General features: G+C 41.0%; 1 protein-coding gene across 2 annotated transcripts; it reads right to left on the bottom strand.

Moving 5' to 3' along the window:
• Positions 1-6,962: 6,962 nt before the first annotated feature.
• On the bottom strand, positions 6,963-56,991 carry LOC124122856 (ribosomal protein S6 kinase alpha-5-like). 2 transcript variants are annotated; one of them, XM_046486041.2, is made up of 16 exons: positions 56,837-56,991; positions 23,497-23,571; positions 22,604-22,822; positions 21,876-21,991; positions 21,004-21,114; positions 20,601-20,681; positions 17,363-17,466; positions 16,346-16,490; positions 15,611-15,772; positions 15,080-15,202; positions 13,295-13,371; positions 12,380-12,524; positions 11,300-11,470; positions 10,352-10,555; positions 9,627-9,777; positions 6,963-8,999 (listed from the first exon to the last, which is right to left on the bottom strand). In XM_046486041.2, exons 1-16 carry the CDS (start codon positions 56,904-56,906, stop codon positions 8,290-8,292), a joined length of 2,664 nt encoding a protein of 887 aa, XP_046341997.1. In that variant the 5' UTR covers positions 56,907-56,991; the 3' UTR covers positions 6,963-8,289. The 2 variants fall into 2 exon arrangements, with proteins under 2 accessions (XP_046341997.1, XP_046341988.1); XM_046486032.2 differs by lacking the exon at positions 56,837-56,991 and adding an exon at positions 29,906-30,030.
• Between the last annotated feature and the right edge of the window lie 737 nt (positions 56,992-57,728).

The following is a 57,728-nucleotide window of genomic DNA, read 5'->3' as shown; positions in this document are numbered from 1 at the left end:
TATGAATATCGGAGGTCAGTGTAAATATGATCTATTGGAAGATCAGGTGTATTATGTAAAGATGAACTCGATGGATATTGGCAGTACATGTAAATGTATGATTATCGGAGGTCAGTGTAAATATGATCTATAGGAAGATCAGGTGTATTATGTAAAGATGAACTAGATGGATATTGGCAGTACATGTAAAGATGAACTATAAGAATATCAGGTATAATGTGTGAAGATGAACTATCAATATATCAGCGGCCAATGGAAAAATGAACTATAGGATTATCAGGTTTATACGTAAAGCTGAATTATAAGAATATCAGCTGTAATGTGTGAAGATGAACTATCAATACATCAGTGGCCAATGCAGCCAGTCTGTCTCTTCAAAGTGCTGCAGAACAACCATGTCATGCCACTCCTTTGACCGGGGTTTTCTTCTTATTTGTCTAACATTTGAACAACTCAGAGCTAGAGCTACACTCAGGAAATAGGGAAATTTTCTGCGCTTGCGGAAACTTTCCAGTCTGATCTTTTCCATGGCTATGACAGAAATGGATGGTTTTGACAATTTACTCCAAATTTACTTATGGGATTTATACTTCATATGAAATAAACAGCAAATATACTTTTGCTCACGTGTGTAAATTTGCATATGTGTGCAAATTTGCAAATATGCAATTTTTTTGCCGTATAAACAGAGTTTATATATAGTTTTATCCTTGACATCATTCAGTGATGCTGAAGTAAATTTCACTTTGTGTCATCATGTCATAGCTAATGTCTGCATCTATAGAAATAATAAATGAAGCATATCATAAAATGTTTCGGCAAGACTTCATAGCAATCTATCCATGTGTCAGGCTGCATACATGGAAACCCACAGCAACATGTGTTCACCAACACCCTAAGGACACACTTGAAGAGAGGGAATATGAACACAACATAAACAAGGGGTGTCCATGTTAAACTGCATCATGTCATCTCAGTGGGCTAGCACTAAAAAACTGGCTAGCACTAAAAAACTGGCTAGCACTAAAAAACTGGCATAACTCTGGAATAGTACAATATCTTTGCACGGACAGTCATAATACTTCGGTTCAACTTTTTCAGGACAAGTCTTCAACATGTATTCACCGACACCCCAAGGACCAACTTGGAGCCAGGGACTATGAACACAACACAAACAAAACATCATGAACATTCTTAGATCCAGTTTATTTACATCTCTTTAAGCTGTACACATGGCTCTGACTTCCCGCAAGTGTAGAAAAAGTGTATCAAATATAGGGAACAAGTACTAAAATACCAGATCAAGTGCTCAGCCTGGAGGATATACACAATAAATATTATAAACATCCATTTACTTAGTATAATCCTATTTACAATCCATATATTAATGTAACAAATTGTCATAAAAATGTAATTACAATTGTGTGCACATAGACATAAGTTATTGTATAGTCATACAACACTTGCTGTTACTGGCATTGTGTTACGCCTATGCCAGTAACAGCAAGTATTATATGACTATATAATAACTTATATGGTGCACATAGACATAGGTTATTATATAGTCATACAACACTTGCTGTTACTGGCATAGGCATAACACAAGGCCAGTAACATCAAGTATTATATGACTATATAATAACTTATATGGTGCACATAGACATAAGTTATTGTATAGTCATACAACACTTGCTGTTACTGGCATAGGCATAACACAAGGCCAGTAACATCAAGTATTATATGACTTTATAATAACTTATATGGTGCACATAGACATAAGTTATTGTATAGTCATACAACACTTGCTGTTACTGGCATAGGCGTAACACAATGCCAGTAACAGCAAGTATTATATGACTATATAATAACTTATATGGTGCACTTAGACATAAGTTATTGTATAGTCATACAACACTTGCTGTTACTGGCATAGGCATAACACAATGCCAGGTTAAACAGTCAAAACTTGTAAAAACATATAAAAGATCGCTAAAACTTTAACCTGTAAAACTGAAAGTGGCATTTAAGAGTGTTCTGCTCATAGGGCCTTTATGCTGAAAATATGGTAAATATGGTAAAACTGATGACTTGACGTATTTGACGGCATCCACACTAGGGCCTTTATGCTGAAGATATGGTAAAACTGACGACTTGACGTATTTGACAGCATCCACACATATGCAAACCTCAGAGGTCATGCGTTATTCAATGTTGTCATGGTAACATGTAGACATTGGCTGAATGCACATGTTGGCACATTATGCGAAAGTAATACAAAATGTCCTCTAAAATCCTAAAGTTAATTCACAGGCAATGAGATAAACTTTCAGGGAAACCATGCAGAACCATGGTTATTCTGACTGGGAATTGTTGTTGCAACTGTAACCATAACATATCAAGTACATTTACCAACATAGAGCATCCTATATGCATCACAGCACAGCCTCATCCGGTCCTTCACAGCCACATTCTGTCTCTCACAGCCACATCCCATACCCCACAGGTACTCCATACACCACAGCCACATCCTGACAGCCAAATCCTGTCCCTAACATCCCAAATCCTGTCCCTCCCATTCCATCCGTACCCTACAGCCACATCCCATACGCGGGAGCTGTCCCTCACAGCCATGGCCCCCAACACACACATCCTCCCTCCATGTACCACACATTTAACTAATTCACTCACTTAGATCTGCACCAAGCCATGCACACACTAACACAAAGACTAGGAACTGTATGGTCACCCAGGACCAACACAATCATAGACTAAAAACACTTACAATAATAATAGCAAATAATTCGCCTTGTGCAAGTGAGCCTGACAATATAAGCATCTTCCCAAAGCAAGAGTGTCCACTAGCCTATATATCAAAGTCTAGTTTCTAAAAAGTAGTCTTTGATATAGGCTAGTGAACACTCTTGCCTCGGGAAGATGGACAATTGGTTGATGGAAAATATTGTTAGTTATCTCTGCCGGACACACAACCTGCTGTTGAAACACCCTCAATGCAGGTTTCAGTACTGACCTTTTTCCTTCTACCATTATGTACATTTGCATATTCATATCAGAGATCATCATAAAAGTGTTGCAGTCCAGAAAAGCCCTAAGAAATCATACTGAAATTATTACAGATTGACCAGCACATTACTTAATCCAGGGTCAGTCTCTAATAACTTCCTATCTTGCAGGTCACTTCAGATACATATCACATTTCACTCCACTGTCTATAAGAACATAAATATCCTGTTGTGGTACTTGTTGTGGAAAGTATAACAAATGTCACAGGTGTTACACAATATTGGAATACTGTTAACAAATGTGGAAAATGTTACACAATATTTGAATATTGTTAACAAATGTCACAGGTGTTACACAATATTTGAATATTGTTAACAAATGTCACAGGTGTTACAAAATATTTGAATACTGTTAACAAATGTGGAAAATGTTACACAATATATGAATATTGTTAACAAATGTCACAGGTGTAACACAATATTTGAATACTGTTAACAAATGTTATTTGAATATATTGTACTGGAGAACCTGCTGAAATGTCAACAAAGTAGACACAAGGCCAGCTGAGACAAGGCAGCAGCCATCGTGTGTGGTAATGTCAAACTGTATGTCATCAATCTTCCACATATCTTGTTCCATACTTCTAATGCTGGAGTGGGAGAGCAGCCAATTCTTCCCAAATCAAATACCAATCATCTTAACAATTCCTAATTTCTTTCACATCTTCCAGTCATTGAAAAAAGACCCATACATATGCATTCATGATGTATGTACACAATGCACGCTGGTTACACTCGAGACCTAGGTAAGAGAGAGCAAGTAGAGCTGCATGGAACAGTATGTCATAACGTATTGTGCAGGATATAGATGTTTACCACTATTGTAAAACCAGCATGGTTCTAACATGCCATGGGCCATAACTCTGCCAGGCACTTTTGGGATTCAAACCCTTACCAGAGCCAGCAGATTCTTACAGGAAACATGAAATTGACTTTAAATAACACCATGATCACTCTTAGGAAGACCTGCCTCCAAGGCTTGTAGACGTATGTACTATCATCGTCAAACAGACCACCTGCTTCCATGGTTCGATATCAGGCCAGACGTTTTTCTTTCTTTTTGGCTTACAATTTTTTTGCCTAAAGTTTCAGGTCAGCAGTCAAATATTATAAAAAAAAATAACAATCCAATTTCAAATATCTTTTTTGATTTCCGCAAAATTTTAAGTAGGTAGGTCATGATTGTGTGTGGATGTGGTGAGGTGAGGTGAGTTTAGAGTTACCTCCCTTCTGTAATAGACATGAATCTGTCACTTCTCGTCATGTGTTTTAAGATAAATTTCCAACAGGTTTCAATTGTATTTTAATGATTTATTCATATTGATAGTGACAGTAAATGAGTTCGATTTTTTAACCTTTAACTTATTCATAAAAAGCCAACTGCCTTACACTGTTTCACATACTGTTTTCAATATCTTGGAGTTGCTGGATTTGTAAACCAAGCTAAAAAGAGAGAGTCTGGCCTTATCTCCTAGATGAAAAACAACATAAACACATGTTGAATCTTACTAAATAGAACCAACTGTTTACACAATAAGCAATGTGGTCCTTGACATGACCACCTTATGTGGTATGCTTGAAATGACAAACTTGCTGTGCACATGACAATATTGCACTACCAGTGATACGCTGGTCTAAGAGTGTCACTCTCTCAACATGGGCCACTCTTGCCTTTCAAAAGACTAATGTAACATACCTCAAAAGTGACCAGTAACACTACTTCAAGTAAAAATCTTACTTTGTGATCATGTACAAGAACTTACCTGAAAATATGTCAAAATTAATTCTTTACAACTCATATCAAAAATAGTAATTTCATCTTTTGTACAATTGCAAAAAGAGGTATTCCATTCCAGGGGCTTAAGAACCCTCTTATGGCGCTAGTGTGAGAATCAATCATCATGCAGGGTCACACAAAACAGTGACTGCTAGTATCGAATGTGTCAGCCTACCGTTGTATAAGTATACTACTCAAAAGAAGTTAAGGATCACCAAATTCTTTCATTTTACTATAGATAACCTGTCTGATCTGACAAGAACTGCAGTGATATGAAAGATTAGGGACTGAGATAGCCATTTCACTTTTATATTACTGTGGTTAATTTGTCATAGTATGACAGATTATCTATAGTAAAATAAAAGAACTGCATGGCCCTTTTGTCTTGGTATGACAGATTAACTATAGAAATATGGGAGAATCGGTTAATCCTTAACTTCTCTTGAGTAGTGTCTGTGCATCTGGTAACATGAGAGCTGGTACCAAGGCACAGAGAGCATTTGACAAATTGTGCTCTGTTCACTACGGTGCGAATAGATTTGCAGAATCTGAGTGCTCTATCGACACACTTGTATATCAACTCTTTGATAATCAGTTGACATCCACAAGAACATCTTCTGATGTTTTATAATGAAATATATTCAGGAGAATGTTACTCCTATTGAAGGAAAAGCACATAACGACCAAATCATCTACATAGAAAGCTTCTGTAACCAACATGTACTTCCACTTCATGAATTAAAAGTTCCAGAAAGGCATTACGATATATAACAAGTCTGAACTTCAAAAAGATAAATAGTAACAATATCACATCAATTTATTTTGAAAATGATGTAAAAGTCAATAAATAGTTGTATCATATGCACAATTCATTAACAATTTTTAAAAATAAATTTATGTTCTAAAAGACAAATCAGGGTCCTAACGATAAAGGATTCATGTTACAAAGGTAATACCTCACAACAGTCTAAACACAAAGTTGTCAACAAGAAGATTGTATGCCAAGCTGCTGCAGAACTTTGATCAGGGGGGTCAGATCATTTAACGACACACACAGATCCCATCTACTCCCCATTTTATGAAGTCAGCAAATCCCCCTCCTCCCCATCCCCCAGAGGTCTTATGTTTCTGGTTTCTGCATTCTTCATTCTCAAACCCCTGAATCTGGCCTTTCCTTTCCAGATTTTAAACAAAGGGCAGGTAACTCTAATTTGCCAACCTAAAAGCAAAAACAGTAACAAGCTTTTAAGCCATTCAAACCACAATTGATGCTGGGCCAAAGACAGATTTTAAAAATACCAAAATAACTCTCACACCTTCAACCAAACCAAAAACCAGAAACATAAGACTTGTTTCTCCTAATTTTAAAGTATCTTAGAGATGTAAGATCAGATTTTACATATTTCTTTGTTTGATTTTCGTTTGATTTAGGAACATGAACTTCAAATAATGACATTTACTTCCTCTGCTGTGATAAAATATTCATATTCAATCCAGATGTCTTCAGCCACAAATGGATTCATCAGAATATATTGCAGTTATCAATCTCTCTACACATTATAAACAAGATTAATCTGAAACAACCCAAAGCTAATCTAACAAGACAGGTTTCAGTGTAGCACACAGTCATTAATTCTTTTCTTTTAAGGTATTGCACAAAGCTGTTTGAGGTCTGTAGACACACAAAACCATTAAGTGTCACATTCAGTGATACTTTGTCTATGAATGACAACAGGTGCCTTTACCTTTAAATCAATCATCTAAATAATTTTGGTTAGGGGCTGACCATTTGATATGGGAGGGGGGGGGGATTTTTTTTTTATAGAATTTGTGTGCAAAAAAAATCCCATTGTTGCAAGGTGTTTTTTAGAAGAAAAGGAAATATTTAGACTTAGTTACAAGTAACAAAATATGTGGTTTTGTAGCTGTGGCTGAAGTGAGTGAGTTAGTTGGGTTTAACGCCGCTTTTAACAGTATTCCAGTTATATCACAGCGTGTCAGCTTAATGTGGGAGGAAAGCCCGAAGTGATGCAGGTCTCAGACGTTTACCACTTCGGTGAAACCCACAAGCACAGGTATGGTGCTGACAAACCTAGAAACATAATCAGGGCGAACCGGGATTCGAACCCACAATTATAGGTTTCTGGCATGCCCAAGGGATGCAACTCTGCACAGCGAATCGCGGCGCCTTAGACGACTGGGCCACCCGTGCCCCCTGCTGTTGCTGAAGAAATATCTAGTGTCCAAACAAAATCCCAAGCCCCACCCCACCATGAACATCAAATGGTCGGTCTGTATTTCTTCATTACAATATGCAAAATCAATCCAAAGAGTACCCATTTTAAATCTGATCTTGTTGGGTCAATTAGGCGCAATAAGCAATATCAATGTAGAAGTGAGAAATCTTTGCCTTTGTAATATCTTCCCTGATTCTCAGCACATCCGTGATACTCTATAAGGGATTTGCCAACAAGCACAGTTAAGGCACTATACACAGTCAATGTTCAAACAAAGGGTGGGTGTGGCAAGGTATAACATAGATATTTACAAGACTTATCTCCCTTGTCTAGTCAGACTCCAACACCCACTAGGGGCAGTGTTATGAGAGAAGTATGGCCTTAAGCAGTGTGCGAAATAGCCGCTCATGGCTAGCAAAATTTGGATTGTACTAAAAATAGCCCTAACCTGACGGGCTACTGAAATTTTAACTGTGATTTTTGTATGCTCTTTTTTTATCTAAATAAAAAAAAGTTCTCTCATTTACATCAATACGACCTTAAAAATCAAATTAATATCCGTAACGAACTGAGGTTGCAGTGTCATCACCTTTCATAATATCTGACTCACAATTAGCAATACAGGTTTAAAATAAACTCGCATATTTAAGCAAGTAAAATTTGAAACTGACCAGTAAGTTTTATAGCTAGGCTAGCCAAGCAGGCGAGCAATACTTTGAAATTATTTCACACACTTGCCTTCAGTAGCTTCATGTTGCCTTCCTGAAGATCTCATTATGATCATTGTATAAATACATGTAGAAAGAGTTGAAAGCACTAGATGAAAACTGTTAATTTAACAGATGAGGTCATAGACGGGGTATATATTATGCAGCATTATTGAAAATTCCCTGCAGATTTTTAACCAAATGACGGATATATTGTAAGTAAACACAGGAAGTGTTGAACTGTTTAGAATTGATAAGAATGTCCTGACCAAGTTTTAATTTGTGAACCAGTTACTGTAGCTTCAATTGTGAGAAATGAAGTCAAGGGGAGACAACTCATGTAAACACTTCAGAGGGCACCAGCTCCCACCAAATCCAGATATGTGTTCTAGGAGTAAGACACTAATAATACATCAAAATGGAATAGATTCTGAAAAAAGCAACATATCTTTTATAAACCATGACCACTGGTCAATATCACAGATCACCTAATCATCAATAACAATTGTATCAGTCCGTATTCGTTTGGTGGAACCATTTTTCGATTTGTCATCAGCATTCGTTCTGGAAGAGGGGAATGTGTTAGCAATGATTATACAGTCATCATCTTCATCCTCTTCTGCTAGGCGTTGTTGTTCAATGTCCAACTTGCGTTTGATACCGCGAGTCATGTGCACCTCAACCTCTGGTGTGTCAGTGGAGTTTATATGAATCACTCTCTCCTTGGAGGTGGAGGACAAGGGGCTGTCCACTCGGGGCGTGGCACCCTTCTGGGGGACAAAGCCCATACTGGACATGGAACCCTGAGAGGTACTGGAGGTGTTCGAGGTGTTGGAGTGAGTCCTCACTGGCGACTGCCGCACTGGAGACTGTGTCAGCCCAGACGAAACAGTCGAACTAGAATTATTACTGTCTGTAGAACTACTACGATTGTCTGTTGAGCTTTTCTTAGCTCGACGTCGTTTGGCTAATGGGGCAGTGGCTACGTCTTGAAGCCGGAAGCCCTCTTTCGTAGCCATGTGGAAAGCATCCATTGTTACGGACAACTGCACATTGACAGAGCTGTTGGTGGTGGAGAGAACGCCGGGAGTTTTGAGCGGTGTGTGAGAGAAGAGCTGTAAGTTGCTGCCGTTGACCCACTCGTTCTTCTGCAGATCTGACATCGTCAACCTTTTCCTTGGTTCTACGCGCAACAAACCTGCCAAAAAAGAAAGTGGTGTTAACTTCTTACAAACAGACATCAAAGACTTCTTTACTATGAAAGTCAGGGAGTTGTTTAATGCAATATTCCAGCTGTATCATGGCAGCTTGTAAATAAATTGAGTCTGGACAACGCAAACCAGTGACTGAAGGCATGAGCAACAAGCCATCTTGGCATAATGAAAGTTACAGTTCTGACCTGCACTCCAGATGGGTATGTACTGTGAAAGTTTTAGTGAGAATTGTTCAATACCACAATTGATTTCCAACATCATGACCAAGTTACTTGTTTTGTTACACTTTTAATACCCATGCTTTGATGCATATCTTGTGTTGCCAATATGGAAACAGCAAAGAACAGTGCTAAATCCTCCTACACAGCCCCAACACAACTTAGGACAAGAGCGAAAAAGCGACAGATGACAAAATAACACTAAACCTTGGACGGACGGACTACAGAGAAATAGTGACAGAAATAGCATTAAATCAAGGACTGACTACAGTCCATATAACACTGAAATGTGAAAAAAATGATTCTAAGAATCAAGTTCGGGCTAGTGGAATCAAACGTTTTTGGCCCAGACAGGATATATGAGAAGACAGAGTCCTTGTTTTCAATGCCTACCCTTTATAAGTCTTTTCGCTGGTTCTGACACAGACTTCCATTCAGGCAAGGACATGTCAAACTCTCCTCCCTTGATTCTCGACATGATCGCCTCAGCAGTGTCTTCATGACTCTTTGCCTGGAAGGGGGCCTTCCCAGACAGCATTGTGTACTGAAACATAAACCAACATTGTGAGGTGAGGTGTTGTGAAATGGGAACATCAGATTATTGCACCCATATTGGCGTGTGTGCGTGCATGTTTGAACTAGTCCGGAGTGTGTGCGTGCTTGCGTGTGTCCGGACCAGTCCTTGTTTTAGCCCCATAATGCCGAGCGCCAGGCCGGGTAACAACAAGTACCAACTTTTAACATCTTTTGGTATGACAAGGCAGACACTCTACCACTAGATCACTGAGGCAGTCTTGTGAGTCCGTGAATGCTGTTTACCTAAATATGACGTAGAATGGCACAACATCAGCCATGTCACAGTGTGTGCGTGCGTGCGTGCACATGTGGGAGTGAGTGAGCGAGAGTTGGTTTAACATGGCTTTGAACATATTTTAGTTATATCCCTGTGTTGTCATTTTGAGGAAAGTTTGAAATAATACAGGTCTTAGATTTTTTCACTTTAGTGAAGCTGACGAGGACGGGTCCTTGTACCGATAACTGACTTCACCCTTGAAGTTGCTACCCGTGGTAACAGTGAACCGTATCTCTATGGAAACATATCCATGATGTTTACTCACCAGGATAACACCGAGACTCCACAGGTCACATGACTCGTCGTACCCTGTTTCCCGACTCGTTGTCTGTCGGAGAACTTCGGGGGCGGCATAGGGAAGAGAAAAACAAGGAGTTTTCAGGGGTTGGTTCTCGGGGTTGAGTCTGGCAAACCCAAAATCAACAATCTTGATTTCAGCATCATCAGTATTATCCTCAAATATCAGGTTCTGAAACAAAAGACATTTATTGCCTGTTAGTATCCTGACTAATCAGGTTTGTTTGTTTGTAGTTGAACTGGGCATTATTCCAGCTGCATGACAGTGGCCTGTATACATCAAGTGACTGATATGATGAACCAAGTCACTGGCACTGACCATGCAATGAACCAGCAAAGATTGCTGGGAACAATCCGGAATCACCACGGGGGTCAACAGCAAGCACAACAAAACAAAACTTCACCATATCTAACTAAAACTGTGCTACTCCTTAACCCTATTAAAGACACAGTAGACACAATTTATGGATTACAACTTCTTTATTTTACTGTAATAACGACGTTTCAGTATAGATCCTTATACTGTTGTCAAGCAGGGCTGAATAATGAAAATGGTACAGAATATATATAGTAGGTGGAGGATTAGCAATAACATCAATTGCATACATGAGAGAGATTAACATGAGTAGGTGAAATAATGACAACAGAAGATAATACTGCAACAACATAATAGAGAACACATGATGAGGAAGCCAATTAAACAGGATTAACTATACATAGGTGGGTGACTATTGCTTAATGAGTCCTTTTTAAGACTGTGCTACACCTTAAACATATCAAACTGCCCTACTCCTCAACCATATCTAAGACTACTGAAGCTTGATAAGACTGCAATACTACAGCTTGGTCAGTGACCATGGGCCTTGAGATGGCCAAGCTGACACAATGGAAAGGAAGCTGTCCCTGCTATGCCTACCTCTGGTTTCAGATCGCGGTGCACAACTCCCTTGGCATGCATGAAGTCTACAGCTCTCACTAACTTCTGCATTATCTCACTGGCTTCTGTCTCAGTGAAGCTTTTCTTTTTCCGAATTCGATCCAATAGTTCCCCTCCTCTGAGTACCTCCATCACAATGTAGGTGTGGAACTGTGCCGAAGAAGACAACTCATCAACACAGTGCTTAAAGAAACCATGAAATCCACCACTAGTGGAACTTTATATTCTATTCAAGATTCAAGTCTGTCAGAACCAAATCACTGAATAAGTGAGATTTGTTTGTTAGTTGTTTAACAAAGCACTCAGCAATATTACAACTATATGATGGATGTCTGTAAATAATCGAGTCAATCCAGTGATTGATATCATGAGCATCGATCTATGCCATTGGTATACAATGACATGCATTAACCAAGTCAGTGAGCCTGACCAGCCGATCCCTTTAGTCGCCTCTTACGACAAGCATAGTCACCTCTTAGGGCAAGCATGGGTTGCTGAAGACCTATTCTCACCCGGATCTTCATGGGTCAGATAGGTGCAAGATGACATTCTGACACTACACATGAAAATCATAGTCTGCTTGAGGCCTAGGAACTCATTCGGGTGAGGTGAGGTGAGGTGAGGTGAGGTGAGGTGAGGTGAGGTGAGGTGAGGTAAGGTGAAATGGAGTTTAAAGTCGCGTCCAAGATTAATGCACTTATATAGCGACATGCATGCACGTTTGTTTGTGTGTGTGGCTGCTTGTACGAGTCCGGACTGATGCCGATTTATAGTGCTAGCACACTGAGATACCATGCCGCAGTTTAACATGAATACCCCACTCAGACACAGTATACTGACTCCGAGCCGACCAGTCCTTGTTTTAGCCCCTTAATGACGAGCATCAGACAGGGTAACAAGTACCATCTTTTAATGTCTTTTGGTATGACACGGCCGGGGATCGAACCCCGGACCTTCCGCTCTCCGGGCGGACGCTCTACCACTAGAGGCGGTCTGGAACTCATGTGGACTCAGCATCCTCACTTGACATAAGTAACACCAACAGCTTTCTGCACAAACCTCGTCATGATACACATCCTGCAGCTGTACGATATTTGGGTGACCTTGACACATCCTAAGTAACTGTATCTCCCGGTGACATTCCACTCGCCGACTGATTATCTTCACCGCGTATTGTATGTTGGTCTGTTTGTGACGACACTTTCTGTAAACATACATACATTTGAGAACCATGTTAGCAAAGGTTTACACCCATTCTTTAACATGAGGTCATAGTAAATGATAGATTTCCATCCACATGTAATGGGTGATCATGATAATGAATATTAGACAAAGGTAAGCACTGAAAGATGGCCATGGTTATTAACAAAACAAAATTAGAACAATGTTCCAGTTGATTCATAAACTCTTTCCAAAATTTGACAAGGGAAAGAAATGTACTCGAATACTTGCTTGTCATGATTGCTTAATGTTGCCTATCATAATGAAAGGAGGTGGGCCAAATTGTAAGAGGTGCAGCAAATGTTGCTTGCATATCAAGGTATTTCAGAAACACAAACTGTAGAGTGAGTGAGTTGGGTTCAACGCCGCTTTTAACAGTATTCCAGTTATATAACGGTGTGTCAGCTTAATGTGGGAGGAAAGACCGAAGTGATGCAGGCCTAAGACGTTTACCACTTCGGTGAAACCCACAAGCACGGATATGGTGCTGACAAACCTAGAAACATAATTGGGGCGAACCGGGATTCGAACCCACAATCACAGGTTTCTGGCATGCTCAAGGGACACAACTCTAGTGAATCGCAGCGCCTTAGACAACTGGGCCACCTATGCCCCCCAGAAACTGTAGACATCAGTAGCCAGAAATGAAGAGAGCGAAACCAAGAGATGGGGTTGAATTGCATCTACTGTAGTATTTATTCAAATAACTGTATCACATGCATCTCAAATCTGAGGGTGCATTTTTCAACTGACCTGCATATAGAGAAGCTCCCATCTCCTAATGGAGGATCTTTCAAGTCAAGGTCATAGTGCTGGAAGAATGGGGAGTTCTGAAACATTAGACAGAATCTATTCTCAAACACATTATCAGGATTATGGAACAGGATTGTAATACATGCTGTGTGAAAAGTTGTTGAGATGTGATAACATAGAGGTCATCTATAATATCACTACCTGTAACAGTACACTAAACCTTTGTGCACTGTACCAGACTACAAGACGCTTGTCCAGCACTTACTTTGAGATGACTAGTACACTCATGGTTGTCAAGCACTTACTTTGAGATGACTAGTACACTCATGGCTGTCAAGCACTTACTTTGAGATGACTAGTACACTCATGGCTGTCAAGCACTTACTTTGAGATGACTAGTACACTCATGGTTGTCAAGCACTTACTTTGGGATGACTAGTACACTCATGGTTGTCAAGCACTTACTTTGAGATAACCAGTACACTCATGGTTGTCAAGCACTTACTTTGAGATGACTAGTACACTTATGGCAGTCAATCACTTACTTTGAGATGACTAGTACACTCATGGCTGTCAAGCACTTACTTTGAGACAACTAGTACACTCATGGTTGTCAAGCACTTACTTCGAGATGACTAGTACACTCATGGCTGTCAAGCACTTACTTTGAGACAACAAGTACACTCATGGTTGTCAAGCACTTACTTTGAGACAACAAGTACATTCATGGTTGTCAAGCACTTACTTTGAGATGACTAGTACACTCATGGCTGTCAAGCACTTACTTTGAGACAACTAGTACACTCATGGCTGTCAAGCACTCACTTTGAGATGACTAATACATTCATGGCTGTCAAGCACTTACTTTGAGATGACTAGTACACTCCTGGTTGTCAAGCACTTACTTTGAAATGACTAGTACATTCATGGCTGTCAAGCACTTACTTTGAGATGACTAGTACATTCATGGCTGTCAAGCACTTACTTTGAGACAACTAGTACACTCATGGTTGTCAAACACTTACTTTGTGATGACTAGTACATGCATGGCTGTCAAGCACTTACTTTGAGATGACTAGTACATTCATGGCAGTCAAGCACTTACTTTGAGATGATTAGTACACTCATGGTTGTCAAGCACTTACTTCGAGATGGCTAGTACACACATGGCTGTCAAGCACTTACTTTGAGACAACTAGTACACTCATGGCTGTCAAGCACTTACTTTGAGATGAGTAGTACACTCATGGTTTTCAAGCACTTACTTTGAGATGACTAGTACACTCATGGCTGTCAAGCACTTACTTTGAGATGAGTAGTACATTCATGGCTGTCAAGCACTTACTTTGAGATGACTAGTACACTCATGGTTGTCAAGCACTTACTTTGAGATGACTAGTACACTCATGGTTGTCAAGCACTTACTTTGAGATGACTAGTACACTCATGGCTGTCAAGCACTTACTTTAAGACAACTAGTACACTCATGGCAGTCAAGCACTTACTTTGAGATGACTAGTACACTCATGGCAGTCAAGCACTTATTTTGAGCTGACTAGTACATTCATGGCTGTCAAGCACTTACTTTGAGATGACTAGTACACTCATGGTTGTCAAGCACTTACTTTGAGATGACTAGTACACACATGGCAGTCAAGCACTTACTTTGAGATGACTAGTACACTCATGGCACTCAAGCACTTACTTTGAGATGACTAGTACATTCATGGCTGTCAAGCACTTACTTTGAGATGACTAGTACACTCATGGTTTTCAAGCACTTACTTTGAGATGACTAGTACAGAGCAGGTTTGACTCATCGGGCTGATGTTCTCGGGTGGGGTGGAGTAGACTACTGCTGATCGTGTTCTCAGTGAAGATGATGGACGGAGCCACATATGAATAGCCCTGGCAATAACAAACACACTTCTTTGTAAACCACACAAGATATGAGGTAATTTTAAAATCAGAATAAAGATTGGATAACAGAAAACTATGGTGATTTTGATGACAATCTTGAGAAGGGTTCAGTCCCTGCACAATGGTGGCATGGGTGGCCCAATTGTCCAAGGCACTGGAATTCATAGTACAGAGTTATGTCCCTTAGGTGTGTCAGGATCCTATGATTTGCTTTGATTATGATTCCTGATTTGTCAGCACCTTTGCATGTTGAGGGTTTTACCAAACTAGTAACCATCCAAGACCTGCATCCTCCAACATTTGCTTAAGTCATAAACTCAAACATTGTTAAGCATGCTGAAAGCTCACTCACTCTCACTCACTCACTCACTCACTCACTCATGTGTATGATCTCACCTTGAACAGTTTCTCCCCGTTCATGGGAACAATGGCAGGAGAGTCTGCAGCCTGCATCGCTGTGAACTCTTCCGAGAAGTTGCTCACATCTAGCTCATGTCGGATTTTGGGCACAAATGGTGCTGGAACTTTCTTCCGTGACAGATCTTGCCAATTCAGACCCTGAAAAAGACCACAAACAAAAACTGTTTACATCAAAGAACCAAAGCACTCCTTCTACAGGACCTGGGGTAGAAGAGATCCTCAACAACTACAGCTCGCTGAATGAGCTGAGTAAAATGAGGCTCAGTTGGTCACAATGCGTCACATGGCTGATTGTATGATCTCATTCTCTGCTCATCTCTGCCATCAGCCATCTGGCCCACACTTGATCATTTTCAGGCCGCCATGCTACAGTTGTAATATTGCAGTAGCATAAATTGTTTTCAATTCTCAGATCATCTATGCCCTGTAATGCTGTCATAAATAAACTGACTTCTCATCGTCTTAAAATAATTTAGTGTCCAAGCAAATGATTCCTCTACCCTTTAGGAAATTGGAAGGATCCTGTGTCAAACAAAGATTGTATAAATATTTCAGACAAGAATTTTTTATGTCCATATTGCTTAAATATTGCTGGTTTACTTTAATAGCACACATATTTCTTTAGTATCTCCTTCAAAATATTCCTCCATAACTGAGTTGAAGATAAATCCTTGATTGTGGACCTGGGAGACAAGGCAAGTCTGTTCTCACCTTGAAGAACGGATGTTTCTTGATACCCTCAGCCCCTTGAGAGCCAAGCCGCTTCAAAGGATCTTTTGTTAACAATCGCAGTATGAAGTCTTTGGCGTCCCCTGAGAAATCACTTGGAATTGGAGGGTTGCACTTCAATATTCTCCTGGCAAATACAGTAGGCAAATGTACAACTTCAAAAACAAAAATTTCTATGTTCAGAAAATGTGTCAAAATGCAAAATACATATTCATCACAACACTAATATGAATCTTGAGACAGTCAAGACTAAATGTGGCAACTCGTGAAATACATGTTGATCACAACATGAACACTGAAACTCAGGCTGGAACAAGTCCAAATTTACTACCCATGTACCCGACCCCCTCTTACCCGATCCTACTCATGTGCCTGCTGTAGCTCTCAAAAGTTGGGTACAAAATGTCCGATTGGGAATTGTTTTACCTGATCCTTGCAAAAACTATTTAGATCCTAGGTTTTCGGACATCATATGTTTTCGGACGGCCATGTTTATGGCGATTACTCACGCTATAATGGGGTGTGTAGCATCACACAGACATCGTAAATAGCCAGATGATGTTTCTAAGTGAAATTTGTCTTTCATGAGAGAATGAGATGTTTTAAAGTTCCTCATGTGATTAGAGAGAAAACAACGAATGTTTCTTAAGCGTTCTAAAACCAAAAACATTGGCATATACACTTATTAAACGATCTGGTCATACATAAACTGAAGTTGACTGAAGCTTTATCTTTAATAAAACATATGAAAGTCAGAAGGAATGTGTGCATAGTCAGTAAGAAATGTGAACATCAGTGACTTGTAGTGTTACCATGGAGTTAAAGTGAATTTTTGTCATTAAACAATATATCACATGACTAACCACAGGTCTCGGTAGTCCTGTGGGTACACAGGTCCTACTCAGTACCCACCCGACCCGAGTCCCCGAGTTACTGCCCCAGCCCTAACTGAGACAGATGACATACTGTTGTGATGATATTTGTGTATAGTTCACGTACTTGGATATTTCTGACTGTGAGTTCTTCTCTCCATCCACAGTGAAGGGGGATGCCCCTGTGAGCAGCTCGTATGTCAGGACCCCTAGGGACCACCAGTCTACAGCCTGGGAACAGAGGACAGTGAACACACTTACAGACAACGTAAACACATGTACAGAGAAGTAAACACAGACAGACTGACAGACAGTGATTTATCTGGGATTCTAAACAAAGTGCCCCTTGGCAAGAAAATTGGGAACAAATCACGTTATTGGTCAAAATTTGATTTTCTTTTTAATGTTTTTATTTTTGTAAATTTGGAAAGAATTAGGAAATTCTAAATTCAAACTGGGAATTTTTACTTTTGCTGCACACTTGAGGCTGAATATCGCCCTCTTGGCATTTCTTGATAAATCCCTGACATCAGGCATCGCAGGCTATACAGTATCCTGCAGTCATGGGTGAGACTCTCCCTTATGTTATCAATAGCTTTCCAAAAGTAAAACGTTTGACAAGTGTGTCAGCAGCCCAGTCAAAATCTTCACTAAATGCCCCAAACTTATCACAAGACATATTAACTTCAAGCACAATCACACAAAAACACAGGAACTAGTGTTATATACATGTAGTATAACAATCAGCAGACAGTGTTCCACAGTATAACAACCAGAAAACAGTGTTACTCAGTATAACAACCAGGAGACAGTTTTACACACTATAACAACCAGGACCTAGTGTTACACAGTATAACAACCAGGAGACAGTGTTAAACAGTATAACAACCAGGAGACAGTGTTACACAGTATATGAACCAGGAGACAGTGTTACACAGTATAACAACCAGGAGACAGTTTTACACACTATAACAACCAGGAGCTAGTGTTACACAGTATAACAACCAGGAGACAGTGTTACACAGTATAACAACCAGGAGACAGTGTTACACAGTATTACAACCAGGAGCTAGTGTTACACACTATAACAACCAGGAGACAGTGTTACACAGTATAACAACCAGGAGCTAGTGTTACACAGTATCACAACCAGGAGACAGTGTTACACAGTATAACAACCAGGAGCTAGTGTTACACAGTATAACAACCAGGAGACAGTGTTACACAGTATAACAACCAGGAGACAGTGTTACACACTATAACAACCAGGAGACAGTGTTACACAGTATAACAACCAGGAGACAGTGTTACACAGTATAACAACCAGGAGACAGTGTTACACAGTATAACAACCAGGAGACAGTGTTACACGGTATAACAACCAGGAGACAGTGTTACACACTATAACAACCAGGAGCTAGTGTTACACAGTATAACAACCAGGAGACAGTGTTACACAGTATAACAAGTATTTGTCACAGAGTGACGAAATATCCCCCGCCTGTACACCATAGTACCAAATATGAAGACAATCCAGCGATTAGTTCTTGAGATATTGTGGCAACACCGTTTTCCAACTCCAAAAACAGATTTGCCTGCTGTGACCTTGAAAATGGGGTCAAGGTCACCAAATCTGACAGGTGTATGCGGTGTCTGTATATACACTATAGTTCCAAATATGAAGACAATCCAGCGATTAGTTCTTGAGATATCGCGGCAACACCGTTTTCTAACTCCAAAAGCAGATTTGCCTGCTGTGACCTTGACAATGGGGTCAAGGTCACCAAAACCGACTGGTGTCTGCGGTGTCTGTATATACACCATAGTTCCAAATATGAAGACAATCCAGTGTTTAGTTCTTGAGATATCGCGGCAACACCGTTTTCTAACTCCAAAAGCAGATTTGCCTGCTGTGACCTTGACAATGGGGTCAAGGTCACCAAAACCGACTGGTGTCTGCGGTGTCTGTATATACACCATAGTTCCAAATATGAAGACAATCCAGTGTTTAGTTCTTGAGATATCGCGGCAACACCGTTTTCCAACTCCAAAAGCAGATTTGCCTGCTGTGACCTTTAAAATGGGATCAAGGTCACCAAAACCGACTGGTGTCTGCGGAGTCTGTATATACACCATAGTTCCAAATATGAAGACAATCCAGTGTTTAGTTCTTGAGATATCGCGGCAACACCGTTTTCCAACTCTAAAAGCAGATTTGTCTGCTGTGACCTTGAAAATGGGATCAAGGTCACCAAAACCGACTGGTGTCTGCGGAGTCTGTATATACACCATAGTTCCAAATATGAAGACAATCCAGTGTTTAGTTCTTGAGATATCGCGGCAACAACGTTTTCCAACTCTAAAAGCAGATTTGTCTGCTGTGACCTTGAAAATGGGATCAAGGTCACCAAAACCGACTGGTGTCTGCGGAGTCTGTATATACACCATAGTTCCAAATATGAAGACAATCCAGTGTTTAGTTCTTGAGATATCGCGGCAACAAACAGGTGGGACGTACGGACGGACGTACGGACGTACGGACGGTCGTGAATACTATATCCCCCGCTTCGCGCTTTCGCGCGGCGGGGGATAACAACCAGGAGACAGTGTTAAACAGTATAACAACCAGGAGACAGTGTTACACAGTATATGAACTAGGAGACAGTGTTACACAGTATTACAACCAGGAGACAGTTTTACACACTATAACAACCAGGAGCTAGTGTTACACAGTATAACAACCAGGAGACAGTGTTACACAGTATAACAACCAGGAGACAGTGTTACACAGTATTACAACCAGGAGCTAGTGTTACACACTATAACAACCAGGAGACAGTGTTACACAGTATAACAACCAGGAGACAGTGTTACACAGTATCACAACCAGGAGACAGTGTTACACAGTATAACAACCAGGAGCTAGTGTTACACAGTATAACAACCAGGAGACAGTGTTACACAGTATAACAACCAGGAGACAGTGTTACACAGTATCACAACCAGGGGACAGTGTTAAACAGTATTACAACCAGCAGCTAGTGTTCCACAGTATAACAACCAGTAGCTAGTGTTCCACAGTATATGAACCAGGAGACGGTGTTACACAGTATAACGACCAGGAGACAGTGTTACACAGTATAACAACCAGGAGCTAGTGTTACACAGTGTTTCACAAATCAACTATCTACCTGTGTACAGTATATTAATCAGGAGCCAGTGTTACACAGTATAACAACCAGGAGACAGTGTTACACAGTGTTTCACAAATCAACTATCTACCTGTGTACAGTATATTAATCAGGAGCCAGTGTTACACAGTGTAACAACCAGGAGCCAATGTTCAAAACAGTACATAAACTCACAAAATCATGGCCAGATCTTCCTTGAACAACCTCAGGTGCCATGTATTCGATTGTCCCACAGAATGAGTATGCTCGATGTGTCTGTGAGTGGAGAAATCAGCATTTTATACATAATAGTTTTGTTAACAAGAATATAAAATACACCATACACAGCACATCAACAAAAAATGTTAATTGACAGATGACACATCTTGTACACAAACAACATAATTACACCATTTAACACAAAAATATAGCTAGCTGAACTTCAGAGGAATTAACACACGACTGTCAGAAAGAGAGTGAGTATTCATTTAAGCTGCAATATTCTAGCCATGTCAGGGGTCGGGGCCACAAGAATGGACTTCACATATTGTACTAATGCAGGGAATTGAAAACCCACTACACTACAAGGGCAACTCACAGCATCGCTGGCCAGGAACTCCTTGCTGAGGCCAAAGTCAGTCAGTATGATATGTCCATGGGAGTCCAGCAGGATGTTCTCCAGCTTGATGTCCCGGTAGATGATGCCCAGCTGGAACACAAGCCCCACATTGTACACACATAACACTCCACGGAATACTCAGATGTTGAAACAAAGGGAATCCATGAAGTTTCCCTCCGTTCAAGCCAAAACACACGTCCCCATCATGTTAATACACTCTATACAAATCCTAAATATACTACTCAACATGTTCTCAGGACTAAAATAGTTATCTTTGGTCCATCCCATCCACATAACAGTTTGTTACTGATTCAAATCTTGTGTAACATCCTGATTCTATAGACAACAAGTGTATTTTTTCTTTGTTGTTTAACGCCACAATCAGCAAATTCCAGCTATACGGCGGCGGTCTGTAAATAACCGAGTCTGAACCAGATAATCAAGTGATTGACATCAAGAGCATCAATCCACAAAATTGGGATATATGCATCAACCAAGTCATCGAGCCTAACCACCTGATCCCATTAGTCGCCTCTTACGACAAGCATAGTCGCCTTTTACGTCAAGCATGGGTTGCTGAAGACCACTTCTAACCCGGATCTTCACGGGTCAGACAACAAACGAGGTGTGTGTTCCACTAGTTAAGTGCCACACATCACACCAAAATAGTAACTCAAACAGCCGGGGCTCAATTATCCAAAGCAACCTCAGTGCTGTGACTATTGTAAATCAATTCAATGATGAGGTACAGGAGTTACCATGGTTACCATAGTCCTAGCATGAGGGTCTCCATCTAATACAGGTCCCTCGTGTTACTAGTGAAAGTTCAACCAACCCACACCCTCAATCACCTTATGAAGGGTCTCCAGGGCTAAGACGATCTCTCCAATGTAAATTCTAACTTCGGCCTCTCTGAAATGTTCTTTCTGGTAGAGGTGTGTGAACATCTCACCCCCGCCAACGTAGTCTGTTAGGAAACAAGAAGAGGACATATTATCTCTAATCACATTAAGTACATCTTATCATGTGTGGCTTAACACTTCACTCACTAATATTCCAGCTACATGACATTGGCCTGAACATAATCGAGTACAGACCAGATAACCAGTGATCAATATGGTGAGCAACGATCCACGCCATTGTGATGCAATGACATGCAAGTCAAGCAAGTCACTAAGTCGGACCACCCAATCCATTTGATGCACAAACTAGCCAGTTAATGTGATCAGTAGAACCAACAAGGGCCTTGATTCACACTGTAATGACTGAATGAGTCCTTATGTTGTGTATTGGAAGTGTGAAGGCTTAGCTATATGATCACTTTATAGAAGGGGATCTTGATCAATATGCGCAATCTTCCTTGATAGGACCTTGACAATGACAAGACTATCTGTCACACCTGTGAGAGACATTGATCATTATGGCGACAGAGAATTATGCTTTCAGTTCAGGTGTGAACAGGAGGTGAAACCTGGAGCCAATTAATCTTTTTGTGGTTTCTCAGAGCAGGGCACAAAAGGGTCAGTGACAATGTGACTTTTTTCCTGAAACTAAATAACAATTGAAGAAGTGAGTTTACCCAGAATGAGATGGAGCTTGGCGTCAGTCTGGAAGGCATAGTGGAGTGTGACCAGGAAGGGAGACTGCCGGATAGCTTCGAGAACTTGTCTCTCTGTCTTTGTGTGTTCTGTTGTCTTTGTCTTCTGGACTATGCTGGCCTTCTTCAAAACCTTCATGGCGTACAGTTTCTTGTCATCTGAACCGCCAACTTTACGCACCAGGAACACTTTCCCGTAAGCTGCAGAAACAACACAACAAAACTCCTATTGCTATATCACAAACTCCTGTAAACTAACAAGTCTGGCCACACAAAACTACTGACAGCGATTGATGGTATGAGCAAAGTCTGGCCACATAAAACTACTGGTAGTGAGTGAGTGAGTTTGGTTTAACGCCGCTTTTAACAGTATTCCAGTTATATCACGGCGTGTCAGCTTAATGTGGGAGGAAAGCCCGAAGTGATGCAGGTCTCAGACGTTTACCACTTCAGTGAAACCCACGAGCACGGTTATGGTGCTGACAAACCTAGAAACATAATTGGGGCGAACCGGGATTCGAACCCACAATCATAGGTTTCTGGCGTGCCCAAGGGACGCAATTCTGCACAGCGAATCGCGGCGCCTTAGACGACTGGGCCACCCATACCCCCCCTACTGGTAGTGATTGATGGTATGAGCAAAGTCTGGCCACATAAAACTATTGGTAGCGATTGGTGTCATGACCATTTTCCGATGTTGGGGTACAATGGCAGCAATCACTGAGCCAAAAAAAACCAATAGAGTGAGAAAAGTGAGTGATTGGGATTACGTTATTTCAACCCTGGTCCCTGCTAGATTTAGAACATTTACATCATTGACAGTATTGTCAAAACAGAAATCACGAAAGACTGTAAAAAACCCAGTGGCCTCTCACCTCCTGTTCCTAAAACTTTCAGCAACTCGAAGTCCTCCATGCCAACCCTCTCCTTCCCACTGCCAGTCATGTTCACTGAAATGGGGAAAAATAACATTCAATTATTAAATTACCATTACAACATTACTCAACAAAATAATTCCTAGGGGTATAACATCATGCAAATTCACAACAGAAACTACCATGACGACCATCAGAGCTGTTTTCAGCTGAAAAATATATCTTAATTTGGACAGAACAAAATACGAAAACGTGTATTGAAAATTAACACCAGAATCTAAACTAATTCTTTTGTACTTTTAACATAAGCTACATATCATTCATTTGTCACTGTTGAGAGAAAGATCTATCGAAAATGACCCAAAGGACACATTTGGCCAGCTTGCCATATTAAGTTAAAGGCTTTGGCACCTCTCTTCAATATGTGGCATGTTATTACATCAGTTCATAAAGCCTTGTATGGCACCATGCCTCACACTTTTATCCAAGTATCGTCAGCACCAGTTGTTACCACGACTTTCTTTACACAGAAAAGTATTGGGGCATGTCATGCTTCATGACTGGTCTTGGATGATTGATTGCTAACTGAAGAGAGTCTGTTATGTTCATAAAACATTAATATAACATACTTCTGTCTGTCTCTAATTAATACTGGTCAGTAAAGGTCAGTGTAAATAGACCCTTCAAGGCTAAGATTTCTTTGAACTGGGCATCTTGATCTTTGGGATGGACATTGAGTGAAAGCCTGTTAATCTTGATGCCACCATCGTCAATGAAATTGTCTGGATTAACATTTCCATATTTCAGTATATTGCAAGCTCTACCAGGTTGGGATAGTGAAATTGATAGTGCTGGTATGATAATACACCAATGTATCGGTGGATCGCGATTTTTTACTTCTCGTTACTAGTATCGATCATAGTCGCAAACTAAGTAAAAGTATCGATTCTTACCTTAAATGTTCGTTTTGATAACTGTTACACTGAAAGCTAATTAGTAATGAAAGTTTATAGTGAAAACGTAAATATTTTCATCCATTGTGCCATACTTCACACTGCCAAGTGTATATCCTGTCTATACAAAAGATGGCTTAGGGACCACAGATAACAGCATGTGCAAGTATCATGATACGCATCTTCCCGAGGCAAAGGAGTTAACTGACTATAAAAGTCCAGTTTCCACCCTTGCCGAACTAGGCTGGTATTATGGAGTTCCGTTTTGTCTGGGCTAACGAGTCTATGCATAGTCCAATCAAAATCGCGCATCGAAATCAAAATCCGGTTCGTAAACTGCCATGCAGATTTCGATCGATTGCTGGATTTGCAAAGCATGTGCATAGCCAATACGTTGTCAGCAGATATTTTTTCAAATCCGTTCATGTTTTTAATCAAGGTGCTCACGTGATTTGATGCATTTTGCGATGTAAGACCCGTTTTATCACAATATAGATCTTGATTATCGATCAGATCGTCCTGACTGGGCGCCACCTTTTTGTGTGAAGCAAACGCAAGTGATACGAGAGGTGGAATCTGATTGGTCCATAGGAGAGGCTTAGAAGGGACATAATTGGTAATAGCCACTGGGGGAGCAACAGTCGAGGCCAGTATTCAAGCCTAGTTCGGCAAGGGTGGAAACTGGACTTTTAAAGTCAGTTAACTCTCTTGCCTCGGAAAGATGCATGATACGTATCGGATCGTAAGTAAGGTATCGTGATACGTATCGGATTGCACAGTAAGTGTATCGTCCCAGGCCTAGAAATTAAGCAGGGTTGGTTAATATTGCTGACTGAAAGTCTAATGAAACTTTAGTGCAAATGTCCTGGCCATGCTGGTAAAACATAGTGAACTCAATGACACAGCAGATAAGCAAGGCAGCATAAATGATATGCTAAACCTGGTGAAATCAATGACCCAAATAATATGTAGGGTGGTGCAAATGGTTCACTGAAGTGTAGGTATGCACAAATGCCAACACAAAGTACACTTTGTTTTAACCTGGATCTAATTGTTTGCACATGCAGCACATGAGTATTGTATCAACCAGTGCTGTATTAACCAACTACAACTGAACATCTTAGAGTAACAGTGCCGCATGATGAAGTGGAATAATACCATGCTGTCTTTAGTTTTTTTGTTTGTGAGTAAGAGAGTTGGGTTTAATGCCAGCTTTTAACAGCATTCCAGTTATATCGTGGCATGTCAGCTTAATGTGGGAGGAAAGCAGGTCTAAGACGTTTATCACTTCAGTGAAACCCACGAGCGGGGTTATGTTGCTGACAAACCTAGAAACATAATTGGGGCGAACCAGGATTCAGACCCACAATCATAGGTTTCTGGCGTGCCCAAGGGATGCAACTCTGCACGGCAAATTGAGGCGCCTTAGATGACTGGGCCATCTGTTCCCCCTAATTGTTTGTGTGTTTGTTTGGTGTTTAATGCAGCACTCAGCAACATTTCAGCTATATGACAGTGGTCTGTAAATAATCAAGCCTGGTCCAGACAATCCAGTGGCTGACATCATCTGCATCGATCTACACAATTGGGACGCGATGACATGCATCGGTGAACCTGACCACCAGATCCTGGTAGTCGTCTCTCCACAAGCATAGTTGCCTCTTGTGACAAGCGAGGGTTGCTGAAGACCAATTCAAACCCATCCATTGTGACGGGCAAGCCTGAGTGCAGTCAGTGTGCTCTACATGTCAACCCACTAAACAAGACATGGGTTGTGCATTGTTTCATCGGATCTTCTATCCAACACAGGGGCACACAATGAAGCACAGGTGTTGCAGATGACTTTAGACAAATCAGATATTCAATGCAATCAAATAAATGTCTTGTAACATGTGGCCACATAATCAAACACCAGTCACAGTGCTGGAAACTTGGGTCAAAGTTCACTTAGATTCATCATTGAGCTAACACACTTTCAGCCCTATGATCAATGACAATATCAGAACATGTTTTAAGGCATATATGGTGCTGAAGGCCTATGGGAAAGGCAGTCTGTGACTTCAGTCACTGATCCGTATCACGAATCTAGTAAAATTTCTTTTGGTTTTGTAAATTTTGCAAAGAGAAATCCATACATTCACACAAAGATCTACTGAAAATGATGTCAGGTGACCAGTTCAGGCTAGAAGACTCAAAGTGTTTGGGCACAGATTAGTAACGTGACTGCAGAAATTCTGACACACAGAAACCAAAATGTAAGATGCTAAACTATTTTTTTCAGTCCTATTTGCACTGAGATTCTGTTCTGATACACATGTTGTCATTGTCATGATTTGTTTGTTTGTTTGCTGCACTCAGCAATATTCCAGTTCTATGATGGCTGTCTGTAAATAATCGAGTCTAGACCAGAAAATCATGTGATTGACATCATGAGCACTGATCTACGCAATTGGGATATGATGACATGCATCAACCAAGTCAGCTAGCCTGACCAGCCAATCCCGTTAGTCGCATCTAACGACAAGCATAGTTGCCTCTTATGGCAAGCATGGGTTGCTGAAGACCTATTCTACTCGGATCTTCAAGGGTTTCACTGTCAGGAAGCACATAAGTGTTTGTTTGTTTGTTTGTTTGTTTTCTGTTTAACACTGCACTCGGCTATATGACGGCAGTCTGTAAACAATCGAGTCTGGACCTGACAATCCAGAGATTGACATCATGAGCATCAATCTGTGCAATTGGGATACCATGACATGCATTAACCATCAACCAACTAATTTCGTTAGTCGCCTCTTACAAGAAGCATAGTCCCTGTTTACGGCAAGCATGGGTTGCTGAAGACCTATTCTATTCTGGATCTTCACGGGTCAGACAATAAGTGAGACGTGAGTTCAACTAGTCAAGTGCCACACATCACACCAAAACCGTTACACAAACACCCGGGACTCCATTATCCAAAGCAACCTTAGTGCTATGACTATTGTAAATCAATTCAATGATAAAGTCCGGGAAGTAACCATGGTTACATAGTCATATTCAAGACCAATTCTGACCCGGATCTTCACGGGTGGAAGCACTCAAGTGATACATCTGTATACCACTCTGATGTAGTGCTGTTCCAATAATGGATTTAATTTACTACTGGCTGCTTACAACACGTCCAGTTGGTAACAAAAATCAATAACAGATTCAATGAGCAATTATTTGTGCACATATACATTCCTTCTTATTTGTTCCAAAAAGAAATTAGACTGTAAAGTGTCTTTCTTTAATTTCTGCTAAACATTTAAAATTTAACTGGTCAGCTCAGTTTCAAATTCATATAACATGGATGACATATCAACATGTTTGTTATTGTTGTATTGAGTACAGGGTGATACAGCTTATATCACTCAGCTGTTGGCTACTACATACAGAACAAGACAAAACATGAGCAGGGCTCAAGAATACCCCCGACCTCAACTCAAACATATTTTTAACTTCAAAATATGAAAATACACATATCAAACTCGAAACTTTGCACTGCATTACTCCTACTAGTACCCTACCCGTGAAGTTCCGGGGTAGAATAGGTCTTCAGTAACCCATGCTTGCCGTAAAAGGCGACTCTGCTTGTCGTAAGAGGCGACTAACGGGTTTGGGTGGTCAGGCTAGCTGACTTGGTGGATGCATGTCATCGATCCCAATCACAGGATTGCCTGGTCCAGACACGATTATTTACAGACCGCCGTCATATAGCTGGAATATTGCTGAGTGCGGCATTAACCAACAAACAAACAAACTGTGCCCCCAAATTGAAAAAGAATCCATGAAGTAGTTTTTAATTTATAGGTCACACAAATGTTGGAAGTAAAAAAATATTCTTCACTACCGGTAGTGTTATTTTCACTGAAGGAAACACATCACTTTCTGTCCCTGCCGTAAAATATCACTGTTCTAAACTTTAAAGATCTCAGTCTTTCACACTTACATATATATAAGTGACTTATATTTCACAGTTGTCACTCCTTCCTGTGCTCACCAAGGAACACATCTCACAGCAGCAATTGATGCTTCATTTTTCTGTGAAACATGATTTTCCATATATGGTGCACGTTACAAAGAATATCTATAGTCAAGGAATCAGGAACTATGTTATTAAACTTTATAAATCTAAACAACATATATGTAAATCAAGGAAATCGATAATGGGTATATACTTAAATAATATTCGAATCTATTTTCGTAACTCGTCATTAAAAAATTGTTCAAACCTTTTAATTTTTACATATTGATAGTATAATGTTTTAATTGTAGAATTTGCTAGTTTATATATTATAAAACATCCATAGAGTTCAGTGTTTATAGCTGAAATAACTTGAGCGATGGATCGTGTCATTGTCAACACACTCCGCCTCAAACATTTGATGCTCTTTGCGATAGGTCTTGAACAGCATTCATCACTGCACTGCCACTAATTATAGTGCTGACTGATTAATTTCACAACTGATCACAATCACGGGTGAGTAATAAAAGAAATCAGATAGCCCCATGGTCCTATACAACTGATAAACATTACTAACTTCCCCAAAGACGTGCAATTATATTAATTCATAAAAAAAATCTGTGGAAGGCAAAAATTGAGTATTAAAGGTATAAAACAAGTCTGATAAAAGACAAAGTAGTGAGAGTCCATGATCTCTGACAACAGCACAACGGTATATAATAATGTATGTGTATTTACTAGTGTGTTATTCAGCATCATGTTTTATCAGTAACAAAACGCCCATGGCGGAGGGAGTTATGTTAAACAGAAAACAAACTTCCCAGAAGTGAATACCATTATGGAGAGATAGTCAACATCAAGCACATATTTAGTGCATAATGTCCCCGCTTCCTTGATTGATCCACGTAATGTTCAGCTCCCAAAATACATTCCATATAGATCTGGTTTTATTTCAGCCAATCGAAAAACATTATTGTGAAACAATCTATAAAAAAACAAGGATTAATAAAAATTCCTTAAATGTATGTAAAAAATTGATTACCATGATGAAAGTGGACAACAATAATAAAATCAAATGTTACTTCAGAAATGAAATTCCGCGGCCAAATCTATCTTTAACACTGACCACCTTAATCAAAGGCTATGTCTCTGTTTAATGATGCATATTCATATTGAACAGCAACACAAAACTGGAAATACCCTTTGCATTTCCCAAACCTACTAACATCCCTATACACAAATACTTGTTTCCATTTCAAAGCTAGGTCACTGAAAACATTCAAGAAAATCTGACCATACAAAATGAATACAAATATGTGACTAGGAGTTGGTCTAACACAGGTCACACGTCATATGACTGCTGACCACTTTCCAAGATGGTACAGATACCAGCAGTTGATATCGGGAACTGCAGTCACAGAGCAATATGAAGAATAGCATACACAACATTGTGAGAGCTGGCGAATATTACCTCCATAATCTGTTGCTCCATCAGTGAAGTGTCCACACTCGTGTTTATATGGGAAGAAACAGCAGGCCACCATTGCACCAGCCTGTCGCATCTCAGTCCCAGGTATTCGACTCCCCTGGTCTATTAATAGCACATTCTGTTTCTGGTGATTGCCAGGATATAAATAGCCATAGCCACCAACACTGCAAACATGTGCTGTCCCAGCTGAGCGGAGGTTATTTATATTAACAAGTTTAAAACTTGCGCTAGCTCATTCATGAATATTCTTTTACGGCCACTATCTGTGTTAGTTTGCTGGTGATTTTGCTAACGATTTCCTGACATGTATACAGTGTAGAGAGCGGGGAAGGTAGATTGTACAGCGCCTCTATTACCTGGGCAACTATTTATAATGCTGAGCTGGGTTGACACAAAAGCACCCGGTATAGATCCGGGCCTTGGTTAACCTCTGGCTGTAGCTTTCTGATACAACGTTATGAAACATCTTTCCCAACGGAATTGTGGGTATTCCTAGTCTGTCACTGACAGATGCAGAATGCATAACGTAAACATTCTGTGATGAAATATTTGTTTTGATTGTCAACATGTAACGGAAGGAATGTCACTTGGTTCTGTATAGAATTAAAACTGTTCGATATTACTGTTAGTGTATCTATTTCATATTATTGTGAGCGTATCTATTTCATATTTGTGTTGGTTTCTCTATATGATATCAGTGCTAGTTTGTTTATATGATATCAGTGTCAGTTTCTATGTGATGTCAATGGTAGTGATATTGGTACATCAGTAGTGTGTCCATATATCAGTAGTGTTTGTTTGTTGTTTAACAAAGCACTCAGCAATATTCCAGCTATGTGACGGTGGTCTTTAAATAATCAAGTCTGGGCCAGACAATCCATTGATTGACATCGTGAGCATCGATCCACGCAATTGGGATACGGTGACATGCATCAACCAAGTCAGGGAGCCTGACCGCCCGATCCCGTTAGTCGCCTTTTAAGACAAGCATAGTCGTCTTTTACGGCAAGCATGGGTTGCCAAAGACGTACTCTACCCCGGATCTGCACGGGTCACAATGGTAGTGACCCCATGTGATATCAGTTGTAGTGTACGTGCCTATATGATATCAGGGTTATACAGTCAAACACTGTTGTATCAAACTAATGGTTGTCTTGAAGTAAAAACTTGGTCCCTGCGTATTCCTTCTTTAATCTTCATTTTCTTGTATCAAACCTCGGATAACTCAAAGTAGTTACGTAGGTCCCTTAAACTACTAGACAACATATATCAGTGGTAATTTGTCTATATGATATCAATGGTAGTGATCTTTGGTAAATGGAAACAAGTCCACACGGACAGGTAAGATACCGGATTTCAGTTAACACCGTTAACAGAAGTATATTGTATTTACTAAATCTGAAGCATGGCTCAAGGATATTATTCAATGAGCCTGGAAATTAACAAATGATAAACAAGCATGAAATACTCATATACCCTGCCAATATGACATTTCCCGTTTTGTGCAAGGCATTAGCCTTCCGTAAAGTCAAAGTTGTTGCTGGGAAACTCAAATAATTTATTTTTTTTAAATCCAAAACTATCAAAAGGCACCACCACTTTTTGACCTATCTCTGTGCCAAGTTTGGTGAAATAAATATTGTACGTTTTTCAAAATCTGCTCCAGAAAGAAGCACTACCACCATTTTCAGTCTAAGTCTAAGTTGTTGCCATGGAAACTCTATCAACTATCAAAATGCACCAGTTCACCACTAGACCTATTTATGTGCCAAGTTTGGTTAAGATATCTCTCATGTTTTTTTTAGTTCTGCTCCGGAAACGAAGTGTGAAGGACGGATGAAAGGACAGCACCCATTCCTATATCCCCCTTCCACTTCATGGGGGGGGGGGGGATAATAAATAGCCTGATAAAGGTATTCCTATCCAAGCTGCCAGCATGCCTGAGGATGTGTCCCCTGTGTGTTCATGCAGAAAGTGGTATTTACGTGTCACTGAGCCATGTTAAGTAAGCCAAGGATTTATAAAAGTACATTAAAGATAAAAATGTATGGCTACATGGAACTTGAATGACCTTCGACAGGAGTATCCTAATACTGTGTCATACACAGATACCAGAGTAACATTTTGTAATATTCAAGATTCTACTAGCCATATTTTCTTTTAATCATGTTAATATTACTGTCAGTGATGTAACAATTTCTGCTGTGCTGTAAGCATGGAAAGTGGTAGACTTGGCGAATCCATCAGGAAATGTCTGTACACAGTATTGTTGCAAGACCCTGAATGCTGTGCGTCTGACTGTGGCTTGGTAGTGTTGCAGGGATGTGAACTGTGTGTCTGACTGTGGCTTGGTAGTGTTGCAAAACCCTGAATGCTGTTTGTCTGACTGTGGCTTGATAGTGTTGCAGGGATGTGAACTGCGTGTGTCTGACTGTGGCTTGGTAGTGTTGCAAGGATGTGAACTGTGTGTCTGACTGTGGCTTGGTAGTGTTGCAGGGATGTGAACTGTATGTCTGACTGTGGCTTGGTAGTGTTGCAAAACCCTGAATGCTGTGTGTCTGACTGTGGCTTGATAGTGTTGCAGGGATGTGAACTGCGTGTGTCTGACTGTGGCTTGGTAGTGTTGCAAGGATGTGAACTGTGTGTCTGACTGTGGCTTGGTAGTGTTGCAGGGATGTAAACTGTGTGTCTGACTGTGGCTTGGTAGTGTTGCAGGGATGTGAACTTTGTGTGTCTAACTGTGGCTTGGTAGTGTTGCAGGGATGGAACTGTGTGTTTGACTGTGGCTTGGTAGTGTTGCAGGGATGTGAACTGTGTGTCTGACTGTGGCTTGGTAGTGTTGCAAAACCCTGAATGCTGTTTGTCTGACTGTGGCTTGGTAGTGTTGCAGGGATGTGAACTGTGTGTCTGACTGTGGCTTGGTAGTGTTGCAGGGATGTGAACTGTGTGTCTGACTGTGGCTTGGTAGTGTTGCAGCAATGTGAACTGTGTGTGTCTAACTGTGGCTTGGTAGTGTTGCAGGGATGTGAACTGTGTGTCTGACTGTGGCTTGGTAGTGTTGCAAAACCCTGAATGCTGTTTGTCTAACTGTGGCTTGATAGTGTTGCAGGGATGTGAACTGCGTGTGTCTGACTGTGGCTTGGTAGTGTTGCAAGGATGTGAACTGTGTGTCTGACTGTGGCTTGGTAGTGTTGCAGGGATGTGAACTGTGTGTGTCTAACTGTGGCTTGGTAGTGTTGCAGGGATGGAACTGTGTGTTTGACTGTGGCTTGGTAGTGTTGCAGGGATGTGAACTGTGTGTCTGACTGTGGCTTGGTAGTGTTGCAAAACCCTGAATGCTGTGTGTCTGACTGTGGCTTGGTAGTGTTGCAGGGATGTGAACTGTGTGTGTCTGACTGTGGCTTGATAGTGTTGCAGGGATGTGAACTGTGTGTGTTTGACTGTGGCTTGGTAGTGTTGCAGGGATGTGAACTGTGTGTCTGACTGTGGCTTGGTAGTGTTGCAAAACCCTGAATGCTGTGTGTCTGACTGTGGCTTGATAGTGTTGCAGGGATGTGAACTGTGTGTGTCTAACTGTGGCTTGGTGAGGTGAGGTGAGGTGAGGTGAAATTGGGTTTAACGTCGCGTCCAAGATTATTGCACTTATATAGCGACGTGCATGCACGTGTATGTGTGTGTGTAGCTGCTTGTACTAGTCCGGACTGATGCCGATTTATAGTGCTAGCTCACTGAGATACCATGCCGCATGAATACCCTACTCAGACACAGTATACTGACTCCGAGCCGACCAGTCCTTGTTTTAGCCCCTTAATGTCGAGCGCCAGACAGGGTAACAACAAGTACAATATTTTAACGTCTTTTTGTATGACGCGGCCAGGGGGTCGAACCCCGGACCTTCCGCTCTCCTGGCGGACGCTCTACCACAAGACCATGGAGGCGGTCTGTGGCTTGGTAGTGTTGCAGGGATGTGAACTGTGTGTCTGGCTGTGGCTTGGTAGTGTTGCAGGGATGTGAACTGTGTGTCTGGCTGTGGCTTGGTAGTGTTGCAAGGATGTGAACTGTGTGTCTGGCTGTGGCTTGGTAGTGTTGCAGGGATGTGAACTGTGTCTGACTGTGGCTTGGTAGTGTTGCAGGGATGTGAACTGTGTGTCTGGCTGTGGCTTGGTAGTGTTGCAGGGATGTGATCTGTGTCTGTCTGACCTTGGCTTAGTATGCTTGGATGTGAACTAGATGAGTCAGTTGAAATACAATATTAAAACTTCTTCCATATGATCTACAAGAATCTGAACTGTGTATGTTCTCCCAAGATCTCAACAGATGCTCACATTGCGTGGAGAAGTCAGAACTGTGTATGTTTCAACTGATATTTCTGTATGTGTGGATCTAGTTTCACTCATGAAATCTACTGTAGAAAGCTAGTGTGGGTTGTGCAGATGCTGGTGAAGCTGTCTGATCAATAGCTGCAAGTGAACAAGACAGCCTACTGCACTGGCTTCTAGATCACCAGATATGTGTCAGGGATAAGACTTAATTCACTGCCCTACTTAATGGCACTGCTGCAGAGTATGTAGGCCACTTCATCATGCTCCACAAGGGAGGGAGGTAAACACCACACACTGGTGACAGGAACTGTTGATGGATGCATGTTGCCAGATATCAAACAGGAAAGAAAGCCGATGTCACATTGGCTGTTTATTGACAAGAATCAACTGTCTGGAAGATAGGAAAAATAAAAACTATGACCATCAAGACGGATGACATTCAGGCTTCATCACTATCATGTGATGACAACCTGACCCAATGCAACGATACATCAAAATACAACGAAGACAAAAAGATTGGCACATTTTTCTATGACATACAAATATTACATTTGCATGTTCTGAAAGACTTTTATACCCAACTTTCATAAACTACTTGCCACCACAAAGCATGTTTAACACACACCCCATCAGTGATGCACATCACCAATTTGTATATTTGTATATTAAACAATTTGTGTGTATACAAATATATTTCTGGCTAGAGTAGGCATGGTAAGCAATCTGTTTCCAACAAGTGTGTCATGCACTGTTATCACACAGCCAGGTTCCCAGCTATAGTTACATTGTGTCACACTCAGGATGTCTAGAGGCAGATTTGATCTATTTTTAGGGCCAAGACACCTTCATGGGCTTCTTCAACATGGGATGGATACCCTCAAACAGAGCAGCATTTCCAACATAATAAATACACTATTTGGTCTTGGTTTTGAACATCAACTAAAAAAACAATTACAAATCACAACCAGCTTGCAGTCAACCCAAGTGTGACATACATCAGCACGATCAGTCTGTGACATTAGCCACTAGTCTGAAGCCCATGTCTAGTAAAATTCTGTTGGGTCTTGTAAAGTCTGCTGGTAATAGTCTACTAACATCAAAATCTACAAAAAATTATGTTTGTAGTCAAGTTCGGGTGAGTAGACACGAAAGTGGTTGGCACTAACTGCATATGTTAATGCATTATTAGTCTATTGACATACAATAAGTCTCAACATACCCCTGTCATCAGGGTCCAAGATCCCGATGCCGTGGTCTAGGAAACAGCGTTACACAGACATCGCTGATGAACAGCACATTATGTAACAATGGTTAACGGAACAAGAAATTGTCTTACAGTTACACCGACATTAAAGTAGGTCTATGTATTACATAATGAAGGTCAAGCTACCAGACTACCTGAACAAACAAAATTTAATTTACCACTGTCACATGTAATACAATCCTGAACACAGGAAGTTCTTTCCCAAAATTATCATGGTTCCTGGAGCTACAGGTCTGCACGTGTAGCCAAGATGATCACAGGTTTAAATTATAACCTCTCCACCTGATTAACTAAACACCCTAACTTGCTTAGCATTGTTTACAGACAAAGAAATACTTCGGCATGTCAGGCAAACATCAAAAGATTTGAATTAAGGTTGCAAGTCAAAGATTCATTTTATATCATAAAAATTCTTTGAACCATTAGACCATTAGACCATTGCTACCATTGTTACCATTAGACCAGTTAAACATGTCAGATTATGTGTTTGTTTGTTTGTTGTTAAACGCCGCACTCAGCAATATTCCAGCTATATCATTTGTATATGACAGCGGTCTGTAAATAATCGAGTCTGGACCAGACAATCCAGCGATTGGCATCATGAACATCAATTGGGATCAATGACATGCATCAACCAAATCAGGCAGCCTGACCACCCGATCCCGTTAGTCGCCTCTTACGACAAGCAAAGTCGCCTCTTACGACAAGCAAAGTCGCCTCTTACGACAAGCATGGGTTGCTGAAGACCTATTCCACCCCGGATCTTCACGGGTCACATGTCAGATTAACTTGATTACAGGGCTCTACATCCCTTGTATGGTTAACATTGCAATTGCATGGCTACAGTAAGCTCCTGGTACCTGAATGCCACTGTTAGAAATCATGTTTTTAACAACCATACCTCGTGTTTACAACATGTACAATATGAACACACAAATAAGCAAATGGAAAATTATGAACATTTGAACATTATTACACAGTAGGGCTGCAACGAATATACTATGAGGTGAATGCGATTCGTATCACGAATATAGGGTTACGAATACGAATATTAATTCACGAATACAATAACAAGTCAGCTGTTGATGTATTATTTGTTATATTCAGTGAAACAAAAGCAACCCAAATTATTTGACATGGTTTGTTAATTATTAACATATTATACATTTATATACTGCACTTATCCAGGTGCTAGTATCTGCTCAAATGCAACAATGACCAGTGACCACAATACTGTCAAATTGTGTTGTCTTTCAAAAAATCTATGCATATAGTATGTTCTTATGGATATTTTTAGATACAGGGTGTGTAAATGAACATGACTGCATATTCATGAATATTCGATTCTATAGGTCACGAATTACGATTTCAATTCATGAATGGATACGGTTCGATTCACTGAATACACGAGTGAATTGTAACAGCCCTATTACACAGTACGTTAGATCAAATATATTTGGATATTCAGAAATGAAAAAGATTATTATCAGTTTTGATGAAGAGGAAAGGGGCTACAATTTCATAATTACAACAGCTCGATGTCTAGACATGGCGAGTAAGACGGAGTATGCATTTTTAGCAATATTCCAAAAATATCACGGCTCGGGACAAAAGAAATGGGCTTCACACATTGTACCCTCTGGGGAATCGTACCCAGGCCTTCGGTGTGACAAGCGACGCTTTCACCACTAGGCTACCCTACCGCCCCCTGGTGAAGTGGCATTCACCGAGCTCGATGATGGATCAATATTAGTCTCCTAGTTGACACACTTTAATTCTAAAGTGCACAACTAAACATCTTTACGAGTGCAATTTGGCACACTTGAAACAAACAACAACATTTCTTTCCCTAGATTTAGATACTTTAGCCAAAACCTTCACTACACACAAGAGAGAGGATAAGGTTGATGGCTGCATCATGTACATAAAGAAACAGATTAGATCTTTGCACCATTGCATTCATTGAAGTAGAAACCTCCATCATGTAATGGAGTGAAAATGAAAAATAAATGTGATTTTAATTGAAAATAATTAAATTCTAAACCGACCATCAGCAATCATGGTGAAGTTAAAAGCTTCATTTCGATACTAAAATCAACATGTCCAACTTCAAGAGCTAGCTAGTGTCATAATGTGTATAATCAACACAATCAATTGTAATACCCTTCTGAAAACTACCAACAAAAAGGACAATTGATCTGCCTGACAGACCACTTCCTGTTATGCCAGGAACAATGTATTGATGAAGGGAAGATAAGTGTGTCATAATGATTGGAGATGAAGGAACAGGCAAAGCATAATGTATAACAGTAAAGTTTGGTCTTCATATCACATTCCTGGGGCAAATAATACTGTTATCATTCACAATTCGTACTTATTCATACTCAACAGCAAAGAGGATTAGTAACAGTACATATAGAATTCTAGCCAATGTTCTTATCATAATCACATTACATAACGCAGCATTGCATAACGTCAAACTGCTGTACAGGCGTGTGGAAATGCCATGCCTGACCCAGTTGACCTATTATATTATGCTGCTGGACAAGCAACTATTTGGATTCTCAATTATAATTCCATAAGCAGAAATATACAGTGCCTATAAATGTCCACACAAGTGACCCCTGATCCGATCAAGTATATTCTGACACTGCTCACCCGCAGGTGAATGATTTTGTTATTACCACACCCGGGTCACTTATACATGAGTTAATTTCAAACACACTTCTCTACTTAGAACCTCTGAAAATCCAGGTTAGATAGGTCTTCAGCAACCCATGCTTGTCATCAGGAATGGGATCCGGAGGTCATGTTTGCATACTGGGTTTAAGCATGTCATCATATCCCAATTTTGTAGATCAATACTTGTGATGCCAATCACGATTGTCTGGTCCAGACTCGATTATTTACAGAATACTGTCATACAGCTGCAATATTCTAAAAGATGTCTGCACATAACCCCTGCTTTAAATTCAAATCAACTTAACCCTAACCCTACATACATGATTTTTTAATACTTCTAGCCAGGGGGTATAATTTATAAAGATTTCGAGTCAGTGGTTACACCATATACAGGTGGAAATTTACTGAATATTGCAGAGTGCAGCGTTAAAAACACAACCAAACACTATTTTAAACTTCAAAGGCTATCCAGCGAGGTCTGCATCTTAAATCCAACCATCATTTAAAAAAACACTTGATGACATCAATGGTTTCGGGATAAAAGAAGGTGTCCAACTTACCTGAAGGTGCGACTGCAGCAGCAGTCAGTCTCGTCTCGGTCATGCACCACTCAATACCATTATCACACGGTACCATCATACAGCTGTATCACTAGTACATCCACAGAACACCTCAACAATCCTCCTCCTCAATACTATTCACATCCCGACACCCACACTGGGAGGGCAGAGCAGGCACAGCATCTATCAATCAGCCGATTCTACTTTTCCTGATGCGGACTCAGCCCCTGAGACCACGGTCTGTGCATGGCAGTACTTTCCTGAAGCTACAGCTGCCCCAGGCTTCTTGGCTGACCCACTGACTGTTATATCACCCTGATCTCATACACTGGCCAATGGTCAACATGGCCTAACTGACCGCTGTGATATACAGACATGACAGAAGTGTTATAACCCCTAGGGACAGAGCCCACACAGTGAAGGGTAACTAGCCAACAGCAAAGTGCAATCATTCAAGCATGAAGTACTGACTTACATAATCTGGCATAAATCAGTTGTTTAGCCATATTTAAGCTTTATCTAAATAGGCTGCAACTTGATATTCCAGTAATTGGTAATTGGGTATACCCAATTCATCCTGAATTACATAAGAAATTATGTTTATGACCACTGTGCAGAGGTAGATTGAAACATATACTGTTACAGTCAGTTATTCTAAATGTCAAGTCAACTACATTCAGTATTCAAACATGCAGAAACACTCGCTGAGGGCTAATTTAAGAGTTGGTTCAATACCATAATATATTATTCAGTATCACACATCACCATGATTACGGTAACCAATTCCATATGAATCCAACCCACAGCATAAATGTCTTACTCAACATGTTTACTCAGCACAGACACAGGCAATTGGCCTATGGAAGTAGTTGCATAAACAAATAATACTGAGACAAAATACTTTTCTTCAATTGCAAAGTCTTGTAAAGATACATTGCCAAAACCAAATGAATGACGATAATTAATAGTTGCATGTGTTACAGATTTTTGGCCCAAAAATTTAGGTTGGCAGGTTGGAAAAAAAATAGAATTAATGAATAAAATCCAATGTCAAATAGTTCTTTAGCATTTGTTTAGGTTGAAAAAATAAAATAAGGAGGGAGTTTTTAAGATAATATTGAAACAAGTTTTAATCATAGTAGTCTAAATAATTTATTTATATTGATATTGACAGGGAATGAGTTGCTTCTGGCTGATGGAATGTTATAAAAAACATTCCTTGTCATATTTCATTTTTATTTTTTTCACATTTCAATTTTTGGAATCTGCAGATTCATATCCCAAGTGTAAAATAGGACTCGCCTTATCAACAAATTATTACAAAACATGTTATAATGTGCATTCTAAAATATAACTCCCACGTGTCAATAAACAGTCAACACAGAAAATATTATCCCCATGAAGGCCATTCCCTGATTCAGAAGTATAACTTCATCAGGCTGACTTCCAACCACTGATCTAGTGCTGGAGCCCCTGTATCACCAATGACTACACCTTTAATACCCACAGATTAATTGTCCAGAAATAGTCCCCAAAGACCGGGCACTATATATATACCTCATCAACAACACAAGACATGAAACATCTTCATTACTGAGCTGCTTACACATGTCCCAGCATGCAACAGCACTTCCCCCACTTCCTGGTCCATGTGCCCATAGCTCCAGGAGGGCAATAAATGACATAACACACCAGATGGCCAGTATCTGATCAGTCAATTGTTTTAACTTTGACAGGTCTAGATCATTAGTGTGACATTCATAAAGCCTTATTTGGAAGCATTGTGTGACAATAATCAACATTATGGTCCACACACTGAATGGGAATGGTATATACTACTCAAAAGATGTTAAGGACCACCTGATTCTTTAATATTACCATCATTTATCAGTCATGGCATGGCAGACTGGACTATTTTAATATGAAAGAATCGGGGATGGGGGGGTGGGGGTGGGGGTAGTGGTGGGGATGTCCTTAACTTCATTTGAGTAGCAAATTACATCATGACATGGCATGAGAGATTAACCACACAGCTTTAGAAATTGGCACTGGTCCCATAGTCCTTGCCAAACTGACCAATAGTTAAGGCATCCTAAGGACTAGTAGAAATTTGGCCTTTTTAAGGGTATGCTATTTGTTTTTTACAAGGACATTTGCCATAAAACTGTTAGTTTCCATCGCTGCAATAGTTAAATATGAATGGGGCCTTAACCTTTTTTGTGTATTATATTTTTTTTATGTTATAACAATGAAACGGTTGTTACTTGACGAACACAAAAAGCCTTATTTGGAAGCATTGTTCTGTATTCCCGTTTACCGGTAATTACTGTTATTTATTGGTAAAATTAGGCTTGGATCGGTAATTTATTTGACTGCCAGTCCTTGTGGACCGGCAAATAAAATATGTTATCAACCTTTGTTGTTGAACAAAACACTGGCATTATTCATATAAGTATATTTTTCTAATGAAGTCAGCTTGTCTGTTACCATCAGGGTTTCCCTTTATTTTTAGGGCAAGGAAATCACATTTCGCTTTGCTTTGAGGTTAACCATATATTTGTAGCGACTTAGTCTCGAAAGCTTGAAAAAAGAAAAGAAAACTGTGACTGAACTTTGTGTGAATGGCATGTATATCTAACTAAGTTACTTCAGAGATGACATCATTAGGGGAGGACTGGCAGTTTCAAAAGCCAGTGGGAACACTGATTGATGTGAATATAGTCAACATAACAATCCATGCACTTAAAGGGATGGTAATATATTATTCATGTGATAACAAGATGATACAGCAAATATACTGGAAGTACATAAACATGAGACCACTAATAACAGAGTCCTCAAACAGATGCTGATAACACACCTGTAGGTAGAACTGTTTGATAAAATTACACACAACTGCATATACCATTTCCAGAAATGAAAATGAAACAAACGGATCAATCTTTTAACATGATAATATTGAGGTGTTTTATCTTAGCTATAACTGTACAAGCTACTATGGTTGTGGTTCAACTCGCTTCAGTATGTAATAATTCTGCAGTCATGGTGATGGGAGGTGAGGGGATGGGTGGTGAGGGGATGGATGGTGAGGGGATGGATGGTGAGGGGATGGATGGTGAGGGGATGGGGATGGGTGGTGAGGGGATGGGTGGTGAGGGGATAGGAGGGGAGGGGATATGAGGTGAGGGGATGGGAGGTGAGGGGATATGAGGTGAGGGGATGGGAGGTGAGGGGATGGGTGGTGAGGGGTTGGGGGGTGAGGGGATGGGAGGTGAGGGGATGGGGGGTGAGGGGATGGGTGGTGAGGGGGTGGATGGTGAGGGGATGGGGATGGGTGGTGAGGGGATGGGTGGTGAGGGGATGGGAGGTGAGGGGATGGGTGGTGAGGGGTTGGGGGGTGAGGGGATGGGAGGTGAGGGGATGGGGGGTGAGGGGATGGGTGGTGAGGGGGTGGGTGGTGAGGGGGTGGGTGGTGAGGGGATGGGGGGTGAGGGGATGGGTGGTGAGGGGGTGGGTGGTGAGGGGATGGGTGGTGAGGGGATAGGAGGTGAGGGGATGGGTGGTGAGGGGTTGGGGGGTGAGGGGATGGGAGGTGAGGGGATGGGGGGTGAGGGGATGGGTGGTGAGGGGGTGGGTGGTGAGGGGATGGGTGGTGAGGGGATAGGAGGTGAGGGGATGGGTGGTGAGGGGATTGGAGGTGAGGGGATTGGTGGTGAGGGGATTGGTGGTGAGGGGATGGGAGGTGAGGGGATGGGTGGTGAGGGGATGGGGGGTGAGGGGATGGGAGGTGAGGGGATGGGTGGTGAGGGGATAGGAGGTGAGGGGGTGGGTGGTGAGGGGATGGGAGGTGAGGGGATGGGTGGTGAGGGGATAGGAGGTGAGGGGATGGGTGGTGAGGGGTTGGGGGGTGAGGGGATGGGAGGTGAGGGGATGGGGGGTGAGGGGATGGGTGGTGAGGGGGTGGGTGGTGAGGGGATGGGAGGTGAGGGGATGGGTGGTGAGGGGATAGGAGGTGAGGGGATGGGTGGTGAGGGGTTGGGGGGTGAGGGGATGGGAGGTGAGGGGATGGGGGGTGAGGGGATGGGTGGTGAGGGGGTGGGTGGTGAGGGGATGGGAGGTGAGGGGATGGGTGGTGAGGGGATAGGAGGTGAGGGGATGGGTGGTGAGGGGATTGGAGGTGAGGGGATTGGTGGTGAGGGGATTGGTGGTGAGGGGATGGGAGGTGAGGGGATGGGTGGTGAGGGGATGGGTGGTGAGGGGATGGGGGGTGAGGGGATGGGGGTGAGGAGATGGGGGGTGAGGGGATGGGAGGTGAGGGGATGGGAGATGAGGGGATGGGTGGTGAGGGGATGGGTGGTAAAATGATGGATGGTGAGGGGATGGGTGGTGAGGGAGGTGAGGGGATGGGAGATGAGGGGAGGGGTGGTGAGGAGATGGGTGATGAGGGAGGTGAGGGGATGGGAGATGAGGGGATGGGAGGTGAGGGGATGGGAGGTGAGAGGATGGGAGGTGAAATGGGGTTTAACATTGTGTCCAAGATTATTGCACTTTTATAGTGACATGCATGCACGTGTGTCTGCTTGTTCTAGTCCGGACTAAATGCCAATTTTATGGAGCTGGCACACTCATATACCATCCCACAGTTTGACATGAATACCCCACTCAGACACAGTATACTGACTTCAAGCAGACCAGCCTTTGTTTTAGTGCCTTAATGCCGAGCGCCAGACAGGGTAACAACAAGTACCATCTTTAAATGTCTTTTGGTATGACGCGGAGGGGAATCAAACGCCAGACCTTACGTTCTCCAGAGGCAGTCAGGGGATGGGGGATACCAGGAATAGGTTAATGTATACATAACATAGACCATTTTGTATGATGTACCCCCCCAAAAATATTGTCTAAACATGCTAAAGGAACAGTGAAAAGTGTTGGTGAGTGTATACGTGTGTATACGTGTGTATGTGTGTGTATGCGTGTGTCTGTGGAGGCACATAGTCCTGTGCACAGTGTCCCATGCAAATCAGGAGAAGCTAAGCAACTCTGGTCTCAGGGAGTAGTTGGATGGGTGACTGTGGTTGCCACTTGACTCCTGAGAGTTTCTAGAGCTTCAGTCCTGCTCAACACTGAAGCACACGAAGCACATTTGGTGTCTCCTTAGGGAAGTGACTTTTCAAAATATGCCTGTTCACCCAGCAGTGAAAGGGCACCTGGTAAGAGATGGTAAGGGGACTGTTAACCTACTAGCGTCTCACAGTCAGCTTGGGTTGTACACTCCCCAGGGAGCTGAGAATGAAAACCATCTGATCCACTGACTGGGGTTATAATGGTGCTCTTTGAGCATGATATCCAGCATGGAAAAATTGAATAACAGACTATTTATTATACGCATGAATATCATGCCCAAGTCAAAACACTGCATTTGTTCACTGCTGCATCTGAATAAATCTTTGATATAATTATAGAAAAGGCTGACACCAATCATGGCAGCTAGATTAATATTACATACCATATTTCTCCACAATTGATCATGGACACTTACATCAATCGATAAAGGTCAAGGTAATCACACTCGCAACCAATCAATAATCCCCTTCACTCAATGAAACATTATACATATAATGGAATGCTAATATTGGCCCACGACAAAGTAATTCCTGCTTTTGGCCACAAGGCACAAGGACAATAAAGTGTTTCCTTTGTAAAAATCATGTTAAAAAAGAGTTTACGTTTTCACAATATTAATCGCTTTATTTACAGAAACTGTAAAGATTACCCTTATTATTGTAACAATACAAAAACAGTTGGTTCAACAATCAAAATATAATGAAAAACAGTTGTCTACAAAATGGTCAGACATATCAATCACTACTGATGATGAATCACAACGACCTTCCGTATCTCCTAGTGTTATTTACTGTCCTCAGCAACAATACACCGAAGCTAACACTGTATTACACAGCACTCCAACAACAACAACAACAGCTATTCCAGCGACCTTGACTAGATGTGCATATATCATAACAAGTTTACTTACCGCCTGTTTACTGTTCCATCACTATTACAATCACCTTAATCATTTTAATCATTTTAATTGAGAACATACATTCCCAAGCAACTTTGACCTTCAGCATCTCTTGTATGTATCAATCATCTCTTATTACCATGGCTACACTGGGTGTTATGCCAGAAAGTAAAATGACAACATTTAAAAAGAAATTCACTGATAGTTGCTTTGAATTGAAAGAAAATCTTTGTATTAATAATTTATACTGAGGGTGATATTGTATAATTTGTATATCAGGTTTGTTCTTATCAAGGCCTAAGGCCAGTGCATAGAAATAAAAAACAAATTTAATTGTCCTTCAGCAAGTTATCTTCCAAAATTGACTGTCTGATAAGTAGAAAATATTTCAGCATGCATATTCAGTGGTCAAAATAAGGTGGGTGGGGAATGGCCCTGGGGTTCTTGAGGTCTGCTTCCATGGTATTTGAATCTAGGGACCCACTAATCTTCAGCTTCAAGACTGTCACTGTATGGCTGCAATAATGCGGATGCGACATTAAACTTTAACTCACTCACTCACTCACTCATTCATTCATTCATTCATTCAGTCACTCACTCACTTCAGCTTCATGACTCATCTTTATATGACTGAAATAATGCCGATGCGACATTAAACTTTAACTCACTCATTCACTCACTCACTTCAGCTTCATGACTCATCGTTATATGACTGTAATAATGCTGATGCGACATTAAACTATAATTCACTCACTTCAGCTACATGAGCACTAGGTCAATGACAAGGACCTCTGACTTTCATGCTTGATTTCAAACTCTGTGTATCACAGTGTATTGCACTTTCATGTTGAGGCCCTCAGTGTTAAACCTGGGTTTGGTCTGAAGGTACCAGCTGCTGTTCTTGTCACAAATCAGTCACTATTTCAACAATATTCACACCTTGGCTTGGAAAGAAAATTGATAAATGACAATGACTCGATTTAAAGGTGCAGTTCTATAAAGTGAGTTTTTTAGAATCCTGACCTACACTACGAGATGAAAAAGGTGTGAGTTGTATATAATCAGTCTGTGGATAGATGAGGTACTTCAGTATAGTTAAAAGATATTCAACATGCCCAAAGACAACTAAAATGCAAGACGCAATACATACAGATTATTGACTGGCCTACTGTTTGCCCGTCCATTCTACTAAAAGTATTACAAGCAGCAAGCCCTCTGCTATTTCTCCTGGCCAGAGGCCAAAGGACCAGCGGTTAGTCAACCCTGCTCCACTATTACAGAAGTAGAGCAATAGTGCTTGAACTTTTGCAGACCTAGTTGCCAACTGTCTGTGATACTCATTCTTAATCATGTTCGTATTACTATTAGAGTTAGAAATGAGACCTACAAAAAGTCAAGATCATCATTTTTCTATGACCACATCCGCACTTCTGAAATTTGATACACTGCCTTCAAATTCCCAAGGATATATCCCGTACGATGTGTTACGATATACGGCCACCCAAAGAAGAGCATTACAATTTAATCCACTTGTTCAACATTTCATGGAAGAACATGAAGCCGTGAAAAGAGGGGCTTCAGATGGGACTGCAGGGGTAGAAACTACCTTTTTTAGTCCACTAGTCCTTATAATTACAACATATAGCAAAACCCTTAAAAATGGCAAATTTCTACTAGTCCTTAGGATACCTTAACTATTGGGCAGTTTGGCAAGGACTACAGGACTAATGGCAATTTTTACCGCTGGACTGATAAGGAGTGGTACGATACACTGGTTCATTGGTGGACCGCGCTTTTTTACTTCTCGATACAAGTAGCACACAAAGCAAAGAATATCAATTCTTAGATTGAACGTTTAGTTTAATAACTGTTCGACCAACACAAATAAGCTGTAAAAAAATAAGTGGTGAAAATGTAAATATTATCATCTACTGCACCATACCTGACACTGCCAGCTGTAAATCATCAGTGTTCCAGGTATTTGGCCATTTTGTCTATGAAAAATATGGCTGATGCACCACTGATAAGAGAACATGCAAGTATCGTGATACGCATCAGATTGGAACTGAATAAAACTGACAGAACATGTAAACATGCAGGTGAAAAGGTGAGTATGGTTTTACGTCGCTTTTAGCAATATTCCAGCAATATCACAGAAGGGGACACCAGAAATGGGCTTCACACTTTGTACCCATGTGGGGAATCGACCCGGGTCTTCAGCATGACGAGCGAACACTTTAACCACTAGGTTACCCTACCGCCACAACTGAAATAAGGATTACACTATTCCCCTGAACTACCCTTGAAAATAACAACTTTCTGAAGCTGATTAAACTGTATTGTAGCAAATGGAGATTAAGTTGATCACAGAAGAACGAGGTCAGCAGGGTAAGTTGCGAGCCAAACTTCATACCTGACACACTTAAAACATCCTTAAAAATATGACTTGGCAAAAACAATTCCACGACTTACGGGGGAACTTGAATATTGATTATTTATCTAAAACGAGCAGATAGTTAGTTCATACTGCAGCAAGGCTCATGATTAATGAGACAGGACTGCAACACTCACAAGTTACCAAACTGACCTACATTTACTTGTAATTAAATTTGACATTGATTGAAAAAGAAATTGAATTTCTGACTTCCATTTGCAAACTGCCTAGATTACTGAGTAGACAAAGGTGGTTTGTGTCAGTTTATTCAGCATCCTTTCAAATATGGCAAGTATCAAATTACGTTTTCTTTGACAGGTGACTTTTCCAATTCTATTTAATCCATACAAAGTTTATGTTATTTCATTGTAACACAGTTTACTACTCCATAATGAAGAAGTCTGTATGAATTGAATTTCAAAGTTGCCAGTGCATTGAAATCGTATGCACAGCAATTCCTACATGACACAAAGCTAACTCGCAGCCATTGCAAGAAAGGATGCATTTATAACCTCTGAACAATGCATCCGACACATAATACATGTGAACAAAATGTACAAATTTAAAAAACTTCTCCATGTTCATTGATTCATCCTGAACATGCTGAAAGATGTCCTCTGGTCAATATTCAGAGTATGCAACTTTTTAAGATGATTTTATCTAACTTACCAATTGAAAGAAGGGGGTTAGTGTTCATCTACCTTGTCTATTGAGCATGTTGACCCTGATGCACTACCACACCAAATTCTCACTTTACTACAGAGGTATATAGTGAAATCTCTGCCTGTTTCGAACAAGATGGAGCCAGGTCAGGAGATTGTTGTGGTGCTGAAGGAGTTCAAAGCCACACCAGTGGGTTGTTGCCCAAACAATGGAAGAGTACACCTTTCCTCACCTTCCAAAGTATCTTAGTCTTTGTTTTCATCCCTTAATTGCCCTAACAGTGCAGCGTAATATGCACCATTATTGTTTGGTCAATAGTCCACCATGATGGTATCCTTGGCACACCATGATGGCATGCAAGAACATGGAGGCCATAACTCATCCAACTGAACTGGCAGACTTTGCCTTCTTTAGTAGTGGTGGTACCAAGTGAATAGGCATAGGAAGGGACATCCTTCCCTAGTGTTTTACTCATATTTCCATGGATGGCTTTGGTGTTAAGCCCTTTTGCTGCCTTTACTTCACCACTGCACATTCCTCCGTTTGTCCATTTTCCAAGGTCACATTAAGTCCAACTTGATGAGAGAATTTCTAATCAGTTTTTTCCTTAAGTTTGTCACATGGAATAGCGGTGCAAAAAGTTGACAAAACAAATATTTTGACATAATTAAACTTGGTTCTTTTCTGAGAATACAAAAATTCAAGCAAATCCAATGACTTTTTGAGAATCCACATAGTATTGCTTATCTCAAATACTTTCTGTGGATATAAAGATGGCTAGTTTTTGAAACAGGGATGTGGTGATACATTTGCTGGACCTAGCTATAAATCTCATTGTATGGATTTTTGTGGGACTTTCAAATCCAGGAACAAAAGAGAAATAGGCATATCTTCAGGGCTTCTAGTAAGGCCAATGTTGATTGTACAGATGCATGATTTGGGCCGATTTCTTCCTCTGCTAACACATGTTATCATGTACATGTGTATTATTTGACATGCCGTTTATACCAAGTTCTCTAATCAAACAATTAATGTAGTGATGCTTAATGGTTATGTTATATGATGTCATTGGATGACAGCTAGCTGGGTCAGAATGGATTTATTACAATTCCATTTTTTTCTTTTTCAGTTTGTGCATTCTACCAATGACATCATTCATGAACTAACTCAACCCACTCTGAACGACATTCTGGCTACCACAAATAGTGGGATTTACATCATGAGCTGAATGTTCCATGGTGCACCACGCTCCCATACATTGTTTAATTGAACAACTCAGCCGAGTATGATGAGGTAGTGTTTGTATAGTAGAAAATGAAACTGTTGGTGGCTTTTGAAAATCGAAATATTGTGGTATATTTAGGACAACTGATATTTGTCTGAGAATGTTACTGAAGCTCAAAGCAATTTCTTGTTTTTAAAAAAGTCTGGATATGATCATGCCATCAAAATTACACCATTTATCATTGCAAAATGTGTTTACGAACATGAGCGAAAGAGTCTGATTGTTAATTATTATTTGCATATGGAGAAGTCTGATGTATTTCTAGGTCACAGTATCCTAAACTGTGGATTTTGACAAAATTATGATTTAAGGAAAGAAATGAGTGAGACCAGATAAACCTGCATGTCGGACCTTTTATTACTGTTAAGAGGTCCGGGACCAGCGGACTTTGGAAAGAAGTGTCAACCCCTGTCAAATATTTTTTTAATAAATACTGAGGTAAACTAACTCTAAAATTTCATGATTAGAACAAAATATGTCATCATAAGGAGAAACATACAAACATGCCTTAGTTCATCTCCCTTTGTCTGGCAATTTCTGAGAAGTTTACAGAGCCAAACCTAGTAAAATCTAGAGATTTGTTTCTATTTGTATACTTATCCTGCATTACTCCTTAATGCATTTACTGCTTGTTCTACGTCCAAGTAAAAGGCAGCAAAAGAAATTAGCATCTGGTAAAGTCTAGAAACACTGTGCAAGTCAGGTAAGGCTAGCTCTGGACAGGAGTTACTTAATGGCGAGGGGGATTGTTGACCTGAGGATTGGGCTACTACCAGAGGGCCAAAACTATGAACGCCTTTGACATTTTCCAAGGCCATGTTGCAAAGACATCCAAAAGCATCTTTCTATGATAGTTGTAATAGAGCAAATAATGTGTAGAGCCATCGTTGAGGCAACCGCCCAGATCACATGAGGATTGTTAGCTCTCGGTGGATCAAGGTTGGCGATTTCATAGGCCTGAAGGATGATGGCGTGCAATCATAAAGATATGGTGCTATGGTTGACGTCCTCGTGGAGGTCTGGGAGACGGGAATAACAACATGCGTGTCCAAGCACTATGGAGAGTCTTAGAACGACGGATGTAAACTCACAGTGCGCGCAGAGGGCACAATGGGAGTTCCTCATCGTCTTCGGTTCCCACATTCAATTATGTTCTGGTAGTTGATTCTAGGCAATAAAATCCTAGCATAGCCCGAAGTGAACAGCTCTGTGCATACCATACTCAAAGCGTATGTGGGTAACGGCGAGAGCGTGAACCTCACTAACTCTTGCCACTGTGGCCAGTGCCAATAAAATGATTGTCTTCTTGGTGTGGTAATTCAACAACTTCACGAAACTTGGCCTTTACCAAAAAAGGTAGTAATGGTGCTGCCTTTCAGGTATCGCTTGGTACAGAGATGAGGGAGGTATTCAGCCAAGAGCTTCCCTGTCTGGCCTGGAAGGATTGTCTGCCAGAACATTCTGACATCCGGGAATGTGCTGGACCAGAACACGTAGGCCCAACCTATCTACCAGATGCAAGAAACGGAACATCTGTTGAAGGAGGGAGTGAGAGTGTGTCATGCCCTGATGGTGCAGGCACCAGACCACCGTGATGTTGTCGATGGAGATGGCGAGTTGAGTGTACCGGAGGCTCTCCCGCTCGAGCGTCTTCAACTCCAAGTTGTTAATGTGCCAAGTTCACCGTGCCCCGACCATAGCCATGAGGTTGTCTGGTTCTCTAGATGCACACCTCAACCTGTAGAGGTGTCTATGAAAAGGTGGGACATCGTGGACAACTCTGAGATGTTCAACTCCACCACCACCAGCTGAAATGACTCATGAAGTGAGAAGCAACAGATAGGCCAAGGGTCATGAACTCTTATGTAAGGCGCCAGGAACTGTTGTATATAGTTCCTTGGTCTGAAAGATCACCTCGTACCAAGAAACGTGATCATTTCCATCCCCTGGGCATCGTATAAGCACTCCCGTTCTTATATGGAGGTGACGATGAAGGGAGGTGCCTCGTTACATTGCGTTTTGTCATCGGAGGTCGAAGTAACAGTCGTGGGGAGAATCATAAAATCAATGATGCATCTAGTAGATAAGGTGGAATTGTTCAGCCAATGTTGATTGGGCACTGATCAGATAGGGAATGTTAACGGAAACTTTCACAGAACCGTCACCATGAGGCCAGGTGCTGCCAAGGGGTGGAGGAGAACTTTGGACCTTCGTTGTATGAAAGCTAAGCGCTCTGATCTCAGGAGGGTTGTTGGGCCCAGGGAGACCCAATCTGGGGACCTCCTAAGCCTGGAGGATGAGAGCATGTAACCACAAGGAGATCGTGTTATGGCTAACTTCTGTCTGCGAGGTCATCCTGGGTGTGTACTATGTCCACCACCTCCAAAGCATGGATGGGGAAATCGTCCTTCCTCAACCGAGGAACCTTGAACATTGACGATAAAGATAATATCGCAAATTCTTCATCAAAAGCTGAGACCAGATCCTTCAGCATCGGGTCCGGCGGAATGGAGGTAGGCTTGGACCAATAGTGTCTTGTTTATCCACGCTCGGGCCGGCGTCTGCTGGAACATGGATTGTATCATCTGCAACCAGGTGGGATCAATACAGGAAGCCTGGAGGAGCTGTTGAGGCACCAGCTGAAAGGGCAGGGTCTGAATCCCAGAGATGCCGAGGCTCCAGCTGCACCATGCAGCTGCTCAGAAGAAAAGGTCCGAATCAGAATTTTGTGATTTTCTGTATTAATGCTTCACAATACTTGTGGACAAATACAACACATTTCTGCCTCGAGAAAGTGCATGACCTCACTCTGTACATAAAAAATAAACAATGAGAATACACAAAACCTCAAAGAAATACCTGAGTTTTCAGCCACACGAACATGAATAACTGATTCATAAACATGATAAAAGGTCAGGGTTTTTACAATTTGGTTTGAGAATCCCAAAAGTTGAAATGTTCAAAAAACAACTCACACCACTCATTTACTGTCGCTTCCATATAAACATATTAGTTAACATACTAAAATTAAAACAGCTGAAAATCTATCTTAAGATGCTTAAAAACTTCAAAACTCATTATATACTCTTCAAAAAAAGAAACTTGACACTGACTTTCAAAATGTAATATAATGCGATTGTTTCAAAATAGGACACAGAAACCATAATTAAAACACTGTTTGAAGATCAATGTACAAAATGTTCAAAACATTAATCGTGTCGTACACGATACAGTTAATGTCACAGGGGTACAGAAAATGTCAGTATCGGTTGTGCCCACCACGTGCATCAATCACCGCTTGACACCGACGACCCATAGATGCAATCAAGTTGTCAATAACATGCTGTTGGATGTGCTGCCATTCATGCTGAAGTGCATCAAGAAGCGCCGGAAGTGTTTGGGGCGATGGATTCCTTCTGCGAACGCGTCGATCCAACTCGTCCCACAGATGCTCAATCGGGGACAAATCTGGTGACTGGGCTGGCCAAATAATGTCTGGATTTTGCTGTGCTGTAAAAGTCCTGACAAACACGTGCAATATGCGGTCGAGCGTTTTCCTGCTGGAACTGTCCGCCATAAACGGTTGACGTGAGGAAGAACGTAAGGCTGTAGGTATCAAGTCTCTGTAACGCACACCTGTCAATGCACCTGCCACATGCACGAGAGGCGTCCTACCACCGTGATGAATTCCGGCCCATACCATGAGACTCCCGCCGACAAATGGGACAACCTGCTGCACACAGTTGGGGGCGTAACATTCACCCCGACGTCTGTAGACACGTGCGCACCCATCAGCATGTGTGAGTAGGAAACGGGACTCGTCAGTAAACAGTACATTTCTCCACCATGCACGTGCCAATCTAACCCTCTGTTGGCACCAAAGCAGACGGTCCGCCAGATGACGTGGGGTCAATACGTGGGGTCAATACATGACGTGCAAAAAGTCCAGCCCCCCTCAGTCTGTTGCGTATCGTTTGATCTGATATTCTGCGTAGCCCAGGGATCTGTGTGGTTGTAGACGTGGCTGTGGTAGTGCGGTCTCGGAGGTGTCGCAGCCGGATGTATCGATCTTGTGCTTGGGTAGTCACCCTTGGTCTTCCTGACCTTGGTCTGTCGTCAACTCTGTTGGTGTTGTTGTATCGGGTCCACAGTGCAGAGATTGTCTGTCTGGATACGCCAAAGTGCCTGGCCACTTCTTGCTGAGTTGCTCCAGCTTGTAATCTCCCAATGGCGTTGTTCCGTTGAGCTGCATTCAGTCTTGACATTCTGTCACCGCCTCTACTGCCGTTATTAGGACTGTGTGAACAGCCGTTGATGTTGATTTTTAAACCCATTCAGCAGGGGGGCCTGCATGCCTAAATGCAGGATCCTGTGCTGCACTTTTTTTACAGGCGGTTGCGTTTGGATGAAGCTGTAAAATTGATCCCCAAACGCTATGTTTATGTGCTTTGCATGTGTTTTCGCGAATTATAGACACACCATCTTTCTGTTTGACATATTTGGTTCTCATTTAATGTAATTATTTTAGATATTTGGCAAAAAGTGGTTTTACATCTATGTCAAGTTTCTTTTTTTAAAGAGTATATTATGACAAATCATGACAGATCAGTGTCTTCAGCGGAAGGGAAGTAACTCTCAACTCATCTCACTATTTCCACACACTTTTTTCCTGCAGACTTTTATCATTTTGAGCATGTTGAGGAGATCAACAAAACTATTTCAATTTTAAAAAATATTTTTTCGACCTACCAACTTGAATTTTTGGACCAAAAATCTGTAAAAAACCCTCCCCTCAAAATGTCTGTCAGGTCAAATAATGATTATTGTGATTTATCATCCAAAACTGGCTCCCAGAGGAGATATTGCTTGGGTGAGATCAAGCTATATCTACACTGTAGATATCACTGCAATGAAATTGCATCACAATGCTTTGCAGACCATTGTGATGTCATTGGTTACCACAATCAATTAACATCACTAATGGCTCTGCTACTGAAGCTGTTAGCAGTACTTTTTAGTAATTTTACACTTAAGACACTGCTTATTTCTTTCTACAAACTGAAAAAGTTGGAAGAATGATGTTGGATGATAAATAAAATCTCACCCTCGTGTCTTTTGATATCAAATATGTCAACAATCGTTGATAAAAGTGGAAAAAAAACCTCGGCAAGCCTCGGAGTTTTCCCACTTGTATCAACTCATGTTGATATATTTGATATCAAAAGACACACGGGTGAGATTCTCTTACTTAGTACAAATGGGATTTCTGGTATGAATGCAGTCTACTGCTGCTGCACTGTTGTGCTTACTGATACTTGGCCCCACTTGCCATTTGGGATGCTTCCACATAGAACTGAATTCCACAAGAAAAATGGTGCATTGTTCTAGTAAATGAAGTGCTCAAGATACTTCATCACATTTTGGCAAAGTCAAAAGAACACAAACTTTTCTTTAATTATATCTTCACTTTTCAACTTATACCATCGGCCCATATTCATATCTGTAGCACATAAAAATATTGATTATGCACAAGAGTATTGCAAAAACAGCAACATGGCCAATTTGTTTTAGTTAAATTAGTTACGCAGAGTTTACACAATGCAGAAATATGCACCCAGTACTCACAAATGTAGAGAATGGACACAAACAATACACAGTGCGTTGTAAGTATGCTGTAAAGTAACATTCCTTGTAACAAATTCTTAACAAGAAATATAAAGACCCTGTAATTAAGGTAATTATCAAATCTTACAGTACAGTACACTACACCCTTTTATTACTTCACAGTACCCTCATATTTTCTGTAAGGACCCTTGAAATTAATTACTGGGGGTCCTCTTGACCCTCAGTTTTGTAAGTCAAGGAAAAAAAACAGTTATGTGACTTGCAAGTTGCATCTTCTTCAGCATCCTACTGACATTTGTCTTGGCAAAATCACTTCACATGATACAGCTAAATGCAGATCCTAGTAATTTGCATCTTCCTGAGGCAAGGGAGTTAACTTACTTTTAAAGTCCAGCTTCCACCCAGATGAGTAGTTTGTTAACCATATAATGTGATACGATGTGCTCTGATACAACATAAAGCATATAGTATATTGTATTGTTGAGTTAAATATCACAGTGTACTGATGAATCGTTTCAGCCATATTTACTATGAGTGAGTCAGTGAGTGAGGTTTTACGCCGCTTTTAGCAATATCACGGCGGGGAACACAAGAAATGGGCTTCCCACATTGTACCCATGTCAGGAATCGAACCCAGGTTTTCGTTGTGATGAGCGAACGCTTTAAACACAAGGCTACCCCACCGCAACCATATTTACTTTGACGTAAATATTGTCTTGAGACTTCAGGGTCACCAACACCTTTACACTAATTACAGCATCAAGAATTAACATAAAAGCTTCATCGGCTTTGACAATGATGAGGTAGAGCTGCTACAAACATGTCCTTTTCACTACTTAAGTTATAGCCCTGATGAATACAACTAGCCCAGGGGTACCTTTTTATCTGAAGATATAATTATAAGACATGTAAGAGAGTATCATAGTCACAGATGTGATAAGAACTCACGAGTTTGCAACTTACTTTGTCATGTTTATGCAAAAATAACCTGAATTTATCCAGAAATATTTGTTTCTGGTTTGAGATTTAACTTGCCAGCAGGGCTTGTGACCACAATTTACATTCAAAAGTACATGTCATGGGTGAGCAGGTTGGTGTTAGTTCAAAGCTGCTTTAATTGGTCCTCATCTAGGCCAAGTAGGGTCAAGTACATCTTTGGGTATGGATTCAAAATATGAAACTTACTACATGAAACGATCAGAGGCAGATGCAGGACTTTGGAAAAAAAGGATTGGCCCAAGATCCGGGACTTTGAAATAAATGACTTAGCCAAGGGTGCAGTTAACATGTAAGGTGTCTACAAAGTGGGAATGGGGGGTTTGGGGATTCTGCACCCACCCTCTAGACCCACCAGGTTGATGCCAACTAAATTGCGTAACTCTTTACATTTTCTCATTTGATAATGTTGCTTGAGAAGCTCTGTTAAAGTTCATCATTAATGTTTGCAAAACATTAAAACCAATAGAGCTTGTATGGTATGACTTTATTCCTGGAGCCAGTTCGTCAGTACTTACTAGTTCTGTGTTTTATAAACTTGTAAACAAATACAAAGTTCAGCAGCCTCACCTATATACGTGGATGGGTAGATGTAAACAAGCGTGACATGTCAACTTCATATTCGTGACATAACGCCGAGGCTTCGTCTTGTAAGAGAGCTGCTGCGTCATTCTAAACACTAGTCATGCCCGACATCACGATACAAGTCTAGTCTGGGTGGTATCATCAACAAAAACAACTTACACTAACAACTCTCGAAGCACCCAAAGGTCAATTTCAGTGCATCTTGTTCAACCTTTGCAGACGATTTTGATCTGGTTTTATTAACCGCGACCTATATGTTTCCCTACTCGAAACACCGACGTCCCGGAAATAACTGAATGTGATCAGAGTGTGTTTGGCCACGATGGAATCGCTTCGTGTATTTTTGTACCGGATTAAACACCTGTGTGCAGCACGTTGATGCGACAAGTTGCGTATTTCGAGATCAACTCGCGACATCACGACACTGCAACAAGTTCTGGGGGCGCATACCCAGAAAATGGCACTCGCTTACCGTTTTTCAGCTCCATGGTGACCGTATCGGACCCCGCAGAATCTGCCTCAGCGGAGAGTAGGGTCTCCATGCTGCAAATATTTGCAAATTTCTTGTTTTTGTAAACAATATTTCTTCGGTTGTTTTTGCGATCGACTGGAGACTTCCCTTCCCAAAATGCCCAGCCTCAGCTACCGGAAGTATAGCTGATAGCTATGTATAGTAACAGAGCACGTGGGTTTGTTTTGGTTGAAATGCCACGTGACAAGAACAGGTGCCCGTCGTGAAGTCGACCTTGAAAGTCAAATACTGTTAGTGTTTAACGTTGAACATTCACATGTAGAAATTTTATTGTTCATAGACATTATTTGCAAAATGTTGAAATATGATTGTTTGTTCATAGACATTATTTGCCAGACAATTTACAAATATATATATATATATATATTTCTGGGATTGATAAATTTAATAAGAAATAGAAAACATACATATATGTGTCTATTATGCCTCAAACTGAGATTGACCAATCAGAGAGCAGAACTAACAACCTCACATGAGACCGTATATCGTCAGTAGCATCCATTTTGGATTTTCCAACACCCACCTCACATATTTCACATGACAATTCTGGTACAGAAATAACCATCTTCCAATCACAACTTCAAACTCACCAGTTCAATGAAGGCTATATGTAGACTCACTGTTATGTCATCGATACAGTCTCCAACAACGCTTTCGAGCAGATTAGCTGGATTTTAGTGCTATGTAAATGTATACATCATCATCATCATCATCATCATCATCATCCCAAGGGGTAAACAGGATGCTTCCTATGCAATTTGCTATGTCAAACGGGTTACATATAAAGATTTGCTCGTCACGCCGAAGGCCTGGGTTCGATTCCCGACATGGG

Source organism: Haliotis rufescens, unplaced genomic scaffold (genome assembly GCF_023055435.1).
Source record: "Haliotis rufescens isolate VD_foot unplaced genomic scaffold, xgHalRufe1.0.p SCAF_3, whole genome shotgun sequence".
In the NCBI taxonomy this organism is placed as follows: Eukaryota; Metazoa; Mollusca; class Gastropoda; order Lepetellida; family Haliotidae; genus Haliotis; species Haliotis rufescens.
This window is presented reverse-complemented; position numbering and strand designations above follow the sequence as displayed.

What these genes read in the sequence shown, in the direction of transcription:
- LOC124122856 (XM_046486032.2), bottom strand. Translation starts at nt 29,996, where the DNA reads ATGCGACAGGCTGGTGCAATGGTGGCCTGCTGTTTCTTCCCATATAAA. An exon ending in GAAAGTTTTAGGAACAGGAG is followed by an intron (nt 22,823 to 23,496) that starts GTGAGAGGCCAC and finishes TTGTTTCTGCAG; the next exon opens with CTTACGGGAAAGTGTTCCTG. An exon ending in GGGAGCTTCTCTATATGCAG is followed by an intron (nt 12,525 to 13,294) that starts GTCAGTTGAAAA and finishes GTATGTTTACAG; the next exon opens with AAAGTGTCGTCACAAACAGA.